Source organism: Schistocerca piceifrons, chromosome 8, assembly GCF_021461385.2.
Source record: "Schistocerca piceifrons isolate TAMUIC-IGC-003096 chromosome 8, iqSchPice1.1, whole genome shotgun sequence".
In the NCBI taxonomy this organism is placed as follows: domain Eukaryota; kingdom Metazoa; phylum Arthropoda; class Insecta; order Orthoptera; family Acrididae; genus Schistocerca; species Schistocerca piceifrons.
In genome coordinates, this window is record NC_060145.1 from 294,563,064 (window position 1) to 294,635,152 (window position 72,089).

Consider the following 72,089-nt stretch of genomic DNA (forward strand, 5'->3'; position numbering starts at 1 on the left):
AGTGATGGACTTTCGGAGTGATACAAATTGCTTGTAGTCAAACCGGTCATCATTCCAGTTGTCATTTCGCCCGTTCTTACGATTCGTATGAACTTCGGGACGTGGACTAATTCGTTCCGACACGCCATCATCATCTCTCCCCTTCTGTATGTTCGACAGTTGTTCGGTACATCTAATCAGCCGACAGCAATTGTGCTCACTGGACAGCTGCGCGCTGTTCGTATTTACATCGGTCGTTGCCTCAGAGCTATGAATAAAGGCGTGGCTCCCGTTGCTTATAGTGTCAACTTTATCACACCGTGAAGCGGTTATCTGTGTTCCGGCAAGTGACGGTTCAGTCGACGCAGTACTTACACCCTTCTTCTTTCCTGATGTCTCTGTAATGAGACGTTTTACCTCGTCCTCTAAATTTCTTTTCAATATCGCCACCTCCTCTTTCAACATCTCGTTAGCCCCTATGTCCTGTTGCTCTGTTGCTTTTCTTCGACACGTTTTATCCGCCATTGTAGCCTTGATAACATGACCTTTTCTACTTTTGCCGTGCTTTGCGTGGAGTCCCGAGTTTCTCTCGCTATTTTCCTTGCACCTTTCGCAATTAATTTGGCTTCAATTGCCGTTCGTTTGATGATGGCAATTTCTTTCTCTATTTTGACGCCAAGATTCTTTACCTCCTCTTTTACTTGCTCTTTCAACTCCGAATTCGCCTTTTTAATTTCGGCATTAAGGTTGGCGCTCTGCTCTTTCAGTTCCGAAATTGCTTTTTTAATTTCGGCATTAAGGTTGGCGCTCTGCTCTAAGTTCACTGTTTGCATCTGTTGCAACAGATCCGTAATGTTTTTGAGAGTAGCCGCATTTTGATCCTCTTCCTTTTGTGGTTGAAAATGCGACTCTTCTCCTCTGTTCTGAGGAACCCTTCGATATCTAGACAAGTACCGTCTCCGCGCCCCCGTCGGATCGCTTGTGAATGAATCGTTAGATAATCGTCGGACACCGTTTTGTTCCAACACACTCTGGCTTCTTAGGCTGGATCTTCCATACTTAAGGATTATTCCTGTACTCCCTGCGTCCCCCGAGCCCTCAGTATCACTGCCTGAATCAACGTCCTTGCTATTCAGCGGACTAAACCAGTCATGAGACGCAGTTTCAGGAAGTTGCAACTTGCGTTCGTCATGCTCATCGGTAGAGCTTTCCCTACCATCACCCATGTTCTGCCGAGTAACAGTCTGATTATATTCTGCCGTTGTCTTGGCTTTTCCCCTCGTTATCATTTGCACTTTTATGTTACACGAAAACTCAAAACCCAAGTACCCCTTACACTCAATAATTAGATAACGCAAAACATATGTCAGGACACAAACTGATACACTGGGTGTGAGCAGTGACCCGACAAATAGTTCATGAAGCATTCCCCCAAAAGGGCTAGTAGCAATGATTGTGTTCTGTTTGCTCAGTATCGGCTGCTTACGGCACTGCACATCACAAGTACTCCAACAAATCACAAATACAGTTCATAGGCACCTACAAATGTCAATTTGAAAGGACAGCACATGAAGAAGACAATGTAACTTATTGTAACTAATGCTACCCGTTTTTCAAATAACAATAGCTAAGCAAGGCAAAGAGGCTAGTACCAGCGATTGTGTTAAGTGTGCTCAGCGTCGGCTGATTACAGCACTGCACATCGTAAGTACTCCAACAAATCACAAACACAATGCACAGGCACCTATAAATGTCAATTTGAAAGGACAGCACATGAAGAAGACACTGTAACTTATTGTAACTAATGCTACCTGTCCTTTTTTTTTTTCAATTGAAAATGGCTAAGCAATGGATCACGTGGAAAAATTTCCTTTTTCAGGACTACTTCCTAGCAAATCCTGAAGTATCGTATCCTGGCATGGGTCAGCCATATGTAACACCCCACCCGTCACTTGTCTGGTTTTGGCGTGTGTTCACCCCAGCTAATTGACTAACAGATCAACAGAGAGTGCAAAACTGCCGCAATATCAGATAACGCAAAGAAAGTAATAAGGCCCTATGAATCTTGACTGAACTGCAGTGGCAGTGTTGACATTAATTTTTTCAGAATTGATCACTTTTAATTAAAAAGGGGTGCACATTGATGTTTTATTCAGCTATTGAACACCAGATGCAAATGTTGAACATAAAATTAATTAAGAAAGTGACTTGGGATTTCAACTACTTGATTGAAAACAGATGCAGTCGACTATCACAAATTTATTTTAACTCACGGCCTTCAATCATCACATTACATGACTCTCCTACCAGGCAGTGGTAATAAATTGCGTTTGTGTGGAGTAAAGCTCGATAACTCAAAAGTAGTTCCTATCGACAGACCTAGGCGTAATGCGAAGTGCGAGAATAATTCTGCAGTACACGGCCCATGAAACCCTTGTGGAAACTTTGCCGACGTGATCCAACAAATTAATCAGCGGCCAGAGCGGGCGCAACATCACCGAATACAGCGTGGTGGAGGGGCGTCGTTGTTTGGATGTTGGCCGACCTCGCGGTGTTGCAAAGCTGCGCTCATCTATTCACTCCTAGCTATCTTGCTCAGTACATAGCTGAACCAAAACTTTTTATCTCCAAGCTCAATCGTTCCATTTGCTAAGTCCTAAACTGCAGAGATGCTCACTCTCTCTCAGGCAAGATGAGTAAAGTATGCCACGTCCACACTCTAGGCAAGCTGGGAACGGAAAACTTCCATGGAGACTTTTACCAGTCCGCTCTTTGCCTCTGTTTCCCCTCCAGCAAAATCACTTACGCCAATTGCAGCGCAAGTCGCGTTAATTATGCGTCGCCTCCCAGCGCCGACCAATGCCTGCTCTGAGAAGTGAACAAATACCCACAAAATTTCCCTTCTTCTCAACTTCCGCTATATAGCTCCTCCCAGGCCACCCATCAAGGTTAGCGCCTGCACAAACACCAAGTTTTCCAGAATTCTGACTCCCAGGAAAGTACTTCAAATTCCTTGTCCCTATGTGCCCATCGGAGGCCGGCGTATTACATGCTGTCGCTCTTCACCTGATTTACTTCAGGCTCTGCAGACCGTGAATTCACCGGGAAGTTGCTATAGTCACGAACATGCATATTTTGACCTCTGTTGACCGCTCCACCGTAGCTTTGATCGGCTTTCTCGCATGTTTCACAGAAAACGGGACGACGGACATTTATCAACAGGTGTAAAGTTCTCCGTCTGTTTCCCGGTACATCAGCATGGGGTCAGGGTCAACCACCCATGCTGTCACTCATCTTAAGGCAGCTGGAGGCCGCGCTGCTTTACTGCTTTCTCAGAGCTTGAGCCGCCCTTAGCTGCCTATTGTCGCTTCCCTTCGCTGTTCCCCATCTGGCCACGGTCAATTCTAAATACTTCCCTGGAGTAAACTAGCGTCCAGTTAATCGACTTGTTTCCACAAAGTTTTCATGTCATGTGAATTACTTTAAAACCATCACCCGACATTAATTATTCCACTACGTCCATTATATAGCCTCTATGAGATGCATTGTGCCTTGTCAGTCATTTTGTTCAGCCCTACTGTTCGCTCAACGTGAGTTAGGTGATCTTTAATGACTTCATGTAAGGGGCATAGTTTTTGTCATCTTACAGTGTTACGAAAATGTTTCCAAATCATTTAACCGTATTCACTTTTCGAGCCTAAGTTGACAACATACTTGCCTCATGTGTGGATAACTTTAATCCATTTTGCTGTTTTGGTACTTGATAAAATTTTCAGTAGATTTTATGCTGATTTTTAGCAGTGTAATTGACGTCTTTTCAGTTAAGGGCCTCTTGCATAAAAATAGTCGTTAGTTAATTTCCCAATAATTCTTTGATGGCTTTGTCTCCTTTTCTTAAATTATCTTGAGAGACTGCTGCTGTTGAACTGTGAGCAGTTTGTTTTATAACGAAAGAAATGCTAAAATTTTTTTCCTCATTTGTATTTATTCCGGCACTGAGTTTTTTTGGATTGTTTCAATAAAAGTATTTGTTAAAGCAGATTATTGGTGTAAGCAACTGATTAGGTTTAATGTGTCACACTTAATTATTTGTAGGTATCGTGTGAATTTATTCATGCTATAATATGGTGGTTAGGTAAGTGTAAGCACTCAAATGACAAAATGATACTGCTGTTCCATGTTTGCTTTCCTTGTCCTCCCCTATCCTGTGTTTAGGGATTTCACGGTGTCCACACTAGTAATAATTTTTTGGAACCCAGCACTAAACTTCTTTATGACACTTACTGTTTATTAGCCTCTCCCCACGGCTTTGCTACCTATATGCATGTCACATATAACATGCACATCCCTTGGTACATTTACTACATTGTAAATCAAATCCCAGCGTCCCAGGCCCCACATCCCACTCATAACCTACCCACGCCCCCACCCACTTTCCCCATCTGTACCACCCATCCACTCCCATTCCTCCAACGACCTCCTACCACCCCCCTTCCTATCTCTAACCCATACAACACCATCCATGTCAGCCCTCCACCAGAAGTTCCCATCTGCATGTGTAGCCCTGTAAAGAAATTCATTAAAGCAGGCCAATAGTACTCAAACATAGCAAATCGTCACGCAGGACAGCCTACATATCGGGACTGAAAAGCATGTTATTACCCCTGACATGTAGTGTGCTTTGCATAGTAGGACGCTAAAGAGGGCACTATTAGTCCCACACAACAAGTGTGGCGTGCAAGACAGCCCTTGTGGCAGGAGGCCGCAAATACGCATATCTTTTTCTCGTAGATCTCGTAAATATTAGAGTTGGATAATTAGAAGCTCTTCTGTGTTGATCTTCTTGGGGCAAGGCATTTATGTGTGAAATTTGGACCACTTCAGTACAAGGCCCTGGGAGGAGTTCTTACTGATACATACGCAAATGGTTTTAAGTCCCTGCCATATAGGTAAGGCAAGTCGATACGGCATGCCGATAATATTCCCTCACCACGCACCTACTGTACAAGGCAGCCTATACACCACAGGCTTAATGAACATGCTTGTTTGTATGTCCGTTTTGTTGCCACTTGCCCAAATGATTTTAGAAATTTCGAAGGAATGTTATCTATGCCTTTCGTCTGCACACACTAAACTGCATGATCTAGGTAGATGGAGTAAATTACAAAGGGAATCACCGGTTAGTAACGAACTATGTTGCCTGTTACCAATCCACCGCAACCAGTTCACCATCACTTAAAGGTCAGCATGTGCCTATTGCTTTCTGCTGCCTGTTTATGCATAAAAGAGACCAGAAAAGTCATTTATTGGTAATGCAGGTCATATAACATACAAGGTTGGTTTTAGTACATTACATTTGTTCAGTGCCCCAACTTGAGCGTACGTCCATGAAAAATGCAAACACTATCGGCAACATTCAACGTACAAAAACATAACTCTGCTAATCGAAGCATTAAAAATACTATGATACCTGACGCTAACATGTCAACATTTACCGTGGCTGACTGCCTGTCACACTACTAGTACTGTCAAGGGTAAAGCCACCTGATGTGTACATGTTAACAATATCATTGCTTTCTCGTTGGTAGCCTTTCCCACTAAGTTGCGGCATTCGGTTCGTTCATCATTTAAGTGACTATCTCAGTCCACTATCTGCCACTCATAGGTGAACTGACTCATACGGAATTTTCTCACGTGGGAAAAACGAGGCAGCGACTCCGAAGCGCTGCCCTGCTAGCATCCTAGTATGAAATTCTACCTATTGCCCTCAAGTCGTCTTGCTAAAGACGCCCTTAAAATTAAACTATAACAAGCCGTTGTTAAGTGCAGCTATGCTGAATTCTAAAAACATGAGAAGAGGAAATCAGACATTTATCAGTAACAGTTTGATGTGAGAAATATGTGAAAAAGAAGGAGCAGTCGTCAATATTCCAAAATTAATACAGGGACAGAACACCACTGGAAAGAGCATCATTCAAAAAATCACGTCAGATGTAGACGTAACATCCGAAACATCCCATTGAAATGTGTTGGGACCTTTGCTATCGGTAACAGATTTATCTGCACTCCTCTGAATTGCTTCAGTTCTCTTCTCTAATCACACCTAATGGGGATCTCAAGCAGTGGAACATTATGGTCTGTTTAAAAACGGATATAACAGGTGTTACGTATGCTGTCTCCTTTATAGACAAGCTACGCTTCCCTAGAATTCTCCCAGTAAACGAAATCAGTCATTCGCCTTCGCTACTACTGACCGTCGTTCCATTTCATGTCACTTTGCAACCTTATGCCTAGCTATTTAATCGACATTACTGTGTCAGCCAGCATACCAGTAACACTATATTCGCATATAACTATATTGATTTTCCTACTCATTTGCATTAAGTATACGACTTGGTGCAGCAGCAAGTCGTATACTCTTAGCTCACTTATTTGTTACATAGTTTAATTCTTAATTTCTTTGCGTGTTTTTGGTATTTGCATTGTCTGATTCATAATTTTCTGGTGTATTATAGTATTTGAGAGTTGTAGCATCGCGTTTTAGTACCTGAATAGTGTAAAATCGCGTAGTCTCCTTCCGCCGCCGAGCAGTGTGTCAGCAGTGCGCAAGTAGCAGCATTACTGCATTTACTAGGCAACCTTGTATTTTAATAACCACTTAAATTTTGTGTCGAATTGTTTGTGCTCTCTGTAGATTAGTTCAGACGTTCTTTGCACAACAGTTTTTAGCATGGATAGGGACTGCAACTGCTGTGTTCGGATGCAGGCTTCGTTCCCAGCTTCAGGCAATGTTGGCTTCGGTCACACAGCTTGAGGCTGTTGCCAATGGGCATCACTGTGGGGGTCTGGATGGGGGTTTGTCGGGGATGGCCAGCTCGTCCCACGCATCCCTCGATCGGACTACGACTGTAGCTGCCCGGGATACTGCCCACATTGAGGCTGACCCCTCACCTGTGGTAGAGTGGGAGGTCGTCTCGAGGTGTGGCAGGGGGCGAAAGACATTCCGGAGGGCTGAACAGAAGGCCTCTCCAGTTTGTCTGACGAACCGGTTTCAGGCTCTGCCTCAGGCTGATACTGATCTTCGGCCGGACATGGCTGCTTGTCCTGTTTCAGAGGTTGCCCCTCAGTCCGCAAGATCCGGGCGGTCGCAGAGGGTGGGCTTACTGGTAGTTGGGAGCTCCAACGTCAGGCGCGTAATGGGGCCCCTTAGGGATATGGCAGCAAGAGAGGGGAAGAAAACCAATGTGCACTCCGTGTGCATACCGGGGGGAGTCATTCCAGATGTGGAAAGGGTCCTTCCGGATGCCATGAAGGGTACAGGGTGCACCCATCTGCAGGTGGTCGCTCATGTCGGCACCAATGATGTGTGTCGCTATGGATCGGAGGAAATCCTCTCTGGCTTCCGGCGGCTATCTGATTTGGTGAAGACTGCCAGTCTCGCTAGAAAGATGAAAGCAGAGCTCACCATCTGCAGCATCGTCGACAGGACTGACAGCGGACCTTTGGTACAGAGCCGAGTGGAGCGTCTGAATCAGACGCTGAGACGGTTCTGCGACCATGTGGGCTGCAGATTCCTCGACTTGCGCCATAGGGTGGTGGGGTTTCGGGTTCCGCTGGATAGGTCAGGAATCCACAACACGCAGCAAGCGGCTACACGGGTAGCAGGGGTTGTGTGGCGTGAACTGGGTGGTTTTTTAGGTTAGATGGCCTCGGGAAAGTACAGAAAGGGCAGCAGCCTCAAATGGTGCGGGGCAAAGTCAGGACATGCGGGGGCCAAGCAGCAATAGGTATTGTAATTGTAAACTGTCGAAGGTGCATTGGTAAAGTACCGGAACTTCAAGCGCTGATAGAAAGCACCGAAGCTGAAATCGTTATCGGTACAGAAAGCTGGCTGAAGCCAGAGATAAATTCTGCCGAAATTTTTACAAAGGCACAGACGGTGTTTAGAAAGGATAGATTGCATGCAACTGGTGGTGGCGTGTTTGTCGCTGTTAGTGGTAGTTTATCCTGTAGTGAAGTAGAAGTGGATAGTTCCTGTGAATTATTACGGGTGGAGGTTACACTCAACAACAGAGCTTGGTTAATAGTTGGCTCCTTTTACCGACCTCCCGATTCAGCAGCATTAGTGGCAGAACAACTGAGATAAAATTTGGAGTACATTTCACATAAATTTTCTCAGCGTTTTATAGTCTTAGGTGGAGATTTCAATTTACCAGATATAGACTGGGACACTCAAATGTTTAAGACGGGTGGTAGGGACAGAGCATCGAGTGACATTATAGTGAGTGCACTATCCGAAAATTACCTCGAGCAATTAAACAGAGAACCGACTCGTGGAGATAACATCTTGGACCTACTGATAACAAACAGACCCGAACTTTTCGACTCTGTAAGTGCAGAACAGGGAATCAGTGATCATAAGGCCGTTGCAGCATCCCTGAATATGGAAGTTAATAGGAATATAAAATAGGGAGGAAGGTTTATCTGTTTAGCAAGGGTAACAGAAGGCAGATTTGAGACTACCTAACAGATCAAAACGAAAATTTCTGTTCCGACACAGACAATGTTGAGTGTTTATGGAAAAAGTTCAAGGCAATCGTAAAATGCGTTTTAGACAGGTACGTGCCGAGTAAAACTGTTAGGGACGGGAAAAACCCACCGTGGTTCAACAACAAAGTTAGGAAACTACTGCGAAAGCAGTACACTCCAAGTGTAAACGCAGCCAAAACCTCTCAGACAAACAGAAGCTAAAGGTCGTCAAAGTTAGCGTAAGGAGGGCTATGCGTGAAGCGTTCAGTGAATTCGAAAGTAGAATTCTATGTACCGACTTGACAGAAAAGCGTAGGAAGTTCTGGTCTTACGTTAAATCAGTAAGTGGCTCGAAACAGCATATCCAGACACTCCTGGATGATGATGACATTGAAACAGAGGATGACACGCGTAAATATGAAATACTAAACACCTTTTTCCAAAGCTGTTTCACAGAGGAAGACCGCACTGTAGTTCCTTCTCTGAATCCTCGCACAAACGAAAAAATGGCTGACATCGAAATAAGTGTCCAAGGAATAGAAAAGCAACTGGAATCACTCAACAGAGGAAAGTCCACTGGACCTGACGGCATACCAATTCTACACAGAGTACGCGAAAGAACTTGCCCCCCTTCTAACAGCCGTGTACCGCAAGTCTCTAGAGGAACGGAAGGTACCAAATGATTGGAAAAGAGCGCAGGTAGTCCCAGTCTTCAAGAAGGGTCGTCGAGAAAATGCGCAAAACTATAGACCTATATCTCTGACGTCGATCTGTTGTAGAATTTTAGAATATGTTTTCTTGCTCGCGTCTCATGTAGTTTTTGGAAACCCAGAATCTACTCTGTAGGAATCAACATGGATCCCGGAAACAGCGATCGTGTGAGACCCAACTCGCTTTGTTTGTTCATGAGACCCAGAAAATATTAGATACAGGCTCCCAGGTAGATGCAATTTTCGTTGACTTCCGGAAGGCGTTCGATACAGTTCCGCACTCTCGCCTGATAAATAAAGTAAGAGCCTACGGAATATCAGACCAGCTGTGTGGCTGGATTGAAGAGTTTTTAGCAAACAGAACACAGTATGTTGTTATCAATGGGGAGACGTCTAAAGACGTTAAAGTAACCTCTGGCGTGCCACAGGGGAGCGTTATGGGACCATTGCTTTTCACAATATATATAAATGACCTAGTAGATAGTGTCGGAAGTTCCATGCGGCTTTTCGCGGATAATGCTGTAGTATACAGAGAAGTTGCAGCATTAGAAAATTGTAGCGAAATGCAGGAAGATCTGCAGCGGATAGGCACTTGGTGCAGGGAGTGGCAACTGACCCTTAAGATAGACAAATGTAATTTATTGCGAATACATAGAAAGAAGGATCCTTTATTGTATGGTTATATGATAGCGGAACAAATACTGGTAGCAGTTACTTCTGTAATATATCTGGGAGTATGCGTGCGGAACGATTTGAAGTGGAATTATCATATAAAATTAATTGTTGGTAAGGCGGGTGCCAGGTTGAGATTCATTGGGAGAGTGCTTAGAAAAAGTAGTCCATCAACAAAGGGGGTGGCTTACAAAACACTCGTTCGACCTATACTTGAGTATTGCTCATCAGTGTGGGATCCGTACCAGATCGGGTTGACGAAGGACATAGAGAAGATCCAAAGAAGAGCGGCGCGTTTCGTCACAGGGTTATTTGGTAACCGTGATAGCGTTACGGAGATGTTTAACGAACTCAAGTGGCAGACTCTGCAAGAGAGGCGCTCTGCATCGCGGTGTAGCTTGCTCGCCAGGTTTCGAGAGGGCGCGTTTCTGGATGAGATATCGAATATATTGCTTCCCCCTACTTATACCTCCCGAGGAGATCACGAATCTAAAATTAGAGAGATTCGAGCGCGTACGGAGGCTTTCAGACAGTCGTTCTTCCCGCGAACCATACGCGACTGGAACAGAAAAGGGAGGTAATGACCGTGGCACGTAAAGTGCCCTCCGCCACACACCGTTGGGTGGCTTGCGGAGTATAAATGTAGATGTAGATGTAGAAGCTGCCATTCATCTCATCAAATGGAAATTCTTTATAAGTCGCCCTGTGTCCTCGAAAATCATCCAAAGACGACATTTTGGTTCAAATGTCTCTGAGCACTATGCGACTTAAATTCTGAGGCCATCAGTCGCCTAGAATTTAGAACTAATTAAACCTAACTAACCTAAAGACATCACACACATCCATGCCCGAGACAGGATTCGGACCTACGACCGTAGCCGTCGCTCGGTTCCAGACTGTAGCGCCTAGAACCGCACGGCCACTCAGGCCGGCGACGACATTTTCTTGTGCACTGAAGCGTCATCAGCAAACAGTCGCAGATTGCTGGTCATCCTCTCTGTTACATCGTATATGTACGCAGAGAATAACTGGTCTTCTTTCACAGTTCCCAGCAGCATTGCTCTCCATACCCTTGTCTTTGATGAAATCTTTGTTCCAGCGTAACCACAAGCGCCAGAACGAAGAACAAGAACGCAAGACCAGAGAAGGCGGTGAAACGACGTCGGCCAATAGCACGCTGACAAAAAGAGCAGCTTTTTTTGTATTATCTCTAAATAGGGGAGATAGTGCCACAGACATGATACGTGACTTGCAGTGGCAATCATTTTTCGTTGCGACGGGATCTTCTCATGAAATTTCAATCACAACTTTTCTCCTTCGACTGCGAAATCATTCTGTTGCCACCCATCACGGTAAAATAAGAGAAATCCGGGCTCGCATAGGAAAATTTAAGTGCTCGTTTCCCCGGGCGCCGTTCGAGAGTGGAACGGTGGAGAGACAGCTTGAAGGTGGTTCATTGAAACCTCTGCCCGGCACTTTATTGTGAACGGCAGAATAAGCACGTAGATTTAGATGTAGATGAATTGGAATGGCGGTCATTGCCAAGTGGTAAGACTGACTGTCAGTCTTACCACTTGGGCTCGGTCAAAAGCTCGTGGGATTTTAACCACATGACGCGGCTGGTAGCCCGAAAAATTTTATTAATTCACATCGCCGAGAAACCATGCTTTCATACATATGATGTAGATGTAGGTGAAAGTGAGGCTTCCTCCCTAGCATGCCATATCGCAACTGAAATTTAGTCGTCAGGTCAAAGGTTCGCAGACGATCGACACGTAACAAGCAGCTCAGGGGAAAGATACACCAGCTGGCAACAAAAAGTGCCAGCGACGAGACCCTTGGAAAATGCAGACGACTGGTCCGTAGCTCGCGGACGCACAGATACAAGGTGGTTGTAATTAAACTCTTGTTATTTGAACCAGTGTAGATGGGAAACTATTTACCCGTAAGGATATCCAAATGTATGGGCATTATGTTCAGACTGCGCTCTGCATGAATTGCGTTATTAGTGGTGTTAGTGTTGAAAGTGTCCTGTAGCCACCTTTCATTAATCCGGTAGCCCATTTTCACTAGCATTTCTCCTTTTTTTCCTTGTTTCTCTTTCCTCATAACTCTCATAATGGTGCAATTGAATGAATGTGGTTGTGTGTCACATTGCTAGACAGTGGCGTAGTCTGCTGCAGAAAGTCTGCGATAGTCATACAGATTCATCAGCAGTTGTGCAGAATAGCCAACTCTCGTAGTGGTCAAGTTGCGAGGTGCCGGGGCTAGCAGTGTATTTAAACTAAATTCTTCTAGAATCTACACATGTAAATGATGCTCTAAGCCCCCCCCTATTCTAACTCCGACTTTTGCTGTTGCACATGGATTAAAAAGATACGCGAACTGACTGTAATCAACCCTGCAAGTGGAGTAGAAAAGAGTGTGGCACCTGCAATAATTTAATTTGATAAATAAGTTAAATAAAGGAAGTTTCATTAACGTAGTGAGTAATGATAGGGTTGCTCTACCAATTAACAGAATGAAAGTTCTGTCCAAAATAATATGATTTATTAAGACAAAACACAAAATAATAAACAAAAACACATGAAACATTTACATTACATCAAATTGGCTCAAATTGGATACTCAAACAAACGCTGTGAAGGTGAAGTTGTCCCTAAACTAGATTGTGACGTTTATGACGAAGTGGCATGTGGAGCCAATTCCTTGCCACTCAAATCTTAAGAGAGACACACAGCTAACCCAACATTAATTGCTGCTACATTAGTGAGAACTCAGACAATGAACACCCAAGATAGAACAAAGTTAGAAAAGATGAACAGGCGCGCTCTGCTGAGCTCTGATTATCACCTAGCAAAAATGCCTGCTTTGCCGGTGCTGCGGACATACATTACCAAGCTGTCTTCTTAGCTGCAAGGACACGATCTGGCGTACTGGAAGCGATGGCTGGTTGCTTCGACGTCCCGTCGTGGTGATGATAATGTCGCGAGTATAGCCCGAAACAAACTGTCCTGGTCTGGCTGTTCCAGACTAAAGACTTCCTATCACTACAAATGCGCCTCTGAGGGAGACGAAGAAGGCTCGCCACACAATCACTGACGGTACAGTGATTGATTTTCACAAGCAAAGTCACACAGTAACTCTGATACAGTCAACTTTAGCCAAAACTGCCCAAGACAGACAACATAGACCGCTTGTACGCCGAACGCTCAATTGTCAACTGTACTCGGAAAGTTACGTTGAAGTCGAAACTTCAGCAACTTGGTTAAACAGTTACAATCAAATAAAAGTATGTTAGACAGCCAACGGAAGGCCGGCTGTCCAGAGCAGCGAGAGCTCAGTGTTGTAACCTACTCCGACTGAAAGGCGAGAGCCGACTACCCCACAAGAGCACCCATACAAAAACGAACACAGAACATTCCCGCCCCCACGACAGTGGCCGTGGTTAACCGTTCCAATCAGCAACTCGAAAACCGGCGGAAAATTTCACTCTATTGCCGGAGCACTACCATTCCACCAATGGGGATTCTTGGCGCCAATTTCTGCGCTGATTTTGCTACGTCACGGAGCTATGCCCTGAGCAAGCCAATCACAGTTACGATTTTGCAGAAAGCGCGGGAATTTGCCCGCCACAACTGCCTGGGTACACAAGTCATTCCCACGCCTCGCTGGTAGCCCGCCAGAAAGTGTTTCTGCGAAGTAACGGAACCTCTAGCCCAGCCGCTACTTCAGGGCGTGTCTCAGCCGCTATTCTACAATGTCGGCGTCTGGAAAGCATTCACTCGACTCCCTCACACTCGTCGACTTACCCTTTCAAGATCAGCAGAGCCCGCCTGTCACCGGACCACCTGGGTGACGAGAGACGCTGCGTGGGAAGTCCGCGTGTGAGGGAATAGTAACTTTCCACTGCATGCAATTAGAGAGGAGAATAGTAAGATAGAAATATGAGAGGGTGCTCATGCCACCTCTCAAAGTAGCCAAAAAGGTTTGCGCTGCTTGTGAGAAATCCACCTGTGTTAGGTTGGTGGCAGAAATGGCATCTTTGGGTTTTCTGGGCCACACAGAGCGTGGAAGAGGCTGGAGAGGTAAAAGGGAGGCAGTCTGCCGCTGGTACGGGAAGCGTTCACAGCTGTGCTCCAGTTGAAGAAGGGTGAGTTAGACAGACCTCGTGGCACGTTGTTACTTGGCGAGGGGAGAGCTGTTAGCTTTTGGTCTCGCTTTTCAACTCTGAAAGATTGCTTTGCCTTGTCGCAGCAAGGAATGCAAAACTTTGGCAGATTTCTCTTTTAGTAAATTTCTATAGCAGACTTGGATCCACCGGAAGAGCGCCACACAAAGGTGTCGATAAGAAGTGAGCACTCGCTTCTGTATGAATGTCTGTTTGCCTTGAGCTATGCCGGTATACGCTTTTATTTTTCTAAATATTAATAGCTTTGCTTTCTCGTAAATTTTCCTTGCTTCACGTATCTTTCGTCCACGGGGAGCCAACCACGTGGTAGATCACTAGAGTTTGTTGGGCTACCGTCATCACTAACTGTCCGATCTCATGTTTGTTTTAAAGAATGTTAACTGTTCATGATTGTGTGATGTGATATTGTTGCAACTGGGCCACGATACCTAGAAATTGCGTCTCCACAAACCACGTGGGCACGCGGGTGTACTGCGAAACGTACACCGTTTCACGAGTTATTGCGATCAGTTATCAGGAAACAGCAGTTGTATGAATGATTCTCACCAATGAATTTAGGTGTAGATTATAACGGTGTATGTTTCGATGCTTTTCTTTAATGTTTTAGGAATTAATGTTGTAAGGAATTGTGTACGTGCCTCACATCCATATCGTAGGAATAAATGATTTTATACACAATATTCTCTTGCATTCCGAGGTTACGTTTTTGCACCTAAGCCGCTCACCTCGTAGATTTCCTGTTAGCACATCCAACGCGTTTCCGTACGCACAGATCCAGTGATTAGTTTCCCCTTTTATTTTAAAACAAATGCTTTACTTTAAGTCTAATTTTCAGGTGTGTTGCTGGGAGCTGATCTTCTGCACAGTGTTCATGCATGTACTATTTTATTTTAAATGGTTAATTCTCGTGGACAGTGTACGCAAAATACTATTAATTACATCGCATCCCCTATGAGCGATATCACGACATACGTATTTTTATGAGTTTTTGGTCTGTGATAAAATTAATTTATTTTCCGACTCGGCCAAACCTTTGATTAGTTGTATGGTTAGAGTCTGTGGCGACCCTAATCTTCTCACGTTAATTTAACAATCAATAAGCATTTCCATTTCCACTCTTAACGTAATAACCCGTAGAAACAGGTTACTTACAGTGTCATGACTTGACATTAGGCGCCTGTGCTGGTACGGCGCTGTAAGGTTGAAACGCAAGCATCAGTGCTCATTACAGTTGCAGACAGTCAACAAGGATGCGGACAAGGTGGACAGGTCTTTACCCGCTAAGCTGGTTTATCAAACCGACACCAATACTGCTGCTGCTCTTTGCGAGAATCGACGCATGAAAGCGACCCGGCTGAGTCCCCTCGGACCGGGGTTGTAGATCATGATTCGGAAGTTCATACTAACAGACGATTGTGGAACAGCTTCTGGGAGAGGCCGACGGCCAATTGTGCGCCAAATTGTTGAAGAAGTTACTGTTTCCATGGCTGAGAATGCGGGATCTTCAAGCAGTGCGTGATTTGTGCCACGACAGCTGAACATTCCATGGTCAACCGTTCAAAAACTACTGCGAACAATTGTGTAAATGTTACCCTCTCATGTGGAAATTACAAAGGGTTTCTTTCGACGGTTTACTCGTCATTTCTCTCTCTGTCCTTACAGACGTTTCCACGGCGTTTCGTTATGCTACGTACACTCGTTTTTCATGGTGGAGTGGGATAGGGCTCTCAAGTAGCGAAAATTTAATTATAACTATTCTGAGGCAACGCAACGCAGAGAGCAGCAGTGTTTCAAACGTTATATGAACAACCAATATGCAGAAATATACATTCAAGTTCTTTGACATGTCATCCGTGCTTGGGAAAGAATTGTCGCATCGGAGTTCCATAGTCACATCTTGACCTTTTTTTTCTTTGGAAATGATTAATATTTTGATACAGACTATTGTGTGCTTGACATATGGACGTAAAGGTATGACAGTAAATAAATTAATGTTGCATGATACTTGCTTTCCGCAAAACCTTGGCAGACATAGTCAACTTGAAAATGGTACCTGTACCTTTTGTGAAAGACGGTGGTGGTGGTTAGTGTTCAACGTCCCGTCGACAACGAGGTCATTAGAGACGGAGCGCAAGCTCGGGTTAGGGAAGGATTGGGTAGGAAATCGGCCGTGCCCTGTCAAAGGAACCATCTCGGCATTCGCCTGAAACGATTTAGGGAAATCACGGAAAACCTAAATCAGGATGGCCTGAGACGGGATTGAACCGTCGTCCTCCCGAATGCGAGTCCAGTGTGCTAACCACTGCGCCACCTCGCTCGGTGTGTGAAAGACGCCTATTACCGTTGGCATGAGCAAATATCACTAAAAATTTGTGATTATTGGTTAACTTTAAGTTGAAAGTTTGAATAACTTAACTGGAATGGTAACACAAATTAGACGTTGCTGTGAGAGAAAGAATTTTATATAACAGTTTAATAAAATCTTGAAAATAACTCCTTTATCACTCACTTTACTTAATCGTACGGTTATATGGAATGCTGGCCTGTCATCAGTGATACTAAAATAATTAGCAATACGTCCTAACTAAAATGACTATAGGAGCCATCACGCAGAGCGTCTATACTCACCAGTGTCAGCAGGGAATGCCTGTCTCCCCTCGCCCGGGATCCACACACGGTGGCCGGAAGGACTCAAAGAGTTTGCACAGCGGCTATTTGCCAACCTAACGGGCCCTGCTAACGCGCCGGGAACTTACTTTTGTCTGGTCCAGTGCAGTAGCACTCTACTATATATAATGGTTGGCTAAACTGCATCTGCACATTCAGAGAACCCACAGCAGACAGCCCACGCATACGTCAGCAGACAACCCGCATTCACATTTGCAGACTATACTAAGAGTGATAATATAACATAATTCCGGATTAAAATACCCCGAGTGTCGGAAGGGCACCCAGGTATGTTTTGAGCATGTGACTCATGTAGCAAGCCATGTAGCGTCTCACATGGAGCCGTTACAATGTACTGCGTTAAAAGGGAGATGGGAATGTGTAAGTGAGGAGTACCGCCAGTGGACAAGCGCACCGTCAGTAGACATCAGCTCAGTGTGTGAGTGTGTGTGGGGGGGGGGGGGGGGGGGGTAGCGAGCAGAACAAGGCATGCCTCTGGTCGCTTACACCAGACTATAGCTCCGTTGAGCTCGCGAGCCCCACTTGCACCACAGCACAGTCCGGACCGGCAGATCCTCCCCCAGATAGCGAGCAGCCTGCTGCCGCCCCCGCACTCGGCTCCTGTAGCCGACCGCTGGGGGGCGCCTTGATATTTTTTTGTCGCGCGATACACCACCGATCCTATCTCCACCCCGTCGCTGCGTTGCGGCACAACAGACCTTGTGGGCTGTGCTGCCCACACATTTCATAGCGGCGCGGCGCCATCAGTCGCTCTCGATGTAAGACTCCACACTAACGATTTTCTGTTCTATTCCATTCGCGTAATGATTGAGGCGATCGTGACTGTCTGTACAATGTGGTCAGAAAAAGTCTGGAAAGCTTATAACGGTGCGGTGGGATAAGTTGTGTTGAGAAATAACCGTTACGAAAGCAATTCAATACGTTATGCCGATTCCGATTTAACTGCCATCAAAATTTGGCAATCAGGTCGCAGCGCGCGCAAATTGAATCAGCCTGCCACACATAAGAAAAAGTCATACTATAAATGGCAACGAGCAACTGAGCAGGTGGAGTAACTCAAGAACCCGAAAAAAATTCCTGTGTAATACCGTGTTTTAGCTAGTGCAAATGCTAGAATTTGCGCTCGCAGCAACCTGATTGACTAACAGCAATGCTAATTAAATCGGAAACGGCGGGACGTATCGAATTTTTTTCCTTAGCAATTATTTCCCAGCACAACCGATCTTGCAAAATCCTTACAAGCTTTCAGACTGTTTTGAACCATCCTGTATGCCTCTACACGTGCCCTAACACCTCTCAACTTACTCTCGTGGCCCCAACTGCAGATACACGATGGTAGGATCATAGTGGTCACAAGTCTCCTACGAATACAGATTCTCTAAAGCAGCGGCTCTAAAGCTTTTTTTTCTTTGGTTCTCCTTTCACGAGGAAAAATAGTCTCAGGCTCCCCACTCTACTTTATTAATAAAAATAGCCATTTTTTGTATTTTTTTTTGCCTTGCCTTCTATTTTGCCAAATGCAGTGTAGAAGGATTTTATGCAGCAGAAACCAAAACTACAAGAATTATTATAATGAATGTGTAGAACAAATTATTTATCTTTATCACATTTTAATTTATTCAGAAATTACGAAATGAAGATTACTTACAATTCAGCAAAGAAAGATTGCAAGTACATGAAAAATTTAAACTGCAATGTTGAACCTGATGACTGAACTTGATCTTCAGAGGAAAGTTTCCCAAGACGTGGTGTAATAGCATAAACAGCCATTCGAAGATTTTTGCTTACATTTAGCTTTGAACGACAGCTCGACCATGTAGCTGCGAAAGCTGAAAAGCCAGTCTCGCAAAAGTGTGTGGTTCCAAAAGGAATCACGATCGTTACTGCATTTTGGCCCATCGGTGGGAATTCCTTGCTAATATGTATTCAGAACTCCAACAAAGGTACTACATTAAACTTATTCTTCAGTAAAGTATTACAAGGCAGATCAGTAAGTTGTTGTTGCTCTTTGATATTTAGTCATGACCGTCCAGGAGCATTTTCGAACGGATTTTTAGCCAATTAAATTCATCAGAATCGTAGCTGAAATGACGACAGGCCACACGGCTGGCTCGTTACGCCTTAGCAAAATGTAGGAGGTGCTACCCAATGCTGATACTACTTCTGAGCCAGTTCCGAGAAGTGCAGAGAGTGGATATGCTAGCCATTGCGTGAGACCTCTAGTTTGTAGCAGAGTGGAGGGTCTAAACCAGAAGCTTAGACGATTCTACGATGGTATCGGATGTGAATTTCTCGACCTCCGCTGTCGGGTGAAGAATTTTGTGGTTCCCTTTAACAGGTCAGGCGTGTATTACACGCAGGAAGCGGTTACTGGGGTACTTAGATGCCCTAGTACTTACCGGTCTTTTAGGTTAGAAGAACCTCTCCACCTCCCTTAGAATCAGAGATGAATTGCCAGCAAATCGGTAATACATTAGCCACAGTGTTCTCATGTAATACTCGTCCTCGCAGATAGGAAATATAAAAGGCTGATATTATGTTAGTAAAATCCAAAACCATCCAAGGGAAGGTCCCAGAATAAGCGTCCCTTACGGAAGGTTATAATGCTGAAACTGTATTACAAACAGAAAGGTGATTGAAACCGGAAGACAAACGGCAATGAAATCCTATGTTCAGACTGGAATATTTATCGTGAGGACACTAGTCGCCAGAGCTGGTAGCGTATTTATCGTAGTACAGAATTTCGTAATGTCCAGCGAAGGTAACAAGGTTTCCGAGCGTGAATTAATATAGGTGAAGTAAAGGATCAAATACCGATAAAATTTATAATCGGATGTTTTTATAGACTGCCTGGATCACGAGATGTAGTGGTTGAGCCCTTAAGGGAGAACTTGCTGAATGTCGTTAGTAAAGTTGCTCATCAGGCCGTTGTAATAGGGGCTGACTTCAACCTGACAGGTACAGATAGGGAGACTCGTAGTATCAGAAATTGTTCCCGTGACAGGGATTCGTGTGACATTATTCCGAAAGTCTTGTCCGAGCATATAATTAGAGAACCCACTCGAGAATGTAACGTCTTAGACATCCTAGAAACAAACAGACCATTTCTTATCGATCAGTTAACGTAGAAGAAGGTACCAGTGATCATAAGACTGTTATAGCAAGTATGACTGCGGATATTACAAGGAATGTTGGAAAATGTACAAAAAGTTTGTTTAGCAAAACTGATAGGAAACAAATTACAGAGTATCTTTGTAGTTAGCTTCAAATACATGGTGCCGACGACGAAGATGTGAAGCACAAATGTGAAAAATTCAAAAGTATCATTCCATACGTCTTACACAAAATGCTCCACGGAATATCTTAAGGCATGGGAAAGACGAGCGTGGTTTAACAGCCGTCTTAGAAAACTACTACGTAAAGAATGAGAGCCTCATCAGAGATTCTAGAGAAGTCAAAACCAAGTTAACAAACAAAAACTGAACGAAGCGAAAATGAGCAGAAAGAGAGCAATGAGAATAGTGTGCAATCACTTTGAAACTAAAATGTTGTCAACAGTTCTGACTAAAAACAGTAAGATATTACGGTTTTACATAAAATCAGCAAGGGATTAGAAATCCTGTATTCATTCACTCAGAGACCCTACGGGCACCGGAACGTCGGAGGGCAGAGAGAAGGCGAAAATACTGAATTCGGTCATCCGAAATTGTTTACTGTCAACTATCATGGCAACACAGAGATAGCAGATATTGAGGCAACCGATCGTGATAGTAAAGAGCAACTACAATCGCGTAGTAGTGGAAATGCATCAGGACGAGACGAGATACCTGTTATATTCTACACATATTATGAGAAAGAACTTGCTCCCCTTGTAACAACAGCTTATCGCAGTTCATTGGGGCAACTAAGAGTACCTAGCGATTGGGAAAAAGTAAAATTCATCCACGTTTTTTAAGAAGGGTCGCAGGACAGATGTGACCGTTATTGGCATATATTACTGACGTCAGTTTGTTGTAGAAATATGGGTCATGTTTTATGCTCCAGTTGTGAGGTCTTCGGATAACGAAACTCTACTCTGTAAAAATTAATAGTGCTTCCGCAAACAGATATCTTACGGAACCTAGTTCGCGCTGTTGCTCCATGAGATCCACAGCGCTGTAAACAACGACACTCATGTTCATGCCGTGTTACTTGACTTGGGGAAGGTTTTGGACACCGTCTCGTATTGCCGTTTAGTGAAAAATCTAGAAGCTTACAGAATATCGGATCAGATATGGGTCTGGATTCAAGACTTCCTTGCAGACGGAAGTCAGAACGTCACTGTTAACGAAAAAAAACCCGAAAGGTGTCAGGGTATTTTCCGGAGTGTCCCAAGGAACTATGATAGGACTGTTTCTGTTCACAAGGTCCACAAATGATCTAGCAGAAAGTGTCAGATGCTATTAAAGACAGTTTGCAGATGATGCTGTAGTCTACAGGAAAGTTTGAACACCGTAAGACAGTATCGATTTGCAGACTGTGATACACAGGATTTATGAATGGTGCAGTCCCCGGCCGTTGATCCTGAACGTAAATAAATGTAACATATTGCGGATAGATAGGAAATGAAGTCAACTGCTGTACAACTACACTACTGCTGACAAATTGGTGTAAATAGCCCTGACCGTAAAACATCTAGGAGTAACTATCCAGAGCGACTTTAAGTGGATTTTCGTTATAAAATAAATAGAAGGAAAAGCACATGCCAGACGGAGATTCATAGAAAGAATCTTACTGAAATGTAACTTGTCCAAGAAGGAAGTGTCTTAAAACAAATCTTGTTCGACCGATTCTTGAGTATTGTTCATCAGTATGGGATCTGCAAAAGCTAGGACTGGGAGAAGAGATAGAGAAGATCCAACGATGACCTGCGTGGGATCGTTTGGTTAGTGCGGCAACGTTACGTAGGTGCTCAACAGATTCAGTGGCAGACGCTAAAAAATGGTTCAAATGGCTCTGAGTACTATGGGACTTAACTTCTTTGGTCATCACTCCCCTAGAACTTAGAACTACTTAAACCTAACTAACCTAAGGACATCACACACATCCATGCCCGAGGCAGGATTCGAACCTGCGACCATAGCGGTCGCGCGGTTCCGGACTGTAGCGCCTAGATTCGCTCGGCGACTACGGCCGTCTCAGACGTTACAAAAGAGGCGTTGTGCCTCACAGACATGTTTACTTTCCGGAACGAGTCGGGCAATGTACGTACTTATTCCTCCCGTATACAGGGTGTACATAAAGTCCGGGAACACTTTCAGTTGTTTATTGAACAAGAACTAAGCATTGTACAGATGTCATACATATTGCATTTTGAAGAGAAATTCGTTTTTTTACAAACATTGGATATGCGCACCATGAGTGACCCGGCAGACGTGAATACGGTAATCGAATTCTTGCCATACCGATCCCAGGATGGCAGTTTCGCCTGTGGCAGTTGCTTCCCGTATTCTTTCCCGGAGCTCTGCTACATCACGTGGTAGAGAAGGTACACCAGATCTTTAATGTGCTCCCACAGAAAAAGTCACACGGATTGAGATCTGTAGCGCGGCTGATCCATCGATGCGGCAGCTCCGTATTCAGATAGCCACGACCTTCATGAATAAAACGGGGTGGAGCCCCATTCTGCTGAAAGATGAACGGAGAGTCCGATTGCATTTGAGGCATCAGCCATTGGTGAAACATGTCCGAGTAGGAATATGCAGTGACTGTGCTCTCGGCGAAGAAGAATGGCCCGTACAGTTTTCGACGTGACAAGGCACAAAAAACATTTACCTTTGAGGAATCACGCTCAGGTTCAGTGCATTCGTGTGGATGCTTTGTACGCCAGATTCAACAATTATGCCTGTTCGCTTTCCCATTAGTGTGAAAAGTGGCTTCGTCACTAGAAATTAAGCGATCCACAATGCCATTCCCATCCTAATTCAATTGTTGCAACCGTGAACAAAACTCAAAACGCTTGTCTTTCTCGTCGTCATTGAGCTTCTGCACTAGGTCCAATTTGAATGGTCGCAGGACTTTCCACACTGTCGTTGGAGCAATTTCTAGTTCACGGGATACACGATGCACCGATTTTTTGGAACTCCATATGGATGACTAGTACGCGCTCCACATTAACTTCACTCACACTGGGACGTCCGTTCTTCTTTGTCGGGCACAAGCGACCCGTCGTAACGAACTTGTTGTGTCAGTGGTAAATAGCCTTCCTTGTTGATGGCTTCTTACCGTACTCGGTTCAAAACATCTTGAAGAGCTGTAGCACAATTGTTTTTGTCGAAATCCAACACCCAGAAAGCTCGCTCCGCTCCTGAACTCATCATGTTTGCGACTAGTGCTGACTATCGGCATATTACCAAGCTACGCTGTCGTGGTATACATGAAAAAAAAACTTTCAGGGTTTCTCTTCAAAATAACATACGTTTGATACCTGTACAATGTTCGGTTCTTGTGCAATGAATAATTGAAACTATCCCAGGACTTTATGTACACCCTGTACATCTTGTGAAACTACCACTACAACAAAATTCGAGAAGTTAGACCTAATATGTTGACAATCATTGCTCTCACGCCCCATTCGTGAATGGAACAGGAAAGCGTGGATCAGGTAGTGGTACGAGTAGTACCATCCGCCATACATAGTCTTGTGACTTGAGGATTATTGATGTAAACGTAGATGTAGATGTTGATGGGAGCCACTTGGGGATGGTTTATGAGCTACTAGCGCTGTTGTCGTCAAGTCCAGTGGTCGGATTTGAGAGTCTTTCAGAGTGTAGCTCGAAAGGTACAGCGGTTTGAATTGTTGACTTTGAACTAGGGAGAATTTTACCCTGTCGAGCTGGTCAAATAAAATCTGGGGTCTGTTTGTTGCACTGATTTAATTGTGTAGGAGGGAAGAGAGTAATCTGTGTCTCCCAAGTAAACGTTTTCGAGTAAATTTAGGAAGCAATACGTCACGTAATTTCTGTCTGATACCGCATGTTGCTAGAATTTCGTTGATCCTGACCGAGACCGAGAGTAGAAATGTTTCGCTTGATGCCAAGAAAGCTCCGAGGGCAGGTGAAAGAAACGATTAGTATTTCTTCACTTCATTACAGGTATTATATTTTAATTTTCCTCTAGTGACTAATTATTGTACTCACAATTCAGTTTACGCTACAGGTACCAGTAGTTGAGGAGTGAGTCAGACAGGATAGTAGCCTGTCCCTAATTCCCAATGTTATTGATTGTGAACACTTATCAACTGGTGAACACTTATCAGCTGGTAAAGGAATCCATGGAGAAAACTGGAAAATAAATTTTATGAAATGGTATGAATTTTATCCGTAGTGGATGCTGTAGAACTCCGTGACTGTTCCTTTATACGCTACGGTCGCACGTTCGAATCCTGCCTCGGGCATGGATGTGTGTGATGTCCTTAGGTTAGTTAGGTTTAATTAGTTCTAAGTTCTAGGCGACTAATGACCTCAGAAGTTAAGTCACATAGGGCTCAGAGCCATTTGAACCATTTTTTTTTCCTTTATAGGGTGTAGAAAAATATCCGCTACCGGTCACAATAAAACGTTATTCGTTTGTCACACGACCGGTATCGGGCTTGCGCCCATCCTCAGGTGTTTATACATTTCATGTACATGTTTATACTATTGGAGATCACTATATAAATACAAAAAAAATTATTTGCTGGTGACTAAACAGGTACGAAAGGGACAATTGTAAGTCGCAAGTCAGCATTTGACGAAAACATATCTGTACTTACATAAAGATGAAGCACCATTATTACAGTTACGCTGTGGTGACAGTTTTGCCACTTAGTTACTCACTTATTATCATTTTCACGTCCATATTTCAGGTTTACCAAGTTGGTAAAACTAAAATATGGAAGTGTGAAGCCGACCGGAGTGGCCTTACGGTTCTAGGCGCTACAGTCTGGAACCGAGCGACCGCTAAGGTCGCAGGTTCGAATCCTGCCTCGGGCATGGATGTGTGTGATGTCCTTAGGTTAGTTAAGTTTAATTAGTTCTAAGTTCTAGACGACTGATGACCTCAGAAGTTAAGTCGCATAGTGCTCAGAGCCTTTTGAACCATTTGGACGTTTGACAAATAAATAACCTTTTATTGTGACTGGCAGCGGATATTTTTCTACATCCTATAAATAAATTGTAGTTGAGAGACAAGAATTAAAAAAAAAATTTGAGGTCTATTTATGAAATTCTAATTCTGTAGTCGGAGGTTCCAGTCGTCCCTCTGGCATGGGTGTGTGTGTCGTCCTTCGCGTAAGTTAGTTTGAGTTAGATTAAGTAATGTGTCAGCTTAGAGACCGATTACCTCAGCAGCTTGGTCCCATAAGACCTTACCGCAAATTCCCAAATTTGTATTCCTGTCACCGACGCCAGAGGAATTGGTTCAAATGGCTCTGAGCGCTATGGGACTTAACGTCTAAGGTCATCAGTCACACACCCATGCCCGAGGCAGGATTCGCGCGGGTCCAGAACGTAGCGCCTAGAACCACTCGGCCACTCCGGCCGGCCAAAATCAAATGTGTATGCTAGATCACAGTCTGACATATGCAGTCGCGACTCTCACTGCTGTGAACGTGGTCACCCTCTGACAGTTGGAACGAGAATAGCATCGCTAGCGGCGAGAAATCCGTCAGGTTAATGTTTGATTTTAATTACAGGGTGGTTATAATCAAACTTTCACTGCCTGAGCCAGTGAACACGGAGACCTATTTACCGTATGGGTACCCAAAAGTATGAATATAATCTTCAGACTACGCGCTGCAGAATTTGAGTTGATAGCGGTGTTAATGACATGACTTCCCTTTAGGTACTGGTGCTAGTTCGCCGAAGGAGAACTGAAACACAAGTATCAGTGTGCATTACAGTTGCACACAGTCAACGTGAGCATAGAGAAGGTAGCAGTGCTTTACCCTTAAAAGACAGCAATAGTGCTGTTGCACTTCGCGAGTATAGACGCATTAAAGAAACACAGAGAAATCCTCTTTCCACGAGAGAGTTAAAGAACATAATTTAGAAGTTTGAATTAACTGGCGGTTTGAGATTTGCTCCTTAGAGAGACCGAAGGCCAATAGCGTAGCATGTTGCTGAACAAATAACTGTTGCCATGGTTGAAAATGCTGGTTGTAAGGTGTGGTCTTCACGCGCTGCACAAGCTGTGTCACGACAGCTAAACATTCCATAGTCCACCGTTCAGAAAGCGCTGCGAATAATCATGAAATGGTATCTCTAGTGCGTTTCTATGCTGTCGTGGATGGAGATGGTCGTAGCATTGAACTACGTTTGTAACCCGGAAGGTAAACATGGTATGCAGTCAACAAATGTTCCCCCCCTCTCACATGCAAATTAAAACGAGTCTCTTTCAGTGGTTTAAGTGTTAATTCTCCTCCTCCTGTCCTGACAAGTATTTTCACGAAGTTTCATTTTCCTACGATCACTCTTTTTTCACGGGGACCCTCTCAGGTAGCGAGATTTTTGTTGTAGTCTACCTGTATTTTCCTACTTAAGTAATGAAACACTTATTATCATTTTGCATTCCAGGCTTTAGTAAATCGCCAAGAGACCTGACTGATCGTGAAATAAATGTGAAAATAGACAAATGCCCCTGATTCATTGCCATAAGCTACAAGTTATTCGTGAAGAAATACTTTTGAATATTGTTAAACTGTAACTTCCTTCGCTGAAAGCCAGAGAATATAAACACATTTCATGCACGAGAAGCATATATTTCTGTTGTTATCAATCTTGTCATCACAGATTCTTTGCTTGATACCTAACAATTTTACCTGGAGTCCAATGAGTCGACCATTCTTACACTTCACTTGATTTTAACACACTATTGCTTTTGTAAATGTAATTACTTTCCTTCAAAACCGAATGTGTTGAAACATCTTGCTGTTCGTGTCTCAGATGTAGCAACAATTGTCGCATTGGTTTCTTCTGTGCTGGGAAACGGTTTTACAGATTTTGGCACTTTACTATCACCTCTATGTGGTTTTCCTTTCAGATACAGTTGTGGTCATTTATTTGGGTTGTCAAATAATCTGGATACCGTATTACATTCTACACAAGTTTCGTAAATTCCATATTCGCTGATATGAATGGAAATGCAGTGAAGGAAACATCATCTTGTTAATTAGATATAATACGGCTATCTGAAAAATTCTTCTGACCATTTTTCGTTATTGAAACAGAACCACATTTTTCAGTAAATATCCATGAGTTAAAAGAGAATCGTAAATAAACTGTCTTGTAATGTACCGTTTCATACCTCTAAGAGTTCTTAAGAAACTAAATAAAGAGAATTATTGTCTCATATTTTACTTAGCGTCTGTTTTAATTTCAGTGCATACGCTCCCTATAGTGAAAACTATTTTACGATTCAATATAAATATATCATATCCAGAACTGTAGCTTTCTGTCATCTTGGAGAACTGTTACCGCAGTGGACACACACACACACACACACACACACAAACAAACAAAAAAAAAAAAGAAACTTAAAGGAGAACTGTTGAACTGTGTTTGAGGTCTCCAGTCGCGATTTTTGCTCTGATAAATTAATATTTTCAGATGGTTTTCGTTTTAGGTCCCTGGCAACGACGGCTCATCCTAGCCAAACTAGTACTCTCCTAATACAGTACTCAAATTTTAGCTTCAGATTTACTGGAAAAGCAAGCCGCCTCAAAATTTATGACGTAGATTGACTAAAAGAAGCGCTTGGTTTGTAGGATACATGAAATGATCCACTTGGTAATGGAGAGAACCACTGTGCATTCGTAAAACATCGACTGCATGCCGACCAGCGTAACGCCGCTAAACCGCATTAAGAAGCCGCTGACCGGCACGCCAATGGTAAGAGCAGTCAGCGCTACACCTCCTGAGCGAGAGCAGTCTTCGTGAACAACAGTACTGAGTAATAGGAAGACGTTACTTAGCCTTCATTCTTCGAGTCGTAATAATAGCTAAAGAACTTGTTTGGAGGAGACAATGGAAGTACAGGAATGAACAGAAATTAAGTTAACTTCATTTTCTTTTTAGACATAAAGTATTGTAATAATTTGACAGTTGAGATCATTTTTGTATTCGTGAAGCCGGCTATCGCAACAACTCTCTTTCCTTGTATGTGTCGGTTCTGACTCTCACAGTGGCCGTCACAACAACCATGACGAATAAAATCTGTAGACAGAGGCCAAGGAAGGTTCGAGGGGACGTGGGTTGCTGTAGTTAGCAGAAGTGAAGAGACTTTCACAGAATATTTATATACTTATCCCGTTTGTTGCTTATTTAGTACGCTCAGATTAAAGCCTTAAGGCCATCTCTTACATTTGACCAGGAACAACACTTACCAAAGGTATTACAAAAATAATCAAGAGTATAATAATAATAATAATAATAGTGATGATGATAAAGGATATTAAGAATCATGTATATTAGTTTAGTGCATTTGATGCCGCGTTTAGTGTTATCAGAGGTGGAAGGGATATAGAAAGAGGAGAAGTGTTAAATCACAGAGATAGTGGCTGATAGAAAAGAATAGCATTTAAATAAGGAACTCTGCCGAGATGGGGAACAACATGTTGTGGGGGATGGGGGATTGACGAGACTGCACGGAAATTAATACACTCCTGGAAATGGAAAAAAGAACACATTGACACCGGTGCGTCAGACCCACCATACTTGCTCCGGAAACTGCGAGAGGGCTGTACAAGCAATGATCACACGCACGGCACAGCGGACACACCAGGAACCGCGGTGTTGGCCGTCGAATGGCGCTAGCTGCGCAGCATTTGTGCACCGCCGCCGTCAGTGTCAGCCAGTTTGCCGTGGCATACGGAGCTCCATCGCAGTCTTCAACACTGGTAGCATGCCGCGACAGCGTGGACGTGAACCGTATGTGCAGTTGACGGACTTTGAGCGAGGGCGTATAGTGGGCATGCGGGAGGCCGGGTGGACGTACCGCCGAATTGCTCAACACGTGGGGCGTGAGGTCTCCACAGTACATCGATGTTGTCGCCAGTGGTCGGCGGAAGGTGCACGTGCCCGTCGACCTGGAACCGGACCGCAGCGACGCACGGATGCACGCCAAGACCGTAGGATCCTACGCAGTGCCGTAGGGGACCGCACCGCCACTTCCCAGCAAATTAGGGACACTGTTGCTCCTGGGGTATCGGCGAGGACCATTCGCAACCGTCTCCATGAAGCTGGGCTACGGTCCCGCACACCGCTAGGCCGTCTTCCGCTCACGCCCCGACATCGCGCAGCCCGCCTCCAGTGGTGTCGCGACAGGCGTGAATGGAGGGACGAATGGAGACGTGTCGTCTTCAGCGATGAGAGTCGCTTCTGCCTTGGTGCCAATGATGGTCGTATGCGTGTTTGGCGCCGTGCAGGTGAGCGCCACAATCAGGACTGCATACGACCGAGGCACACAGGGCCAACACCCGGCATCATGGTGTGGGGAGCGATCTCCTACACTGGCCGTACACCACTGGTGATCGTCGAGGGGACACTGAATAGTGCACGGTACATCCAAACCGTCATCGAACCCATCGTTCTACCATTCCTAGACCGGCAAGGGAACTTGCTGTTCCAACAGGACAATGCACGTCCGCATGTATCCCGTGCCACCCAACGTGCTCTAGAAGGTGTAAGTCAACTACCCTGGCCAGCAAGATCTCCGGATCTGTCCCCCATTGAGCATGTTTGGGACTGGATGAAGCGTCGTCTCACGCGGTCTGCACGTCCAGCACGAACGCTGGTCCAACTGAGGCGCCAGGTGGAAATGGCATGGCAAGCCGTTCCACAGGACTACATCCAGCATCTCTACGATCGTCTCCATGGGAGAACAGCAGCCTGCATTGCTGCGAAAGGTGGATACACACTGTACTAGTGCCGACATTGTGCATGCTCTGTTGCCTGTGTCTATGTGCCTGTGGTTCTGTCAGTGTGATCATGTGATGTATCTGACCCAAGGAATGTGTCAATAAAGTTTCCCCTTCCTGGGAGAATGAATTCACGGTGTTCTTATTTCAATTTCCAGGAGTGTATATGGGAGAGAGTGATATTGTGTCAGAAGATAGCCTATTAGCTCCCGTCTGAATATTGGAAGTAATTTAATTTCTATGATATTTAGAGAAAAATTCTTCCAGATACCGGTCCCTGATACAGAAAATGAATTAGACAACAGGACAATGTTATGCGATGGCACAAAGATAATTTCACTTCGTTGAGAACGAGTATTCCTGCTGAGCTGTTCACACAGTAGTGTAAGAGTTTAAGATAAATAAGAAGGGGTAGCAATAATTGAGAAAACAATAGAGCAAACATAAATAGCCTCTACGCTTACCTGCACATACCCATAATAATAGATTGTTGGCAGGAGTGATGTGGTCGAAATAGTGTACGTCAAGAATGTATCGTAGACAAGCATTCACTACCAATTCTACCCTGTGTGAGCTTTCTTAGAACAGTACTTGTAGAAGGGCGTCACCATAGTCACGTGTGGGGAGTATCAGTGACTTCTTAAGCTTGAAAAGAGATGCTATTTTGTGTATCTGTAATACACTACTGGCCATTAAAATTGCTACACCAAGAAGCAATGCAGATGACGAACGGGTATTCATTGGACAAATATATTATACTAGAACTGACATATGATTACATTTTCACGCAATTTGGGTGCATAGATCCTGAGAAATCAGGACCCAGAACAACCACCTCTGGCCGTAATAGCGGCCTTGATACGCCTGGGCATTGAGTCAAAGAGAGCTTGGATGGCTTGTACAGGTACAGCTGCCCATGCAGCCTCAACACGATACCACAGTTCATCAAGATTAGTCACTGGCGTATTGTGACGAGCCAGTTGCTCGGCCACCATTGGCCAGACGTTTTCAATAGGTGAGAGATCTGGAGAATATGCTGGCCAGGGCAGCAGTCGAACATTTTCTATATCCAGAAAGGCCCGTACAGGATTTGTAACATGCGGTCGTGCATTATCCTGCTGAAATGTAGGGTTTCGCAGGGATCGAATGAAGGGTAGAGCCACGGGTCGTAACACATCTGAAATGTAACGTCCACTGTTCAAAGCGCCGTCAATGCGAACAAGAGGTGACCGGGACGTGTAACCAATGGCACCCTATACCATCACGCCGGGTGATACGCCAGTATGGCGATGACGATTACACGCTTCGTATGTGGGTTCACCGCGATGTCGCCAAACACGGATGCGATCATCGTGATGCTGGTAACAGAACCTGGATTCATCCGAAACAATGACGTTTTGGCATTCGTGCACCCAGGTTCGTCGTTGAGTACACCATTGCAGGCGCTCCTTCTTGTGATGCAGCGTCAAGAGTAACCACAGCCATGGTCTCCGAGCTGATAGTCCATGCTGCTGAAAACGTCGTAGAACTGTCCGTGCAGATGGTTGCTGTCTTGCAAACGTCCCCATCTGTTGACTCAGGGTTCGAGACGTGGCTGCACTATCCGTTACAGCCATGCGGATAAGATGCCTGTCATCTCGACTGCTAGTGATACGAGGCTGTTGGGATCCTGCAGGGTGTTCCGCATTACCCTCCTCAACCCACAGATAACATATTCTGTCAACAGTCACTGGACCTCGACCAAGGCGAGCAGCGATGTCGCGATTCGATAAACCGCAATTGTGATAGGCTACAATCCGATCTTTATCAAATTCGGAAACCTGATGGTACGCATTTCTCGTCCTTACACGAGGCATCACAACAACGTTTGACCAGGCAACGCCGGTCAACTGCTGTTTGTGTATAAGAAATCAATTGGAAACTTTCCATGTGTTAGCACGTTCTAGGTGTCGCCACCGGCGCCAACCTTGTGTGAATATTCTGAAAAGCTAATGAATTACATATCACAGCATCTTCTTCCAGTCGGTTACATTTCGCGTCTGTAGCACGTCATCTTCGAGGTGTAGCAATTTTAATGGCCAGGAGTGTAAATGAGATGACGCTGACAAGTTCTTGCAAAATGCAGTTTTGTGTTCAGTACAATCTAAGTGATGATCTCTCCACGACCTCTGCTGTAGAGGAAAACGTTATTTCTATGCCGTTTAGTATTAATGATGGAAGAAATTCTCTGTAATGTGTCGAAATAAGTTGTTTTTGAGCAACTTAGGTTGCTTGCTTTATAGATGGGTTAGGTTTCAAACTTATATTCCGCGTGCTCTCTGATAAGACAAACAAATCAGTATTTACCTGCTGGAGGGCTGCGCAAAAGTTTGTTGGACTTACACGTAGCTACAAGTGATAGTCGTCAGCATATAGGTGATATTTCCAGTGGGATATATTAACTTACTCATTAGCACATAATGAGAAAAGTAGTGGGCCTAATACTTATCCTTGTAGTACCACTGATAGTAAGTCCCTCGATAGTGGCCTTTTAATTCCCTCGTTAACTCTGTTGGCAGGGCAGCAGGTATGGGTGCTACCATTATATAGGACGTCAAGAAAAATTTTGACTTGAGGGTAGAACGTCGAAGTCGATAGTGTCGAAAGTCTTACTGAAGTCAAAAGCTACACACCTGTCACATATTGTTAGTCCAGATCGTCAGTTACTTTTATAAGAGCAATCGTCGTGTTGCAACATTTCTGGAAACCGCACAGGTATTAGTCTAGTAGGTTATTTGATATTAAATAATTCATAAGCTGCTAGTGGAGTATATATTCTAGAGCCTTGTATAATGATGGCAGAGTGCAAATGAGCCTGTGGTCGAAACGGTGTCAGGTAGATTCTTACTTGAGTAAAGGTTTTACGAGTCTCTGCTTCCAGCCTGTTGGGAAGGTGCTGGAGGTCAGAGAATGGCTGAAATGCTCGTTATTTTGTACAGTAGTAAGTCGACAAGAAAATTGATCATCTGTGTCCGAATTCGCGCAGTCGACTTCCTGACCGAGTTACAGCTGCATGAAACAAGCGTCGGGCTGAAGGCCACGACAACAGCCTTATTAGCGAGACCTCTCGAACGCACAGTGCAGTTCTTCCCGGTTCGTCTCTGAATTTATCCGGGGACCCGCGGCTTCGCGACCCCTCGCCACAGGTGCTGACGGCCGGCAGGACCCGTTTGCGCTAAGAGCCCTCGCCGCGCCCTCTCCGTTCAGCCGCCCGGAAACAATTAACGCCCCTCCACCCCCTCAGTCACCTCCCGCCCCACCCCCAACCCCTCCCGGCCCCTCTCTCCACCCCCGCGATTCGGGCGCTGCTCGCCCGCCGTCATTCCGACACGGCACCGCCGCTGCCGCTGCCGCGCCCCCTCGCTAATGTAAAATTTATGTCTCCTTTTAAAAACGGCTCCCTGGAGTCCCCTCGGCGGCCTCTTCCCGCTGTTTGTTTGTTATCTCCGTTTGACGTTTCTTGAATTTCGTTCACCCTCTGCCGAGTGAGTCAGGCGGGGCGGCCGCACGTCGCCCCTGGCGCCGGCGTGGGAACGTGAGGGGCGGCTCTGCTGCCCAGCTGCGATGCGCCACCGCCTCCGATACGCGGCTGCGGTGGACGGCGGACGGAACGGTTTACGCAGCTCCGGCTTACTGCTGTTGGACTTGCTGCCGTTGACAATTGCTTCAATGACGCTATATGATTTTCTTAAACTAACAGTTACTTTTTCATCAGTCTGTAACATATCGTTTCCAAGCCGTCCATTTGTTGTGGTCCTCTTTCGACATAAGTAACGGAAGTAGTAGTAGTATTATGGTATCCTGCCTTACGGCAGGTCTTGCCATGGGTTACGCCTCTTTCACTTTTGTCTGTCCCTAATCAGTCTCCCGGGTTCGATTCCCGGCGGGGTCAGGGATTTTCTCTGCCTCGTGATGACTGGGTGTTGTGTGATGTCCTTAGTTTAGTTATGTTTAAGTAGGTTCTAAGTTCTAGGGGACTGATGACCATAGATGTTAAGTCCCATAGTACTCAGAGCCATTTGAACCATTTGAGCCTAATCAGTCGCCGGCCGGGGTAGCCGAGCGGTTCTAGGCGCTACAGTCTGGAACCGAGCGACCGCTACGGTCGCAGGTTCGAATCCCGCCTCGGGCGTGGATGTGTGTGATGTCCTTAGGTTAATTAGGTTTAAGTAGTTCTAAGTTCTAGGGAAGTGAAAGATGGACGATAAATAGTTTAGACAAGAAGAGAATAGAAGCTTTCGAAATGTGGTGCTACAGAAGAATGCTGAAGATTAGATGGGTAGATCACATAACTAATGAGGAGGTATTGAATAGAATTGGGGAGAAGAGGAGTTTGTGGCACCACTTGACTAGAAGAGGGGATCGGTTGGTAGAACATGTTCTGAGGCATCAAGGGATCACCAATTTGGTACCGGAGGGCAGCGTGGAGGGTAAAAATCGTAGAGGGAGACCAAGAGATGAATACACTAAGCAGATTCAGAAGGATGTAGGCTGCAGTAGGTATTGGGAGATGAAGAAGCTTGCACAGGATAGAGAAGCATGGAGAGCTGCATCAAACCAGTCTCACGACTGAAGACAACAACAAGTTCTAGGGGACTGATGACCTTAGAAGTTAAGTCCCACAGTGCTCAGAGTCATTTGAACCATTGAACCTAATCAGTCTTTGCCTTTCTGAATATTTGCCACCTTTGATATTGTCCAGCATTTGATATCTTCTTTTTCCTCTTCATCTCTTTTCCTCCACTATTCCTTCTATTCCTTCCTTCAATAAACAGTCCCTCTTTAATTAGATTCTGTCTGTTTGAATTATTCGGGAGTTGAGCGTCTGGTTTTAACCTTTCTTTGCTTTTTGCGTTTAATTTGATTGGGAAACCGTTGAGATTGAACTTAACATATACATAGCTGGACATGATAAATGAAAGAGTGTAATAAATTTTTCATCTGTGATTATTACTTTACGTATGAAAAATTCTGTTCCAGATTAATAAAAATGAATTTTTCTGAATATTCCCAAAATAATGATTCAAGTTTTACTTTTATTCAAGTACTAAAGCTATTTGTGCAAGAATGAAAATATTATTGTCCATCGAACTTAGAAAACATTTTCACGTTGCAGTGGATTTTTGTTTACTGGATATATCCCCGACTAGCTTTGAAGAATAAGACTTTCTTTACTATATGAAATTTTTTTTTATATATTGCTAAGCTCTCCTGAAAAATCATCTACTTTTAAATAGACTTTACAATACGTTCAGAATTTATCAGTTTCTGAATGAAAATCTGCAGCTTGTATCCACCTGTGAATGCACAAGATAAAATCTACTATCTCATTTTATTCTGTGTCTGGAATGCTGTGAAAAGAAACACGTTATTATTTTCGTTCAGCTCTACCTGTACCCTTTTTAAGATGTGGTCGTTATTGCGATCGTATGTTTAAATCTGCCGCTGCTGCAGACTGCTCGCTCGCGGCGCAGCTCCGCACCGCCAGCGATATCCAACTTTGCAGTAATTGTGACAAACAGATTTTACTAGATAAATATATTTTAACAGAAACAATTAAAATCTTTACACACCTTTTACAATCCCAATTGCGTCGATCATCGACTTATAACAAATAAAGACCACTTAAGAGCCTAATGCAACGTCACGGATTCCTCTTCCATTCAGTCCGTGCAGAAAACAAGCGACTCTATTGCAATATATTGCCTATTTACATGTTAACTAATTCTTGTACAGTCTTTGTCATTTCTCACTACATATCGTTTCTTCTGTGGCGGTTTTCACATCCTCCGCCACAGATAGTATTTCACACTCTTTGAATAATCATTTATAATAGCAAAATTCATAATTATCTTTTCACTCACAAAATTAAGTGTCCTTTGGAAATTCAATTAACAGAAATACATATAAATTATTTGTTACAGTGAGTATTATACATCGAAATGTTCTTTTAACTTTCACTTTGGATGCGTGCTGTAAGACAACGTTACGCCTCCTCAAACAATGTCCAATCCATTTACGTTTTCTCTTTCTGATTACTTTCAGCATGTTTCTTTCTTCCCCAACTCTTCTTACTACTTCTTCATTCCTTACTCGGTCTTCCCATTTTACATTTCCCATTCTCCTCCATATCCACCTCACTAGTGCCCCAATCTTCTTTCATCTTCCTTCCTCAATGTCCAGGTCTCCGCACCATAAAGTGCAACGCTCCAGATGTAACATTTGGCAAGTCTTTTTCTCAGATCCATAGAAGGCTATAATCTAAACAATCGTCACTTAAATTGTGGAATTAGCTCATTTTGACAGCTTCTAATTTCCAAGCACCTATAAAAACAATCACGTTGTCTTCATACACCTCCATACATCGTCGCGTATAAACAACAAATTACACAACTAAAATCGACATACGTCTTTACTGCACAATATTCCTACTTCCATGTGTCATATTACACATTACATTTTGTCATTATCAAATTATTTTTGTTTCCACACACAAAGTAGACATCATATTTCATAATTACATTGGGAACTAATACACATCAACCTTACGATCTCACGAGTCATGTTGGTGAATATGCTCTAGGTACTACATTTTGACGATTAATAACATCTGATATGATACTGAAAAAAATATACATACATCCAAACAGCGCAGGTCTATCGATAGAAAATGTAAGAGGTACATTACATACGTGTATATTGCTGGCATGCCAAACTTCGTTGATGTATTGTACAGGGTGGTAATTACTGAACTATGTAAAAAAACGTAAATTAGTTACAAACTACGACGTGCACACACTTTTTCAAGATGTAAACGTCACTACAGATATTCGGATTTAGGTTATGACATGCTCGATGTACCTGCCACCACTGGCAATGATGTGGCGCAGACGAAGAGCGAAATTCTGCGTGAATCGCTTAAGTGTAGGCACACCTATGAAGTCGATGACCTCCCGAATGGCTGTTGTCAGCTCAGAAATGGTTTCCGGGTTATTGCTGCACACCTCGTCTTTAATGAAGCCCTACTAAAAGGAGTCGCATGTGTTTAGATCCGGAGGCCCATGCCAGTGCCCTCCTGGTACCCCAGAGCCAGAATGCTGTCCCCAAAGGGCTCATCCAGGACGTTAAACACTCTTCTGCTTCGATGGGGTAGAGTTCCATCTTGCTTCAATCACATATTGTCGAAATCACGGTGACTTTGGATAATGGGGATAAAACCATCTTCCAAAACCTTAAGGTACCGCACGGTATTCACACTGCCATCAAGGAACATGGCACCAATTATTCTGTGATTGGACGCTGCACACCACACAGTCACCTGAAGGTGAGGAGATTTCTCGATCGCGAAACGCGAATTCTCAGTCCCCCAGATGCGCTAATTTTTCTTATTGACGAACGTATCCAAATGAAAGTGGGCTTCGTTGCTAACCCAAACCATAATGCGCGTACTAATTCCCATCATGCGATGCCACCATTTGTCCAGCTTGAACGTCCTAACTCAAACCGTTCAGAAGTTATGACGATTTTATTTCAAATAGTTCAATAATTGTCAGCCCGTATATCACATAGTGAGCGACCAATGACTATTTAAGGGCATAAAATAGACTTAATTAAATATTTTACACAGCACATTAAAAACAAACTATGAAATAAGTACAAATTTCATAAAATACTGAAAAGATGGAAAATCCATTCATTGCTGACGTGGCAGACTTAACAAATGCATTGTATCGTAAGTCATTAGTGTACAGAAACACATAAGATGACCTACTGATAAATTTTACGGAAGAGTAATCTATAACAATACAAATTTCACAGTATATTAAAAAATCATATTGCTTCTGTCGAACCAACAAACTCTTCCTGCAGGGGACAATGTACACATACAACATATATCCGTTCTCTAGTTCGCTAAAACGAATAAGTGGTGACAGTAGGTAATAAAACGAAAAATCTTCGTATATAAAAGCCACATATTTCTGGATACATTTTATTGGACACATAAGGGTGCCAAAACGGATCTCTGAAAAAACATGTATATATACATGTTACCTTAACCAAGTAGATAATACCACATCTTATTATTTGAAAGAACGTATGAAGCAAGTATTGAAGTTAAGAAACACTACGCAGAAATTTTTCCGTTTCGCACATCGAGTAAATAATTAGCTGTTAAGATTGCTTGATACAACAAAAATCACTACAAATTTTGACATTTAAAAGAAAATACGTAGAGGATACCAAAACATGAAAATCTTTTCAACATATGTCAAGCAATATACAGAAACAGAAAAACGCAATACCAAGAAGGAGTTGTGCGACAATCTACTCGAATTCCCGAGAGTCGCATAAGTGTGTCAATAGTACTACCACTATGAGGAAGTAAATTAGGTTTGCTTTAAATGTACGCTCTAATTTGTGACTGGACGTGGACGTGGTGAGTTGAAGTTAGTGAAGAACGGCTTCATGGCAACAAAGACCCCATTATTAACACCTGACTAAGTATGAACAAGGTCGTGCTTTAGGGCTTCCTGAAGCTGTACGTTTCTTCTGCGATATTGTAAAAATACTAGCCAGGAATGTAGCTACTGCACATCTTTGCTGGCACCGGTGGTCATGGGAAAGTACAGTCGCAAGAAGACAGGACTCCAGACGCCCATGTGGCACTACTGAGAGGGAAAATCCACATGTTCGGCGTATAGCTCTGCCTCATCACACTGCATCTGCAATAGTAATGTGAGCAGCAGCTGGCACCGTAGTGACATAAGGAACTGTTAGGAAGCGGTTACTTCAGGGACAGCTCCAAGCCAGACTAGGCCAGTACTGTGCATTTCACTGACCCCAAGCAAAAGAGATTAGCAACATCAGTGGTGTCAAACGAGAGCTTATTGGAGGGCAGGGTGGAACTCAGTTGCGTTTTCTGATGACAGCTGGTGCTGCCTCGGTGCCAGTGATAACCGTTGTGTCGGTTGGAAGGAGGCCACTTGAAGGCCTGCGCCAACCTGTCTGCATGCTAGACACACTAGATCTGCACCTGGAATTATGGTCTGGGGTGTGATTTCATATGACAGCAAGAACACCCTCGTTGTTTTTAACAATGAAATTCGCCAACAGTCGTGCGGTTTACATGTTATATTTCAAAAATGGGTCAAATGGCTCTGAGCACTATGGGACTTAACAGCTATGGTCATCAGTCCCCTAGAACTTAGAACTACTTAAACCTAACTAACCTAAGGACAGCACACAACACCCAGCCATCACGAGGCAGAGAAATCCCTGACCCCGCCGGGAACTGAACCCGGGAACCCGGGCGTGGGAAGCGAGAAAGCTACCGCACGATCACGAGATGCGGGCTCATGTTACTTTTACTAGCAGTTTCGACATTTCATTATACCATATTCAGGCCCCACATGCATCTCTCATCATTTTCAGTATATCTAGAACATTTTCTCTCATTTGAGAAAGAAGTGTTCTTTCCCTTGGCGTCTGTCCTTTTCTTTTCCCTTTTTCCCATTTTTGTAAGACTTAATTTTGTTCCATAGGCAAGTAAAGACACTTAAAATTTATTTGAAAAAAAACATTATTTGTTTTCAAGTGCTATCATCCACTGTTATGGAAAAGAAATATGTTCTTGGACCACAGCTTATTTAATGGTAGGTACCCTCACAGGATACTTACACACCAATCGAGTGCCAATACACCCACTCCTGGAACATGCTATGCTAACACTAAGAAAGATTTATCACATTTGTGCCTGACAAATACAATGGATGCAGCAGGTGGGGTACACAAACTTCTTTCCATGGGGAATGATGGCGCCAGAAAAGACGCCAGGGCATGAAATTCCACTAAACTTCTAATATTGGTAGATAACAGTGCCGACCGAGTAGAGAAATCAGGAAAGACAAAAAAAAAGAGTTGTAGGAGACTCATTATTGAATGCTTAATAACTTTCTCTCAGTTGTTTGAACCAAAACAATAAATACTCTTCTATTATCCATTAATGTTAAAAGGAAAGCTACTCATTTGAATTCTGCTGTACTCTGTTATTTCAGTCAGTCATTTACTAATGCTGTGTTTCAAACTCTCAACAGCCTCTGGTTCTTCAATTTTACCAGGCCCCATCACATTAGTTTCCTACTCTTCTGAAGTTTCTTCAGTGTCAATCTGGAGGTCGTCTGTTAATAAATAAAGCAGGGTGCATCTGTGAATTTGGATATGTTTGGAATCTCCTCTCAAATTCCTAGATTGATTTCACCCAAATATATCACAGAAACTGGTAGACTCATGAGTATCACCACTATCAGACTTATAACCTCCTAGCTCAAATAGGAGCAGAGACAGAGGTAAAAAACGTGTTGTTTCCATCCACTTGCATGTAGTCTCACCTGCACTGTAGGTATGTGCTGTGGGAAAGTATTGGCCAACTTTGCTGGGTAGCCTACATATCAGGTGCAAGAAAATGTTTTCAGGGGACAGATAGATAGGCTGCCCTGCATGACAGGCATGTTGTGTTGGCGTAGTATCAGCCTGCTTTATCGAGTCATTTTGAGTGGCAGCCTGTACATCAGTGGCAAATAATGGATTCTGAAGCCCTTGTTGTGTTCCTGCATTGCATGATAAGTTTGTTGCGGGAGTAATATCAGCTGCTTTACGACATTGTGTTGCAGTGGCTACACCTGCCAAAGGGCATGACTGATGACATGTTGAGATGGATAGAGTAGGGAATGGATAGAGTGAGAGGGAGGACGAAATTGACAGAGAGAAGCGAGGAGGGGAAGATACATAAGGTAGGTGGAAGGTGAAGAGGAATAATGGACAGATGGAAAATGGGAAGCAGAGATGGAAACAGAGAGGAGCAGGAGGACATGGTCAGATGGAGGGAGAGAAAGATAAGTTCAGAGAGAGGATCTGAAGGAGATGGCAAAAAAGAGAAGGAAGAGAGATGAAGAGTTAGAGAGACTGGAGAGGAGGAGAAAGAGTAGGAGGATAGGGTGGATAGGAAGAGAAATGTGTCATTTGGTACCCTGAAAGGTATGATAACAAGGTCAACCATACTTATGATATGCTAACGAGCATTTAGTCTCTCTTCAACAGTTGCCAAATAAATTCTACTGTCATATCTAACAGCTTCCCGCTACGTGGTTCCAGAAGTTGGAGAGGATCTAGGTCTCGAGAATTGTTATTACCTGCGACGTTTCACCACGTCATCTACAGTCGCTTTGGGCTCAATCTGACAGCCGAACTCAGAAATGAAACCCATCGCTGAACACGAGAGAACGCCATTCGAAATTCTACTTAACCCTGGATCAACAACGTGTAAGTCCCTGTAGTGTGTGGTATAGTTTGAGCGATTAAAGCTTCGGAACGCAAGATATCAACCTATCTTCAGGTAATCTGCTCGAGACAATTTGCGTTGAAATCTGCCTCTAACCCTGCTCCAGGCTCCGCCCACTGCCATTGGTTTATTCGTCATGGCTACTGGAACAAATCTTTGGTTCTTCTCGTGATGTCGTCTTTCTGGAAGGATCTACACCAAGTCTTCTTAGCACATTGTTTTTCTGATTCGATGTGAACAGTACTAGTTCTGCAGTCATGCCGCTACAACAGACCATCAGTGCGATCTGTCCTAATGCGGAAGATATCTATAGGCTGTACTTGGATGTCCAATGGGCGTGCCATGTAGCGGTTGCCATCTGAGGATTTCCAAAAGTCCCACAGCTATCATGTTCTCACATAATTCTTCAGGCGTCTTTTTTTTTTGTCATGTAAATCGAATCGCGTGGGGATAAAATGTTGGTCACCATCTTCCACAGGCATTGAAATACTGGACTGTCACTTTGGTAGCTTTCGGTAGAGGTGTTTGCGGCGTAAAAGTTTCATTTTATGTTAAGGTATAAGTAAAATGATTGATGACTGGTATGAAAAACAGATCGATAACTTTAAGGCACTTTCATGTTTTTGTCAAAAGTTTCTTTTAGGTTACATGAGAAAAGTAATTTTTTACATAAGAGCTTAGATTATTGTAAACTGATTTGACAAAGAGTCGCTCCGTTCAAGTGAGGCAATCATATTGTCCCCTCCTCGTATCCTTTCAGTGGGAAAATGAGTAATGTTTTTTGATCTGTGTCTTGTCGGCGTAAGGCTGTCAAAGTCCCCCCTTTTTGGAGAGGTTGTAGAATGATTAATTGGGAAACTAAGAAGGTAGACTGATGTTACAACACAGAATGATAGCAGTTATCATCAAAATGTTCATACATTAAAAGATTCACTGCAAACAACCGTAAACAAAACACTGGTACTTAGAAAAAGACGTTTATGTTTACTAAATTATTAACAAGTGGACCGTAAGAAATTCCCCTCACCGATTTGATTCGTATTGACGGAGTGAATAGGGCAGGACTAGGTCTTCAACATACAGTATACAATCAGGAAGACCCAACTATCAAGAGGAAATTTTGAGCGTGCTTATACACTTTGCATGACTGCAAATATTCAAGGACTCGGACCCCAGCGAGCAAGCGCTTCGTTTCATAAGTGCAGGGTCACTGAATCGAATGTCACCTCCTGTACTTTTTCTTCATTCACACATAATTCCAATAGCAGATTTATTATAACTATGCAGATTTTCAATATTTAATGATCCTTTTATTATTTTCATAATCTTTAGTCGGGAAAAAGGAGAAAAATTTGGTAAGGAGATTGGAAATGAAAAAGGACACACAAGAACTTTCAATCAAATACGTTAGTCATTTTATTCATTTTACTGTATCTATATGTGTGACAAATGTGTGTAACCTGTGGATCACTGAACGAATTAGGATGACACTGATCGTAGAAATATGGGAAACAATAACTATTGCTACATACAGAACATGTAATGATTGTCGAATATCAGTTGTATGTACGGTTTTTTAAATGTGTCTCTTGCAAAACAGATCTGGATCACATTCGTAAACATTTCTCTGTCATCACACAGTTTCGTGGCGCAAAATGCATATCTGTTGTCACAATTACGAGGGAATGAAAAAAAAGGTACCAGGAGAAAGTGCGCCCATAAGATAGTTTTGTAAGGGAGGAGGTGGGAGCAAGACACGGGGTATGGAGTATTTTTAATATTTTGAAAGATGAACGGCGACTTTTTATAGGAATTAAAAAGTTCTCGTTCCAACCCTGTTAAAAACCTATATAATTCCGACTTTCAAATCGTGTTCTTGAAGTAAAGCATCTGACTGCACAATATTTTTTTCCCTTTCCTTAAGAGCTACTAGGGGACGCCACCCCCGCCACCCCTTCGAATGCTCTTGCCAGCAGAAAGGGTGCTTTTGACAGGAAGCGAGGTTCAATCCTGTAACCTCGCACCTATGAAATGGAGCACTTGCCCGCTGGGCTGTGGAATCCTTGAATATTAGCAACCATAGGAAGTAAATAAGCACACCTAAAATTTTAAGATTAGATTTTTACATCTTCCTGTTCACGTATGTTAAAGTCCTACGAATAGTTGTGCTACACACAACCTCTCAATATGAATCAGATCAGTGAGGGAAGTCCACACTGTCACCTTGAAAGCAACTAGTTGTTACAGAATGGCGAACAAAGTTTCGTCATTGTAGGAGCTGAATTCAACTTCTACATTTGGATTCTGTTGGGGGAACGCTTTCTTTATAAAGAATTTTGTAAGAAGGCATTGCAATCAGGCCTTGTCATCGCTTCGACCCTACTTTTGATCTCTCTGGTTTACAAAAGAAGCTTTCCCCCAACAGAATCTGCAATGTAGAAGTTGAATTCAGCGCTGTCTTGGGAGAGCTTGCAGCTGCCAGCAGGCTACTACACGACTCCTGCCCGAAGCAGCTGCCAACGCTATCGTGAAACGGTGTCTATTTATCGCTGATATCCTCTGATATCCTTATGTATTTCTGACCAGGGTAATGAACAGACAAACTGCACAGTTCACTCACATTAATGTGACCAACGCATACGTTCGACATCAACGTGCAATAACCACTCACAGATGGCAGGTGAGCGCACTAGCATGGACAGAGGGGCAGGACGCGGAAGACAGAAGTGTCCTTGTCGTAATGCGGAAACGGTGCGATTTATCTGATGTCCAAAAGAGAATGATCACTGGCTTTCGGGCCAAGGGTGGAGAAATTTCTGAAACGGCTAAATCTGTAAGCTGTTCGTATGGCGCCGTGCTTGGAGTGTATAGTGCACTGCAAAATAGCGCTATCCAAAATCGGTACCGTGTACCACGAGCCATAGATGACACAGGAGATATGGTGGCTGCGGAGATCTGTACGGGCGAATACACATGCAACTGTTGAGTAATTGACCACTCAGTTGAACCAACGGCCTACCAAAAGAGTTTCCTCAACGGCCATTCAGCGTATGGGTCTCCACAACAGGTACCTGGTAGATGCATCCATCGCGACTACTGTTCATCGCCGAAGAAGACTGGAATTTGTACGCCATTACTGCAACTCGACGTCCGCTGAGTTGCAACAGGTGGCCTGTTCATATGAATCTAGTATTATGCTCCGTCCGACAAATGGGCGTTGACGTGTACGGCGTGCAACGTCTGGAAGCAAATACCCTGCAACACTCGTCGGAAGGGTCCAAGCCGGAAGACGGAGGTTATGGTCTGGTGATGTTTTCGCGGCGCTCCCTGAGTGATCTCGTCGTTCCGGAAGGCACAACTGATCAACAGAAGTATGCATCTATTCTTGAGGTCATAAGCTGTCCTACATGTTGTCTTTCTTTCCTCAGTGCGACTACATCTACCAGCAAGACAATGCTACGTTTCACGCAGATCACTGTGTACGTGCGTGGTTCAAAGAGCGTCATGACGAGTTTACCGTACTCCCCTGTCCAACAAGCTCCCTGCATTCAAACCAAGTCGATAATCTGTGGTAGCATCTCGATTCGGCTATTGACGCTACGGACCTTCCATCGACAATCTCCATGTCCCTATGGATACCTTCCAGAACCTTATTAACTCTCTTCCTGCACATTATAGCGGCCTGCACTGTGGAAGGTGCTTATTCAGGCTTCTGACAGGTGGTTACATTAATGAGACTGGACAGTGTATAACGATGCTCTAAGCGGAAAGCACCTCGAGAGCAGTGCGGTATGTGTTGGTGCCTTCTGAACGTACCTACAACCTCTGACGTCCGAAGGTAGAGAAGGGGACTGAGAAGGCTGCATACCATTGTTTCGACCTCAGAGTGACCAGTACTCAGTAACCTTCAGACTGCAAAAAATGAGTCCCTCTTCTATCTGCTGAGAAAGGCTGCTGCCAAGTTGTTCTACTTGCAGGGACACAGGAATCAGATTGATTCCTTTGTTCCTCCGAGGTTTTCCATCGCTCTGTTATGGAGGAGTTATTGAAATTTTTAGTGGACTCTAACGGTTGTTGCCCATTTGGGGAAATTACTTAGTTCTCTCGTATTATACATTACATTCTGGGACACTGTTCAGCAGTAAGTAATCTCGCTATGATAGTCTCCCTACCATCCGGTTTTTCCTTGAGGGAAAGTGTGCACTTGGCCGAGCTGTTCTAGGCACTTCAGTCTGGAACTGCGCGACCGCTACGGTCGCAGGTTTGAATCCTGCTTCGGGCATTGCTGCGTGTGATATTCTTATGTTAGTTAGGTTTAAGTAGTTCTAAGTTCTAGGGCACTGATGACCTTAGATGTTAAGTCCCATAGTGCTCAGAGCCATTTGAACCATTTGAAGTCTGTACTTTAAGTTCTATGGTCATCAAAAAGAAGTTAATATTAGAAAATAAATACTTCGGAGTTTGTAACGATGGGTCAATATTGTTCAGAAATTTGATTGTGGGATTAATTAATTATTTAAGTAATTAATTGGCTCTTCTGTCCTCTTTATTAGACTTCTCACAAACACTCATGTATATGTATCTTTGTGTGTGTTAGTGTGTGTGTGTGTGTGAAGAGATGCTGTTTCCTTATCATATTTGGTCTATCGAAAGAACAAACATGTCTACAGGTAATACGCTTCACAGGTATTTTTCAGAGTAATCTGCCCTTAGCGTGATACTCTCTGTCCAAGTGATCCACTGACAATCTTCTGAAACTGTTAGTGTTGTGGCCTAGAACTACTGATGACCGTTGCGTATTCAGATGCGGGGTGACAACTATTGAACCATATGGGGCAAGAAACCTAAATTAGTTACAGACTACGGCGTGTTCATACTTTATTCATCATATGAACGTCACTACAGATATTAGGATTTAGGTTATGACATGTTCGATATGCCTATTATTATTGGCGTTGATCTGGCGCAGACGAATAGTGAAATTCTGCATGACTCGCTGAAGTGTCGAACATCCTGAATGGCTGCTTTCAGTTCTGCAATGGTTTTGGGGCTATTACTCTACGCTTTGTTTTTAATATAGACCCACAAAAAGGATTCATTTGTGTTCAGATCCGGAGAATTTAGCGGCCAGTCGAGGCCCATACCAGTGGTCTCTGGGTACTCCAAAGCCAGAATGCCCATGTCATCAAACACTAATCTACATCGATGGGATCGAGCTCCGTCTTACGTGAATCACATCTGTAGAAATTAGGGTCAGTTTGGATAATGGGAATGAAATCATCTTCCAAAATCTTCTCGTACCGTTCGGTAGTCACCGGGCCATCAAGGAATATCGTACGGATTATTCCGTGTCTGGATAGCGCATACCACGCAGTCACCCGTTGAGGGTGAAGAGCCTTCTCGGTCGCGAAATGCGGTTTCTCAGTCTCTCAAACGCGCCAGTTTTGCTGATTGACGAAGCTGTCCAAATTAAAGTGGGCTTCGACGCTAAACTAAACGTTATTAACATCAAAGTCCTGTTCGTCAATTCTGTGAACAATAGTGCTGGCGAAACACAACAGCTGATCCACGGCACTGGGGCTTAATGGCTGATGGGTTTGAATTTTGTATGGGAAGAGACGCAGGTCTTCAACAACAATTTGTCGCAGTATCTCCCGGTTGATTCTCACCTGTTGTGCTGCTCCTCTGATCGATTTCCTGGGACTGATTTGAAACACAGTACGTGTCTTCTCGATGTTTTCAGGCGTTTTCACCCTTTTTGAACGACTGACATTGCCCCACATTGTCATCACGAACACTACCCGGTCTCTCAAACTTGCGAATCAAATTCTTGATTGACAAAACACTTGGACCAGTTTTATTCAGCCTGAACTCGGTTACTTACTTCCTATGAGTCACACTTGCTCGTATAGTAGACTTTCATTAGCGCTACTTGCTGACGCACTCTATACTGTGACTTTTCACGTGCAAATGGCCGAAAACAACAAGACGCCTACTAATGCTCACGCTAATTTCCATCAAGCCCTACGGCCAACCGTGCAATTTGAACGTTCTAACGCAAATCGTATAGAAGCAATGGCGATTTTACTTCATGTAGTTCAACAATTGTCACCCTGTATATTACTGTAGTGCAATTATGTCAGTCATATACGACGCACATAGGGAATTGCTTTTCCTGGGTTACTATTTCGTAAGCGTTCATTCCGTCTGGGAGGCAGGACTGAATCATCACGTGCCACAAAATTTTGGCAGCCACACACCTAGTGGACGTTTTTCAGACCCTCCTTACGAACATTTCTCCGCCGTCCCTCCGCTAATCTCACTGATGGAGAAACGTTGTACTTCTTGGGATACCTCAGAGGAAAAAATAAAAATGCAAAGTAGGCGTATCCCCCGAATCTCCAAAGTACTTAAAGAAGGCTCAACTAAACGGCGGTCGTAGCACTACGTAGTTTCCTACCAGTCGGAATGATTAAGACATGAAACACCTCCTACGTTGAGCATATTACCCACACTGCCCATTTATGCCTGGGAAAGGGAACAAAATTTTGTGTTCGTTTTGCCTTTAATGTTCAGAACAATGCACATCGCTCGACTGTAGTTAAAATGGAATCACAAGCTAAACAGTGTCTGATAAAACAATAATAATCAAAACTCTGAAATATGACTTCCGTTGATGACAGTTCTATATGAAAGAGAAGTAGTGATAATATGGCCACTGCTGTGATGTGGCTGAATGTGCTGCGTATGGCTTCCTTCGTATGAATATTTTGTATGATAATCAGCTCCCAGGAACTCTGGCATTGGTGTGAGGTTATGATATGGACGTGAGGGTTTGAATAATAAAATGAAGAGGAGAGCATATCTGTAATCAGACAGAGACTGTTGAGTATCGAGAGATGTTGAGTAGACAGTGAGAGACACAGCAGCGAGAAAGGTGGTTTCTCTGGAATGAGAGGCTGGTTGGACTATTGGAACTCTCGTATAAGGAGACGGTTAGGCGGCTAGTAATTATTTAGCGCATAATATAAACACTCAACGTGGCTTTCTGGGTGGGGAAAGGAGAGCGTGTTGCAGTTGTAAAGAAACAAAAATCCGTTTATCGCGTCAGTGCCTTGTTTGATTTCCCACAACGATATTCAATAGTTCATACTATCATCTTCAAGTTAGCTTGTGATAGGCTGTGGAATATGATGAGAATGAGTAGCGAGAAGGAGCGTCTTGCAGTATGTTGATATAGGTGATGCGGTGGCCCAGGATTATGAAAGGGTAATGGGGCAATGTGGGTTGTGGTACTTGAGGTTAATTAGAACTGCAGAATTTACGGTGATGTTCTAATAATTTGAGAGGTAGTTTAATTATGTGGCAGAAGATGTCTATGGGAGAAGGGAGATGTATACAAAAAGGGAAGAAAAGCAGATGACTATCGAAGACCTGTAGCGAGTTTACTATTTTGGTGACACAGTGAGTGAAACTACATTGGAGACAGTAAGAGTGAGTAGAATAAAGATATTTCTAGGTGTAATGAAAGGATTTAATCCTCATGTAGAGTCCTTTAACAGTTCAGTAATTTACTGCAGCTATTGTAAGGAATTGTTTTCAGATAGGGTCACCAGATTAGCTTGTGGTTGAGTGTGCTTGTCTAAGATACTTCAGCGACTAATGGATGACGAGTAGGAATTATTAAGACAAAAGTAATAAATTATAATGGGATTGCAATTTCAAGTACTAGAGATTTCATCAATTACTAGCCATATGTGGAAGAAGAAGGGTTGGGTCAACGCCAGTGTAAGCGGTATTGTTGCCATAACGGAGCAGCAGAATATCACCTGTTAGTGGGAGAGAGAGGATTGAAGATAAAGCCTGTTCTTTGAGACACAGCAGCAGGAGAACGGAGTGTTTGGTACTGGTTGTGTTTCATATTGGTGAGATAGGGCCGATGCTTCATCAGGAAAGCTGTAAGTTGTACACAATTGATTACAATTGTATAGGTTTCGATCTGAATATGAAGGTTTGTAACACTTCTTGTCACAAAGTATCGGACCTTTTGTGAATTTTCGCTGATTTTGTTTCAAGTAAAGTTAGATTTATATAACATAGACTAGAATTATATATTTGACTTTGCTCACATACACGTCACATATCTTGCACACATCTCTTTCTCTCCCCACTCTCCATCCATCTCCTTACATCCTCTTCTGTCCATCTCTTAATACTCCTCTGTCAGTCCTCCTCCACCTACCTCTCTATCTAGTTATCTCCTGTTGCCTTTTTTGTCTGTCGGTTTCCACCTCCCCTCTCTCACTATCCATTTCCTCTTCGTACCCTCTCGAACTTAGCCATGGTCAGTATGTACAGCCCCTGCACATCAGCATGTACAACCGATGGAATGCATTCCGATATTATACGCACAACGCAGCAGTTTTGCAGTGTAGAGTAGATGTCATGCATAACAAATCCTTTCTATACCCTCCCCAACCACTTTTTAAGTCAGCTATTCGTGCCTCCAGAGTACTCATTTCCAGACACCAAGTAGTGTGTGTACCAATGTGGTTATAATTGACCCAGTGATTTATGACGAGATGTGGAATATAGACACAAAAACACACTCACATTCATTTATTTATAAAGACTTCTCATTATTTTACAGGAGCAGAGCCGAAGGCAAGAGGCAGCAAGTAGCTGTTCCCAAAGGTAGGCGAGTAGAGGAGATGTACACAGTGACAGATACCTGCCCATACAGTGGAGAGCTGTACAGTGAGGACCGGCCAAGCTCTTGAGAAAAGCTGTTGCTGCAAGTGGCAGAAGATGCTATTTAGGCATGACAGTGAAGTGACACAAGGTGGCTTTGGTCGAGCGGTTCTAGGCGCTTCAGTCCGGAACCACGTGGCTGCTACGGTCGCAGGTTCGAATCCTGCCTCGGGCATGGATGTGTGTGATGTCCTTAGGTTAGTTAAGTTTACGTAGTTCTAAGTCTAGAGGACTGATGACCTCTGATGTTAAGTCGCATAGTGCTTAGAGCCATTTGAGCCATTTTTTGACACGAGGTGCGTTCAGTAGGTAATGCAACACATACCTTTTCTGAAACCAAATTGGTTTTATTCATGATTCCAAGACACCATATTAAACCCCACTCTTTTGGCATCAAAACACTGTTTTTCAAGATAATCTCCGTTGAGTCTGGCAGCCTTACGCCGCCTCACTGGGAAGGCCTTTATGCCCACATGGAAGCAATCTACTTGTCGATGTCAGACTCATCGTCAGACCTGCTAGTTATCCACCTACTGCTCCTCACAGAGTGCCAGACAGATGGAATTCGGAAGGCGCGAAGTACGGGTTGTAGGGTGGATGAGGAAGAACAGTCCAATGAAGTTTTGTGAGCTCCTATCTGGTGCACGGACTTTGTCATGAAGAAGGAGAAGTTTGTTTGCATTTTTGCAGCGACGAACATGCTGAAATCAATTCTTCGGGTTCCTTAGAGTAGCACAATACAATTACGAGTTAATCGTTGTTTCACGAGGGAGGGTATCAAACAGAACAACCCCGTCAGAGTCCCAAACTATACCACCTGAGGATGAGGCACTGAACTTTCTATTCAGAGGAGAGTTTGTATGGGGCCACTCCACAGATTTCCATTTTGTTTTCGGTTCCCATTTTTCATCACCTGTGACGGTCTTCGACAAAAAATTCTTACGGTCAGCCACTTAATCCCCAAGCAATTCCGCATCGATGGTAATTCGTAACTCTATATGGTGTAAGGTGTCAGGCAAATGCAACAGCTTCCATGAAAACCCTGACATGATAAGCAAATCCAGTAGTATGTCACATAGCTCCAAATAAATCGTGACATTAAATTAACCAAAGTAATACGAGTAACGTGTGAGCAAATGGAATACCACAGACTAAGAATGCCTAAATGCATGTCATACCTTCCCACCGTGAGACAGACGCAGTTCCGAGGGGAGAAACGAGAACAGAATCCGAGAGCAGAACCGTGTTAAGCTGGAAGGCCCTACGATAAGGGACGGACACCCACGTCGCCAGCTAACCGCTAGGACCACCCCCAGCCCATGTTAAAAGATAGAGCCCTCCAGAAGAACAGTATAGATCTTACGATAACACAAAAAGGGCCACCCCAACCGCAAGTTTTAGCGTGAGACTTTTTCGCGTCTCTGTTACGTCAGGACCACCCCCCAGCCCATGTTAAAAGATAGATCCCTCCAGAAGAACAGTATAGATCTTACGATAATACTAAAAGGACCACACCAGATGCAAGTTTTTGTGTGCGACTTTTTCGCGTCTCTGTTACGTTGAAAATTTTAAAAACATTGCCCCACCACGAAAAGTATAACGTTTCTCATTGGATAGACAGAATTTTTGTAGGTGGAGCATAAGGTTAACATTGAGACCCTGATTGGTCAGATGAAAACACAGCCAGATAGTTTTTTTAAACCAACTTCGGTAAATTATAGTAAGGAGAAGTTAGGGGAGAGTTGCTTCCGAGACGGCGAGGTGAGCAGAGCTGTGCTGCCCGCCGCCCCCTGACAAACACCGACAAGGCAATGAACGCACGCGATGCCGCATAACAGCGCATAAAGCTTCACTCAGAACTGCAGAAGTCTCATCTGTTACACCCCCTTTTTGCGTAACACTAGTGTCGATCGTCAATTGAAGCTCATGGTGTTCACATTTGCCACTTGAGGTAAAAATCTGAAACGCGATGATTTTTCTGTTATATAGTTATTGAGAAGCCACATCAGCCACTGTAATATACGACAAGTTAGATAGGTAATTAAAGATAATTGAGGGTCACTGTAGACCATTTTAATAGTTTTCTCTTTTGTGAAACTTAATTTAAACCTGGATTATAGATGTGATATGGCATAGATCATCCTTCGATCCATTGTAGAACTTGGAAACCCATTCAGGGAATATTCGTTCACATTTTTCTTGAACGCAGTTGGTTTTTACCATCCTGTATTAAAACTTTCCTTTCATCAATAGTGCAATTTATAAACAATGTTTTGTGAGTAGAATAAAATTTCCAGTGGTAAACTTAACTGCTTTTTCGACGTTATTTTACCAGCTAACTAAAAATAGGAAAGCCTTGAACCCCTTCCACTAAAGTTAGTTAGTATTAAGATTCTTTTACAGGGAGTGCAGTGGAGCTGACGCTGAAATCATTAAGTATTTGGTTATATCATCGCTAGTCTCACTGAACTCTTCTGAATTCCACATGTCATGTATGGTCTGGCGTCTCCTTACCAGCAACAGGTCCCAGGTTCAAACTAGTCAGTTTCCTAAAAAACACGCTCAGGGCGTCGTTGCGCGAAAGTGGTAGGGAGACACGATATAGAACAAACAGACACCACGCAGAATGTTAGAATGGTCTTTGGTTAGGTGGTGAGGAACGAAGCGGACTCGCAAATTTGTGTACCCCAACTGGTGGACGAGTGTGTCAGCACTACCAGTTGTGCAATGAGATGTTTGACTGTAATTCGTCGATCATCCCGAACGAGGATGTCCACACGTTCCAACATAATTACAGTGCTGTGAGTGCTAGTACATTGTTGTGCAAAACGTAAGAACGAAAGTTACTTTCGAATGATGTGTCACTACCAAATAACTTAACTGGAAAATAATTACATGTATCTGATACACTATAACATAGAAGGAAACTAGAAGATATGTGCAATGAGATGTGGAGAAACGACACCATAATTACACTGAATAAATACGATTGATGGTGGTCCCTTGGACATTACACAAGGCGAGGCATGATCCTTAATAAAGTTTGTGATCACCACGGAGGGAAATGCATGTTCTGCAACGTGCTCCTATGCTGGTCACTGGAATGGTAAGAAGTTCTGAAGGTAGAGCGTTCCATTCCTCCACCATCGTGTTTGAGAACTGCTTCATGGTCGATTTTGAATGTGGATGTGCTGCAGTACTTGTCCTCAACGAATCCCAGATGTGCTCTATGGGATTTAAGGAATGGGCAGACCACTCCACTGGCCGAATATCCACTCGGTTAAAGAGACCCTCCACCTGCCCAGTACAATGCGGTCTCCCTTTGTCCAGATGCAGTCCTTTTAAATGTGCTTGCAATTACGTCCGCTGCTTTACATGGGACTTTCCTCGCCTGTTGTTCAATGTAATGGTCATCTACTGCTGTAGTTGACCTTGTCGACCACCTCCTCCTCTGTGGGCAGCAGTGTCTGTGGTTCGTAAGGTTCTCCGTAAAAGAGAAACAATGCTGTGGCATACCAAATTCCTGGGCTACACTCTTCACACTTCGTCATTCTTCTCGTTTCCCAATGATTCTTCCCCTTGCGAAATCATCCAAATGTTGTCTCCTGGTCGTGTTGTAATGACGAACACCACCTCAGTGCACCGTAACTGCTCGCTTGCTAGCAGATTGACAAACGTCGTCTCTTCTCGTTTCTTCAACTGCCTCGTGTTGCGCTTTGGTCATGCTGACCTCGTGCCACACGACGAGCAATTTTCTGTGCACGACTTGGAGACCTCTGGCATAATACTCCCGCATTTTCATTCATTTTCACAGAGTTACTAATATGTTATGATACTTTATCATGTTAACATTTGCAGAGCTGTGTGTGTGATTATTGATGTATCGCGTGTAATTTAATATGACGTGTATCAAAGTAGTGAAACCATTGGACAACGGACACTATAGTCGTGAAGAGGAAATATATGTAGATTGTTGAAGTTCAGGTGCCCGGTGCAGTTGGAGGTCTCCAGTGAACCATAAAACGACCTTTCCAGAGTACTGATATCGAGTAGTAGCCATTCACGAGAAAATTTTATTACAGCCAGCGAGTGCTTTTTCTGCATGTGAAAACACAAAAAAGACTAAGTGATACGTATGTTACAACGACCACAATAAAGCCAACTCAGGATTCAAGAGAAATAAGCGCACTAGCCACACAACTGATCCTGCTACGACATGTACAAGGTGATTATGTGATGCCGATACTATTTCCTGTGCGTAAAGTGTTGGTACAAATTCTTGACCAACTCTCCTGCACACCATACTGTTGCTCGTCCGTATATGAGCTGCCTTTTCACCGACTGTCCACGAACAAGTAGGCCGTTTGGGATCCACGTGCAGCATGTGTTGGAGTCACTTGGTGTGGAGCAAGTACAACCACAACTCCAGAGTTTTAACCGCCTGCCATCCTGGTTACTGCAGAGGCTCAGAGTGATTTTAAATTTAGTGAAGAACAGGAGGGATTGCACTTGTGCTTGTGTTTTTAATGCATGGTTATTTTAACTGTGCACTGCAACTCTGTAACTCTATTTACGATGGGACGCTGCTGCTATCTCTGTTGTTTTCCCGATCGTGTCATCAAGATCCGACTGCCTCAAGACTTTACTTCTTCGACGCGGAATCACACGCAATCTAGCGGGCACTGGAACAGATGGGACGTGTTTAGAGTGCTAGAATCCTTGTCTGTTCCGATTTCCTGAGTGCTCTTCACTCTCTACAACGCATGTGCCCAGCATATAAAGTAGTCCAGAATATCCAGGACGCATTCGCCATATTACGAAGGCTACAGAAGGAGGTGTACCCCTGCTGGGTGTAAGGGCACATGGATATTGTTATGAACGAAATGAGGCATATAGCAGCCAATGAGGCGTATCGTGATTCTCAGACACTTCAGTGTACGATCCGACTACATGCTCTTGCATCGCTTTTGAGGTATAATCACGCTTCGATTGGAAGAAGAATGCCTGAAGGTGAAAGATAATAAGCTGTGGCTTGTTAAATCCACAACGCAGCTGTGGCGTACCTTCTTCCAGCCACGTAAGGGGGATAATGTCCTCCTTACTCATGTTCGCATAGGCTATAAGGTCCATTACGCATGACTTGTTTCTCCGACAAGATGACTTTCCATTGCGTGGTTGTTGTAGCGTACAAATAACATTGCGTGGCACTGGTCAACAGATTTGCCGTCTACTTTAGCTGAAGATCAAACGAATGTGTTACGACTTATAGAATGTTGTGAACTGTCCGACTTTTTCCTGAAATTTTAGGCTGCCGTTTTCAATGTCTTATCAGGGTGGCTGGCTCATCCATTTTTTCAGTACGTGATCAGCCAGACACATATTACTAACAATCTCTTTTAGTTTTTCTTTAGTCTTAGTCGTGTTTTAATAGGCAGTTTCTGCACATCTCCCCTTTGTGGAGTTCTTTTCTGTGTTGTGAGCTAGTGTGACTGAGTGGGTGATCATGGATGAGATTGGAACAGCGTTAGTGCGATTTTACGTCAGTTTATCTTTTAGTTCTTTTATCCGATTTTCTACCTTTTAATTACGTTCGTATCAGTTTATCTTGGGAAGAGCTTGGTAACTTTGAAGGCGAGAAATACTGCATGTCAATGAATACTACTTATTTTGCTTTTCATTAAAGCATCGACGTCCGGCACCATTTCCCGAGCACTACCAATGCCAAGAGGAACTTTTAAATTGGTTTATGTCAGTGAGCTTCTTTAGCTACATTTCGATCTCTTCAATGAGGGAACAATTGCTCGCACAGAAGTATAAGTCCACTCATCGATATAATAATAGCCGCAGATTTGTGTCTCGCAAACTTATTTTGAAGAAAATATCTAGACGAGTCTGCAAGTCTTACTGTATTACGAAACTGCCTGTCAAACTGCACGTCTATAAGCTCTAACCATAGCTAGGCATCATGCACTGACGTGTGCTAAATTGATTCTGAGGTGTATGATCTTAGCTTCGAAGTTTCTAACCCAGCAATAATACTGCTTTTCATCGATTTTAAAAGAGCTACTCTCCACTTTAGTCACTGCGCTATAAAGTGTATGCGCTTGCATTGAAACTACAACGAACTTCGCTTATTGATTCATGCAGAGATGAGATAACAGCAACCAGTCGCTTTTTATTTAGCTATTTGCATAAATAGCGCCGTTACAGGTAGGGCACCACCACCCCACGGAATTTTCATTGATGTGGGAGAATGAAAAGTGAAAATTAATGTATAGTACAAAAAAATTTATCTTAACGTGAACAAGCATCTGATGATGAACCTGTCGGTTCGAAACTTGTTACTGCACTATTTATGAAAATAAATACCACTGTAAAAAGTGGCGGGTTGCTGTTGCGTTTTGTGCAAGAATCAATCTGTGTTTCGTACGTAGCCAAGGGCTGTAAATGACAGTTTTCGACAAAATAGCATTATTAATGATAAAATTCTTCAGTGTGGCGGATATTATCACTGAGAATGAATAATAGTTGTTGTTGTCCCTTGAAGAGAAACGTGTGTAAAAGTAGCATTAACATATTGTCATTCCTCTGAAGGCATCGCACAGTTTGCACATCCCCTGCGTGGCATAATGACGTCTGATGGCCACATTTTACCGTGAGCACTCACTGCTCAGGCGACGAGCGAGCGCCAGCTGCCTCCTGAACGGACGTGCCGTGGTCTACGTGTGGTGCGGTATTACCTGTATCCCGAACGCCGGCGCCCGACCCACCGCGTGTTTACGTGGTGGCCGTATCGATTGCGGTCCGTGTGATAGAGCGAGGCGAGCAGTCGACTCCCGGAACGGCCGGCCGGTCGGCGCCTGCTGCGACGCCACGGCACTGGCGCCAGCGACTCCCTGGCGCCAGGCGGCGTCGGCGCCGCGGCGGCGGGACGCCCGGTAGCCAGAGGCACTTGTTGCCGCGGAAGGTCACAGCGTCGCAAACAACACCATTGACAGACGAGCTCTCCACCACACCCTTCCGGCGGAGAGTGAAAAGCGTTTGGCTCAAAGGCGCAACTGCTTTTTCCCGCCTGTAGGTTGGAGTATATGGGTCAATGGAAAGGAAACTGTAACACTGATCCAGGAGGTGTGTTTCCCGTTCGCTTCGAGAGCAATTTCCTACCCCCGTGTTTGTGTGCTCGTCGATGGAATTACGAAATACACTGAAGCGCCAAAGAAACTCATATAGCATGAGTATTTAAATACAGAGATACCGTATGTAAACAGCAGAATACGGAACTGCTGTCGGCAACGCCTATATAAGACAAGTGCCTCGCGCAGTTATTAGATCGGTTAATGCTGCTACAATGCCAGTCAGTTCGAACGCGGTATTATAGCCGGCGCATGAGCGATGGGACACAGGATCTCCGAGGTAAAGGTGAAGTGAGGATTTTCCCGAACGACCACTTCACGAGTGTACCGTAAATATCAGGAATCCGGTAAAACTTAAAATCTCCGACATCGCTGCGGCCGGAATAAGATCCTGCAAGAACGGGACCAACGTCGACTGAGGAAAATCGTCGCCGTGACAGAAGTGCAATCCTTCCGCAAAATTGCTGCAGATTGCAGTGCTGGGCCACCAACAAGTGTCACATGCGAATCATTTAACGAAACATCATCGATATGGGCTTTCGGAGCCGAAGACCCACTCGTGTTCCCTTGATGACTGCACGACACAAAGCTTTACGCCTCTCCTGGGCCCGTCAACACCAACACTGCACTGTTGATTACTGGAAACATGTTGGTTGGCCATGTAAGTCTCGTTTCCAATTGTATCGAGCGGATGGACGTTTACAGGTATGGAGACAACCTCATGAACCCATGGACCCTGCATGTCAGCAGGGGACTGTTCAAGCTGCTGGAGACTCTGTAATGGTGTGGAGTGTGTGTAGTTGGAGTGATATGGGACCCTTGATATGTCTAGACACGACTCTGGTAGGTGATAGTACGTAAGCATTCCTGTCTATCATTTGCAAGCATTCACGTCCATCGCGCATTTCTACGGACTTGGGCAAATCCAGCAGGACAATGCGACACCCCACACTCCAGAACTGATAAAGAGTGGCTCCAGGCTCACTCTTCTGAGATTTTAACACTTCCGCTGACCACCAAACTCCCCAGACGTGAACATTACTGAGCATATCTGGGATGCCTTGTAACGCACTCTTAGGGATTTATGGACAGCCCTTCATGATTCATAATATCAGTTCCCTCCAGCACTACTTCAGATATTATTCGAGTCCATGCAACATCGTGTTGCAACACTTTCTACATGTTCGCAGGGGCCCTACATGATATAAGGCAGGTGCATCAGCTCCTTTGGCTCTTCAGTGTACTTCATCATGAGGTGACTAGAACATCTTTTGGCATTATGTTAATGCACCCAGATATCGTGTAGAGCTACTATTTACACCAGTACTGGGCCCATAGCTCCCAGTAACTGACACCATCACACTGAAGGCAACAGAATCTCAGAATCAAGAAATAACTAATGTAGAGTAATGAAAGTTTCGGGAATATACACTCCTGGAAATTGAAATAAGAACACCGTGAATTCATTGTCCCAGGAAGGGGAAACTTTATTGACACATTCCTGGGGTCAGATACATCACATGATCACACTGACAGAACCACAGGCACATAGACACAGGCAACAGAGCATGCACAATGTCGGCACTAGTACGGTGTATATCCACCTTTCGTAGCAATGCAGGCTGCTATTCTCCCATGGAGACGATCGTAGAGATGCTGGATGTAGTCCTGTGGAACGGCTTGCCATGCCATTTCCACCTGGCGCCTCAGCTGGACCAGCGTTCGTGCTGGACGTGCAGACCGCGTGAGACGACGCTTCATCCAGTCCCAAACATGCTCAATGGGGGACAGATCCGGAGATCTTGCTGGCCAGGGTAGTTGACTTACACCTTCTAGAGCACGTTGGGTGGCTCGGGATACATGCGGACGTGCATTGTCCTGTTGGAACAGCAAGTTCCCTTGCCGGTCTAGGAATGGTAGAACGATGGGTTCGATGACGGTTTGGATGTACCGTGCACTATTCAGTGTCCCCTCGACGATCACCAGTGGTGTACGGCCAGTGTAGGAGATCGCTCCCCACACCATGATGCCGGGTGTTGGCCCTGTGTGCCTCGGTCGTATGCAGTCCTGATTGTGGCGCTCACCTGCACGGCGCCAAACACGCATACGACCATCATTGGCACCAAGGCAGAAGCGACTCTCATCGCTGAAGACGACACGTCTCCATTCGTCCCTCCATTCACGCCTGTCGCGACACCACTGGAGGCGGGCTGCACGATGTTGGGGCGTGAGTGGAAGACGGCCTAACGGTGTGCGGGACCGTAGCCCAGCTTCATGGAGACGGTTGCGAATAGTCCTAGCCGATACCCCAGGAGCAACAGTGTCCCTAATTTGCTGGGAAGTGGCGGTGCGGTCCCCTACGGCACTGCGTAGGATCCTACGGTCTTGGCGTGCATCCGTGCGTCGCTGCGGTCCGGTCCCAGGTCGACGGGCACGTGCACCTTCCGCCGACCACTGGCGACAACATCGATGTACTGTGGAGATCTCACGCCCCACGTGTTGAGCAATTCGGCGGTACGTCCACCCGGCCTCCCGCATGCCCACTATACGCCCTCGCTCAAAGTCCGTCAACTGCACATACGGTTCATGTCCACGCTGACGCGGCATGCTACCAGTGTTAAAGACTGCGATGGAGCTCCGTATGCCACGGCAAACTGGCTGACACTGACGGCGGCGGTGCACAAATGCTGCGGAGCTAGCGCCATTCGACGGCCAACACCGCGGTTCCCGGTGTGTCCGCTGTGCCGTGCGTGTGATCATTGCTTGTACAGCCCTCTCGCAGTGTCCGGAGCAAGTATGGTGGGTCTGACACACCGGTGTCAATGTGTTCTTTTTTCCATTTTCAGGAGTGTATTTGCATGGGTAAAATATTTATATGATTAACGTTGCACGACCACAGGCTAATGTATGCACGTGAAACGCCATTGCAAATGTGAAATGTTGTTACATTAATAACTGTTGTAACTACCAGAATGCTGAATGCAAACATGCAAATGTGCATGCATTGTGTTGTAAAGATGCTGGATTGCAGTTTGCGGAATGAAGTGCCTGTTGCACTTTGTCAGTGAGTACAGGAACATATAATGCTTGGTTGTGCGTGACACTGGAATCGTCAACCGATGATGTACCATAGTTGCTCGAGTGAAGACAGATCTGGTGATCGAGCAAGCCAAGATAAAATGCGGACCGTCTGTAGAGCACGTTCGGTCGCAACAGCGGTATGTGGGCGAGCGGTATCCATATCCTAGTTTAACGACATATGGAGTGACGGAGAGCTCCCGTGGCAGTGACGAGAAAGTACCATCGTTTCAGTAATGAAACCGGGAAGTCACCCTCTAAATGTTCAAATCTGTGTGAAATCTTATGGGACTTAACTGCTAAGGTCATCAGTCCCTATGTTTACACGCTACTGAACCTAAATTATCCTAAGGACAAACACACACACCCATGCCCGAGGGAGGACTCGAACCTCCGCCGGGACCAGCCGCACTGTCCACCCTCTAGATATGGACAGTTATCACCCAATTAATCTTACCAATGTTCTGTGTAAGTTGCTTCAACGCATGCTGATCCAGTGGCTATGTTGAGTCTTGGGTTCTTCTGGATCTCTCCCAAAGTGGTTTTCGTCAAGTCTGTTCCACTGCTGATAATCTGATTTACCTAGAGTCTGACATCTGAACAACTTTTACCCAACGTCAACATCTTACAGCCATTTTCTTCGAACTGCAAAGGGCTTATGACGTCACATGGTGACATCGCGTTCTCGCTAACTTACACGAGTGGAGTCTCCAGGCTCTACTCCCGATTTTTATCCAAAACTTTTTATCTCATCGTATTTTCTGGATGCAAGTCCCACAGGGCTCGGTACTGTGTCTCTCTTTATAGTAGCCATAAATGGTCTAGCAGCAGCTGTGGTATCCTCAGTTACCCTCCTTGTATTCTGACGGCTTTTGCCTCTACTGTTGCGCCTGTAGTGAGGGTGTCACCGAACGATGACTACAAGGCGCCATAAAAAATGTACAGCCATGTGTCCTCACCCATGGCTTTAAGTTTTCAGCAGCCAAGACTCACGCCATACACTTCTGTTGACATCATATCGCTCCCTCTCTCTGAACTCCTGTTGTTCCCCAGACCACTTCTCTTCTGAGCCCTCTCACATACACTACTGTGCTGCAATCCTTGGTCTCAGCTTTGTCTTGTCTTATTACAAGGTCCAAAAGACTCAGATCATCCTGAGCCCTTTGCCACAAAATTTTCTCTATCCCTTGGGCTTTCTGGTACTCAGGCATGGTTTGTACTCATGGCTTGTTGGTTGTTGGCCACATACTCATGATGGAGATGGTGTACAGCACTGCGGAATTGGTAGGCAAATCTCGTGTTCTTGAGCATATCTGTTTGGGCACCAGTGAGTCCTTTCTCATCTGCAGCGACTCCTAGAACTGTTTTCAGGCTCTTAACTAGTGATGCCTTCAGTATCTTTTGGTCATGGTTATCCAGGATTCCCTGTATGTTCTTGAATAATGTGGACGCTTTGTGACCTCTGTCTGTACCCTGGGCCACGTTGGGAAAACACGGAATGAGCTCGCTGATAGTCTGACCAAACTGGCTAACAGTAAGCTAACTACTGAAATCAGTATTCTGGAAACAGACCTCCGATCGGTATTATGCCGCCAATTTTTAGGGAACTGAAGTATGGAATGGCTTACTCTGGCGTCACCAAACAAATTACAGGCGATAGAGGAGACTATGAATCTGTATCGGACCTCCTTGTAGCCCTCGCGCAAGAGCTCTACCATCCATTGCCGGCTCGACATTGGTTATACTTCACTGACCCATGGTCATGTTATGTATAGTGAGGATCCCTAGCCACCTTGCAGAATAATTGTCAAGATGCTGGCTGATCACGTTTGACCACCAAAAGGGAAGATCGCCATAATGTTCACCATGCACATTGTAATCCCTTTGCATCTGTGCCTGGCGTGAGTGAAAAAACAATGGCCTCCACTGGTCGTAGACAAACAGAAGCTGGACTGTTGATTTACCGTCCCACACGTAGGCTCACGATAACACCTCAACACAATCGTTTGTGTTTGGGCTAGCACTGTGACCAGGAAGCATAGACTGCTGATTACTACCGTTGCATTGTACTAAGCGTTGAATCGTGGTACTGCACAACCCGGATATTCATCGTCAACGAATAAGGCTTAAACATGAGGTGAAGCTCCTTTTCCACTACTTGGAAGAGGCACAGTAGTGGTACTCCTGGTGTTATGGAGTGAAGAGTCATCGACTGTGACTCTATGTAACGAAAAGTAGTGTCTGAGAGAATGGTGCTCCACGAACATTCTACCATTCTACGTCATCATGTGTCACCACTCGTACGATAGTATCACGGTGGCATCTTTCAACTCGTCAATGCTCGTACGCACCTGGTACGTATCTTTATGAACTGTCAGCGTCTTCCTGTGATACTCCCACGTCCAACAAGAATCCCTTATCTGTCAGCGGTACAAAGGTTGTGGGACTATGTCAGACGTCAACTCCGTCTCGCTGTCAGTACGCACAAGAACAGTAATTGTCAGCTTGCCTCAGGACAAGAACTACGGATCTGACACCGTGTACAACCGAAACACTGCATGCATCCAGGCCAACGGGGGTGCAAAGTGATGTAAATAAATGGATTCATAGTGTCAATTTCTTCGGTTTCCTAATCGCTGAAATGACGACGCGTACTCTCTCATCCTATGAAATTTTATTTCGTCTCCTTCACCCCTTCTGCGTGCTCTCTTTTGTCAGGCAGTGCAGCAACATATTTATTTACACCAGCCCGACTCATTAATCTTTGCCAGTCATGGCTAGATTGCCGTCCATGTGAGGTTCCTAAGACTCTATGAAGTCTGCGTCAAAAGGTGTTCAACCGGGTGTGCTCATGCAGTATCATCTTCAAAGACGAACTCTTCGCGGAAAATTTGATCGTAGGACTAGACAATACTCTGGAGGATCCATTCCCCATGATAGACTGTCAAGTTACACTCGGTTATGGTCAGAGACGTCCTACATAATTGCGCGATACTGGCTCAAAACATGACTGTCTCACCCCCCAACTTAGACCGTGGTACTCACTGACTGATACCTGATCGCTTCCGCATTCTTCTGCGACGATTATCATGCGTCAAAGAAATCTTGCATTCACCGACGAAGGAAACACAACCCTACTGACCCTACTGATCCAGGTTCCTTCCGGGTAATCTCTCGCCCTCCTTTCTCGGACCCGACATTACTAAGGGTTGTACTGTTATTCGTAATGGACGTCTAGAAGACAAACTGGTCGTCGGGAAGTGGTTCAGTATCGTCTGGATTGACACAGTCGTTTCAGTTGCCTCCAAAAATACCTTGTGCTGTTCTGTTGCGTTTTTCTTGGGTCAGGTACTCGTCATAAATTGTGGGTAGACCATCAGCTGGTAATTTTGACCACAGGCGTCTACTATAGGGCAGATCTTCAATGTTTAATGCCATATGGCAGTGGTCGAATGACCGAATGACGCCAATTCAGAGTGCACTTCTTATACTGATAACTCCTCTCATCGTAAAGTGCGCACAATCTGATCTTTAAATGACCCTTTGAAACTTGTTGACAGTGAACAGAGAAACTAAGACACTTTGCCTCGTCCACAGTTCGAGATAAAGTGCCCTCTAGGAATCGGACTGTCAATTCTAATTGAAGGTCGTCTGCATTACACACCTGACTGTACATAGCAGTTTCTTGGGTCAAAAGAGCTTTGAGTAAGAGGTTTCCGATCGAATCTACACAAAATATTCAAGCCATGAGGGTAGTGAAAAAGATCGTTTTAGCAGTTGATTTCCAATGCAGTTTATACTAAGGCGCCTGAGTTATTCGACGCCAAAGCATGAACATTCACATTCTGTTTTTGGTACTGTAGTAGCCGTTTTTATTTCCGCCCCTGCAAGGAAAATTAGGTATGGAAGGTGTGTTGAACCTGCTGATACAGGTCGTCAGTTTTTACTCATAATGATGTGGCTTGTGACGTTGTATGCGAGCAAACAGGTTTGTATGTTATTTTCTGGTGACAGTCCTATCAGTAGCGTCGCCAGAGGTCCAAGTTAAGTTGTAACGGGCCAGTTTGGTAGTGAGTTGTCGAAGCCAACGAATTTGATGTCATGAGAATAACTGTAATTATTGCTATGACATGGATTTGATACAAAAAGAATGTAATAGTTTAACATACCGTCAACAGCGCGGTCATACAAGCTCGCACTACGAAAGGATGGGGAAGCAAATCGTACTAGGCCATTTCACAGGAACCATCCCGGCATTGTCCTGGAGCAATTTGGTGAATGTAAACCTGGATGGGGAGAAGGGGATTCGAACCGTCATCTTTCCGACTTGGCGCCCAGTGTACTAATTACTGAGCCATCCCGATCGGTGTGTATGAGACACATATCGTATACTGTGGAGTCGCATACAGTATTAGGTACAGCTCGTTGTCTTATGAGAATGTAGCATCATTGACAGGTAGGCGTGATGGTGTAATATGGCTACGCCTGTACGGCACATTACTCAAGTCTGGATGAAATTTATGTCTTCGTTCCAAAATAAATACTTTTGAACGACATAGTATTCCATTCTATCGATGTGTTGGCGACACAAAAAAGACGGCGACTCTGACAAGCCACATGAAAAGCATTACTATTCCTAGTAAGATTTTCACTTGACTTTACGCTAGGCGACAAAATACACTCCTGGAAATTGAAATAAGAACACCGTGAATTCATTGTCCCAGGAAGGGGAAACTTTATTGACACATTCCTGGGGTCAGATACATCACATGATCACACTGACAGAACCACAGGCACATAGACACAGGCAACAGAGCATGCACAATGTCGGCACTAGTACAGTTAATATCCACCTTTCGCAGCAATGCAGGCTGCTATTCTCCCATGGAGACGATCGTAGAGATGCTGGATGTATTCCTGTGGAACGGCTTGCTATGCCATTTCCACCTGGCGCCTCAGTTGGACCAGCGTTCGTGCTGGACGTGCAGACCGCGTGAGACGACGCTTCATCCAGTCCCAAACATGCTCAATGGGGGACAGATCCGGAGATCTTGCTGGCCAGGGCAGTTGACTTACACCTTCTAGAGCACGTTGGGTGGCACGGGATACATGCGGACGTGCATTGTCCTGTTGGAACAGCAAGTTCCCTTGCCGGTCTACGAATGGTAGAACGATGGGTTCGATGACGGTTTGGATGTACCGTGCACTATTCAGTGTCCCCTCGACGATCACCAGTGGTGTACGGCCAGTGTAGGAGATCGCTCCCCACACCATGATGCCGGGTGTTGGCCCTGTGTGCCTCGGTCGTATGCAGTCCTGATTGTGGCGCTCACCTGCACGGCGCCAAACACGCATACGACCATCATTGGCACCAAGGCAGAAGCGACTCTCATCGCTGAAGACGACACGTCTCCATTCGTCCCTCCATTCACGCCTGTCGCGACACCACTGGAGGCGGGCTGCACGATGTTGGGGCGTGAGCGGAAGACGGCCTAACGGTGTGCGGGACCGTAGCCCAGCTTCATGGAGACGGTTGCGAATGGTCCTCGCCGATACTCCAGGAGCAACAGTGTCCCTAATTTGCTGGGAAGTGGCGGTGCGGTCCCCTACGGCACTGCGTAGGATCCTACGGTCTTGGCGTGCATCCGTGAGTCGCTGCGGTCCGGTCCCAGGTCGACGGGCACGTGCACCTTCCGCCGACCACTGGCGACAACATCGATGTACTGTGGAGACCTCACGCCCCACGTGTTGAGCAATTCGGCGGTACGTCCACCCGGCCTCCCGCATGCCCACTATACGCCCTCGCTCAAAGTCCGTCAACTGCACATACGGTTCACGTCCACGCTGTCGCGGCATGCTACCAGTGTTAAAGGTTGCGATGGAGCTCCGTATGCCGCGGCAAACTGGTTGACACTTACGGCGGCGGTGCACAAATGCTGCGCAGCTAGCGCCATTCGACGGCCAACACCGCGGTTCCTGGTGTGTCCGCTGTGCCGTGCGTGTGATCATTGCTTGTACAGCCCTCTCGCAGTGTCCGGAGCAAGTATGGTGGGTCTGACACACCGGTGTCAATGTGTTTTTTTTTCCATTTCCACGAGTGTACATTAACATAATAAAAACAATATTAATTTATAAGAAAGCGCCACTTTACTTTCCTAACGGTCTTAAGAATTCACAGAGTGCTGGTCCGAGGATGGCAGGCGGAGATCGTGTCCTGGTCTGCACACTTCTCGGCTTCTGCACAACAACCACAAACAACGAAGTATTTCTACCAAATGAGTCTAGTGCTGCACTAACTGTTAAACCCGGAGCGCAGAGAGACCTGGAATTCAGATCTCAGTAATTCGTAGATTATATAAAAATCGGTTAATTAGAGATATGAACGCACTGAGGCTGGTGAAGAGGTGAACAACCCAAAAGTGTTTCAGGGAAACATTTTCAGGTCTTTGGTGTGATGTCATAAGCGCGTGACGGCGTGTGAGATCGCTCTCTAAGTTTTCATCTATTTTTAGGTTTCAGATATATATTTTAACGGTTTTTGTAATAATATTTACTATATAAGTGACTTATTAGTGGTTTCTTCATTCACCTCTGCCTTTCTTGTGTTGTGACCTGATATTTGTGTTTCGTATCGAGCAACGTAACCTCTTACACGTGTTTACATTCCGCGCTGACCAGTTGCAGCTGCAGCGGCGCATCGAAAGCTAAGTACTAATTAATTGTTTGTGTACAGTAGTTTATTTAGGAACTTTAGTAGTCTTCAACCGGTGTTCTTGGTGTTTTCCGGTGAAATAACTTCAGAAGAAATTTTTGCGAACTGCTTTCAGTTCGTTACTGTCATTAGACGTTTGATTTTCTTTCTGTGTTAGTATTTTGTTATATCCTCATTTGTTGTTGATTAATACTGTCAATAATAGTAGTTACTTTCCTTGTAGAGCAAGTTTGTGATTATTGTAGTCAGTTTTTAACATCTTCTTATTGTAGTAGCGGAACTTAGATAAAGTTGTTTTCTTGTTTCAATAACTGTAAAATTTTACCATGAGTGAGAAGTGTGGGCTTTGCCGTAGGTTCGTGAGTAGTGGATTGCGGTGTGAGACTTGTTCGAAGTGTTTTCACTGGGGGGAATGCAGTGGGGAAGCCAGTGGGCATTCTGGTGAGATCCTCTCCTGGAACTGCGGGTTATGTAGCAATAGTAAGTTGATAGAGGAGCAGGAGCGTAAGATCTGTGCCCTTCAGGTGCAGTTGAAAAACGCACAGGAGGAGCTAGATAGGATGAGGAGGGAGAAGGGGGTTGGGGAATGGGAGCTGGCTGTTGGCAAGAGATCTGCTAGGAGAAGGAGATTTTCAGATAGTTTTACTATTGGTGTTTGTAATAGATATGACCAGCTGTCAGAGTCTAGTGGAGAGGAATCTCTGGTAGCTGTAGATGTAGGAAGTATGCAGCAGACCTCAGCAGTTACGGTGGATAGGACAGTTGCAAGGTCTAAGAGAAAGAAGAAGGTTCTGCTGTTAGGTAGTTCTCATGGTAGAGATGTAGGCCAGCAGTTGCAGGAAGTTTTGGGGAGTGAGTATCACCAGCATTGTGAAGCCTAATGCAGGATTGGCTCAGTGACTTTTAACATAGGGGGGTTATGTAGTGATTTTACAAAAGAGGATCAGGTAGTGATTGTGGGTGGGGCTGGTAATAGTATTGATAGGGATGGGGAGTATGACATAGATGGTGACCTGGAAAAGATAACCACTCAGACTGGCAACACGAATGTTCATTTCGTGGAACTGTTTCAGCGTCACGATCGGCCTCATCTTAACACATCCGTCAGGCGTAATAACATGAGACTTGGGGGTGCGCAGATGACAGAAGGCATGACTCACATTTCAGTGGTGTCGGTGGAGTCTATCAGCAGGACGGGTTTCACTAGACATGGCCTGCACCTCAACAGGTATGGAAAGGGGAGGTTGGCAAAGCTTATAGGTGACAGCATAGGTGGGGGTGGTGGGATCACTCATGGGAAAATTCCGGTAGTTGTGGGTGTTAGAGCTGTACCTTTTTTGATTGAAGTCAGCTGACAGGTATTCCTGCTTAAGGGAAGTCTCTCTAACAAAGAAACCACTTTCGACAAAGCTTAGGTATCCGATTAATGAGGGAATTAGTATATTTCATCAAAACATACAAGGCATTAGAGATTAAGTTAGTGAACTGCTTGTAGATGTTGACTCTGAAATTATTGGTATATCTGAACACTTCTTAAATAAGGAGATAATTCAGAGGCTTCCTTTACCAGGATACAGGTTGGCTGGCAGCTTTTCTAGGAGCTCTTTGCGGTGTGGGGGAGTAGCCATGTATGTGTAAAACGGTATCCCATTTGAGTCAATTGATGGTTCAAAGTACTGCACTGAAAAGGTGTTTGAATGTTGTGCAGGTGTGGTTAAATTTAGTGGAGCTGAACTTCTTACTGTTGTTATTTATAGATCCCCAGACTCCGACTTCACAACATTTTTGCTAAAGCTAGAGGAGGTTCTTGGTTCACTTTATAGGAAATACAAAAAGTTAGTTATATGTGGTGACTTCAATATAAATTGTATAAGTGATTGTGCAAGGTGGTGGTGGTGGTGGTGGTTAGTGTTTAACGTCTCGTCGACAACGAGGTCATTAGAGACGGAGCGCAAGCTCGGGTTAGGGAAGGATTGGGAAGGAAATCGGCCGTGCCCTTTCAGAGGAACCATCCCGGCATTTGCCTGAAACGATTTAGGGAAATCACGGAAAACCTAAATCAGGATGGCTGGAGATGGGATTGAACCGTGTGCTAACCACTGTGCCACCTCGCTCGGTGATTGTGCAAGGAAAAGAATGCTGGTAGACCTCCTTAATTCATATAATCTTATGCAAACCGTATTCTTTCCAACGATAGTGCAAGGGAACAGTAGAACAACCATAGACAATATTTTTGTTCATTCGTCATTACTAGAAGGGCATTCTGTTAGCAAAATGGTGAATGGCCTTTCAGATCATGATGCACAAATTTTAAGTCTAAAAGATTTTTGTGCTGCAACAAATGTTAAATATAGTTACCAACTTTTTAGGAAAGCTGATCCAGTTGCTGTAGAGACTTTTGTAAACCTTATCAAGGAACAAGAGTGGCAAGATGTTTATAGCGCTGATACAGTAGACGATAAATATAATGCTTTTCTCGTGCTCTTTGAAAGTTGCTTTCCGTTAGAACGTTCAAAACAGGGTACTAGCACAAACAGGCAGCCTGGGTGGCTGACTAGAGGTATAAGAATATCTTGTAGAACAAAGTGGCAATTATATCAAAACGTTAGAAACAGTCACAATCTAAATGCAGTAGTCCATTACAAACAGTATTGAAAGGTGCTTAAAAAAGTTATTAGGAAGGCAAAAATTATGTGGTATGCAGATAGAATAGCTAAGTCTCAGGATAAAATTAAAACCATATGGTCAGTCGTAAAGGAAGTGGCTGGTCTGCAGAGACAGGTCGAGGATATAGAATCAGTGCGTAGTGGGAATGTCCGTGTTACTGATAAGTCGCATATGTGTACAGTATTTAATAACCACTTTCTGAATATAGCAGGTGAACTAAATAGAAACCTAGTCCCAACAAGGAATCACATAGCGCTCTTAGAAAAAATTGTTCCGAGACTCTTACCTGAAATGCTCCTCCATGATACTGACAAGAGGGAGATTGAGTTAATAATTAAATCACTAAAGACCAAGAACTCTCATGGATATGACGGGGTATCTAGCAGAATACTGAGGTATTGTTCCATGTATGTTAGCCCAGTACTTAGCCATATCTGTAACTTTTCCTTTAGGAGTGGTCAGTTTCCTGACCGATTAAAGTACTCGGTAGTGAAGCCACTTTATAAAAAGGGAGACAGGGATAATGTTGATAATTATAGACCTATTTCTATGCCATCGGTGTTTGCTAAAGTTATCGAGAGGGTTGTATATACAAGGTTACTGCAGCATTTAAATTCACTTAATTTGCTGTCAAATGTACAGTTTGGTTTTAGAAATGGCTTAACAACTGAAAATGCTATAGTCTCTTTTCTCTTTGAGGTTTTGGGCGGATTAAATAAAAGGTTGCGAACGTTAGGTGTTTTCTTTGATTTAACGAAGGCTTTTGACTGTGTTGACCACAAAATATTACTGCAGAAGTTGGAACATTATGGAGTAAGGGGAGTAGCTTACAACTGGTTCGCCTCTTACTTTAAGAACAGAAAGTACAAGGTAATTCTCCGCAATATTGAGAGTGGTAATGATGTTCAGTTCCAATGGGGCACTGTTAAATGGGGCGTTCCCCAAGGATCGGTGCTGGGGCCCACTGCTGTTTCTTATTTATATAAATGATATGCCTTCTAGTATTACAGGTGATTCAAAAATATTTCTGTTTGCTGATGACACCAGCTTGGTAGTGAAGGATCTTGTGTGTAATTTTGAAACATTATCAAATAATGTAGTTCATGAAATAAGTTCGTGGCTTGTGGAAAATAATTTGATGCTAAATCACAGTAAGACTCAGTTTTTACAGTTTATAACTCACAATTCAACAAGAACTGATATTTTAATCAGACAGAATAGGCATGTTATAAGCGAGACGGAACAGTTCAAGTTCCTAGGCGTACAGATAGATAGTAAGCTGTTGTGGAAAGTCCATGTTCAGGATCTTGTTCAGAAACTAAACGCCGCTTTATTTACCATTAGAACAGTATCTGAAATAAGTGACATTTCAACACGAAAAGTAGTCTACTTCGCATATTTTCATACGCTTATGTCATATGGTATTATTTTTTGGAGTAATTCTTCTGATTCAAAAAGGGTATTTTCGGCTCAAAAACGGGCTGTTCGAGCTATGTGTGGTGTAAGTTCGAAAACCTCTTGTCGACCCCTATTCAATAGCCTGGGAATTTCGACATTGCCCTCACAGTACATATTTTCTTTAATGTCGTTTGTTGTTAGCAATATTAGCTTATTCCCAAGAGTTAGTAGCTTTCACTCAGTTAATACTAGGCAGAAATTAAATCTGCATATGGAATGCACTTCCCTGACTCTTGTGCAGAAAGGAGTGCAGTATTCTGCTGCATCCATTTTCAATAAGCTACCACAAGAACTCAAAAATCTTAGCAGTTGCCCAAACGCTTTTAAGTCTAAACTGAATAGTTTCCTCATGGCTCACTCCTTCTATTCTGTCGAGGAGCTCCTGGAAGAGCTAAAAAATTAAGCAAATTCCAGTGTTACATTCTTGATTTTCTTTGTTTAAACTAACGACGTGTCAGCTGAATATGTTTCTTATATTTCATTTTATTTGTTTCTACAATCGTGTTATAATTTCATGTATTGACTTGTTCCATGACCATGGAGACTTCTCCTTAATGTGGTCCCACGGAACAATAAATAAATAAATAAATAAATAAATAAAAATAAACTATAATGAGATTTTGGCTCTGCAGCAGTGTGTCAGCTGATGTGAAACTTCCTGGCAGATTAAAGCTGCATACTGGACCCAGATTCGAACTTGGGGACTTTGCCTTTCTCAGGCAAGTGCTCTACCAACCGAGCTACCCAAGCACGACTCACACCCCCTCCTCACAGGTTTACATCTGCCACTACTTCGACTCCTAACATCCAAACCTCACAGAAGCCCTTCTGTGAACATCGCAGAACTAGCACTCCTGGAAGAAAGCATATTGTGGAGACACGGCTTAGCCACGGCCTGGGAGATGTGTTCAGGATGATATTTTCACTCTGCAGCGGAGTGTGCGGTGATATGAAACTTACTGGCAGATTAAGACTGTGTGCCAGGCCGAGACTCGATCTTGGGACCTTTGCCTTTCGTGGGCAAGTGCTCTACCAGCTTAGCCACCTTAGCACGATTCATGCCCCATCCTCAAGGAGACATCGCAGACTCTGTTTTGTAATATATGACATTCAACATCAGTATAACGTGTTCCAACCCATTTACAATGCTTTTGTTGCGACTTACTATCAGCATTTAGTTGGAGTGAGTATAAATGGTAATATTTCGTT